The sequence below is a fragment of the Lepisma saccharinum genome, chromosome 14 (genome assembly GCF_977018435.1).
Source record: "Lepisma saccharinum chromosome 14, izLepSacc3.1, whole genome shotgun sequence".
Taxonomy (NCBI): domain Eukaryota; kingdom Metazoa; phylum Arthropoda; class Insecta; order Zygentoma; family Lepismatidae; genus Lepisma; species Lepisma saccharinum.
Window position 1 is genome coordinate 5,077,336 of NC_139242.1, and position 68,636 is coordinate 5,145,971.

The following is a 68,636-nucleotide window of genomic DNA, read 5'->3' on the forward strand; positions in this document are numbered from 1 at the left end:
CATCCCCCCTTTGTCTTGACAGGACATTATTAGCAATTCAATTGTTTACTCTCCCGGAAATTTGATAAGTTAGGTTCAACAATCGCGTAACAGAGTGACGAAAGTACCGAACACATCTTTAAAATATTTAACCAACATTTATGCAACATCTTAATATTAATTCTCATCTTTTTACAAGCCAATCGCCGAATAACCTAGTTAAAACTCTACTCTTATTTATTTGCGCCTTACCGCGTAGCGTATTGCTAGGCCTACCTTTTGCTTTCTTTTCTTGATATTTGGTAATAATTGATCATAAACACAACGTGAAGCGCTAACAAGTAAAAATTCCGGCGCCATATTGCACGTACGTAATTTGAAAAGCTAGAAGGCTCTATTATTTTCAACATATTTCGGAATGAAATAGATGAAAATCGCAGTATTTCACGTACTGCAGTGTTTTCTCATCGCATTTGCAAAAAAAATGGATGAGAAGCCCAAAGCATGTCCATCACGTAACGTAACTCCCATACTGCGTTTGGGATCGAACCAAGAACCTCTAGATTGAATTGGGTGATGTAGTTATTTCTCATTCATCTCTCAGATGGTTATCACTCGCTTGGCCTAAATGTGATAAATGCAAGAGGTTACCTTTCAAAAGAATGGCGATAGAAATTAACTTAGATTAGATATGGGTTTTATACTCTCCATGACTGAACCGATATGGATTGGTTAAGAAAAGGATATTACTTGCCTTACAAATATATGAAGATTGTTCCTACACTTGTCCTCTCAACTATCACTTGTCTGACCTCCCTGTCAGACATCGAATCTATCAAACACCATCGTCCAATAATCGTTCTCCACTTTGCTTTTCTCTCCCAATCCGCAGACCTTACTCTCTCTCCTATTCTCGCCAACTGATCACACCTCCTGACAATCCCAACACTCACCTAACGTTTGCCTAATTGCTTATTCTGCATTCCTTTCTCTGCTTCCTGCTATGCTAAGACTTTATACTTCTTACCCAATACCTTGGGTACGATACGATATAATCTGTCTACTCTAAATGCTCAGTTACACAGAGGTATATTGTTAACTCAAATATCTGTCACTCACAGAGTAGAGATTGTGTCTGCTACAGAAACAGTAGATCTGGGTACTATAGGAGAGCTATTAGGCTTCCAGAACAACACGAAACTTGAACCAGCCATCAAACACACTGCTATTAATATACCTAAATTCTTAGCCATAGAGACTCTGAATATTCACTGTAATGTGGCCGATGGTTTGATCACCAAATCAGATGGCATAGGCACTCACAAACAAACTAGCATCATTGCAACATTCAAACCTAACTCTGAATTTATGGAGCCAATCATCTACACTCCATCACCAACATTATATTTTCCTGTGTGCCATAATAGAATAGATTACATTGAGTTGATGGTCACTAATGAAAAAGAAGAAATAGTTGATTTTGCTGGAGCCACAACAACAGCTATCATAGAAATTAATATTTAAAAAGTAATATATACAAAAAGATGGAAAATATCGAGAGCTACAGTCATTCCCCCCAAACCGGAGGACCTTTGCAAATTTAAATCAACCCAACACAGAGATTGAGGTTGACCTTGATGTAAGGGATGGCTTTATACACCCCCACAGAGCAGACCTCTATATCAAGTTTGATGTTGTAAAGCTCGATGGCACAGATTATCCGGCTAACTCAAACATAAGACTGGTAGACAATTTTGTACCACATCTGTTGTCTGAAATCGAGATCAGAAAACATGGTGTTGTTACAAACAGAGTAGAATACCCTGGAATTACATCTACAGCTTTAGCCACACTGAAGTTATCCAAGACCGAGGCTTCTTACTACAAAATAGGTGGATTTGAAGCTGGTCATAAAATATTAACCAAGAGCCACACTGTACTGTTTCCGATGCGCCTGTTGCCAGGATTTTTCTCAGATTACAAAAATATTATGTGTAAGGGTGGTTTAAGAATCACATTTCGAAGAGCCGCCACTGATAATAATGCTTTGATGAGGTACAACACATTAAACTCGTGTGACGTTCCTTTCTGGTGTTCGTCACTGGATCACGGATTACTACGTCACGGTAGCTACCCAATCTCCCTGTGCGGCGGAGTTATGAGACTCACCTTAATGTATACTACACTGGATTCTCAGGACGAAACGGTTTCAACAAAAAAAATAGCTTCTTACAATTTTATAAATTTAATAAAACATTTTACCTTTAAACAATTACTGCAAATTAATAACAATATTCACGAACACAATCACTTTTGAATTAAGTTGCTGCTTTTCCTTTAAAACAGCGTTTTTCACAAAATAGACGTCATCTTCCGCAACTCAACTTATTTTTTTCTCTTTTCGCACTGTTGTCCCCGCAACGGAATCAATAAAAGATTGGACAGTTCTACAAAAGTTTATAAACCGGAAATGATTTCCGCTTCCGATATTGCGTGAATTTTTCCACTGAAATTTTTCTTGTGTAAACAACAGTATTGAAACTAACAAATAAATCAAATGTGAAATTAACAGAAAACAAATAAAATATTTCATATGGTCAAAATAAACAAAGCGTATCATGTTCTCCTCCCATACAAACAAAGAAAATTGAGGTAATGTTTATGTACAAAATTTTCTTTGCTACGAAAATTAGTCCTTTTTTGATCTGGTGATGCCATCTTTGCAATAATTCCTGTGTTCTTTCTGGTGAACAATTAATTTTCTTCAGGTTGGAAAAATTTTCCCTTCCTATTAATTTTTCCTTCCAAGGATCCTCAACTACATATGGCCCAACGAAGTATTCAAAGAACTTGGACATTTCTTTATCTTTAGCTGAACTTAACCGGTGGTTCCTTTATAAAACCAGGTCTCCTTCTTTTAGTGTGAACGAATGGGGATTGATCCGTATGTTCTTTTTGTTCTTCTGTCGGCTGTTTCGACTTTCTGCGACGAATAATTTGGTTTCCCAGGCTAGAGTCTTCCACTCACTGTCTTCAGGCCAGTCTAATTCCTGCAGTAAGTTAGCTGCTACAGGTCGATTATAAAATAACTTCACTAGGGCATAACCGGTAGCCTCGGATATAGAATTATTGATGATCCAACAGACAGTCCTCATTTGTTTGCACCAGGAGTCGTGTTACCGATTTCAAAACGTCCTTAAAAATATTACAATTTCCAGATTGCTTCTCTCAATCGGATTGCTTGCTGGGTGATAAGGAGTGGTCCTGATGGGTCTAACAGAGTGGTTTTCCATAAATTGTAGCCATTGCTTGGACAGAAATTGACTTCCCCTGTCGGACAGCACATACTTAGGTTTCGGATAATGGGTGAAGTATCCCTGCTCTAACTTCCTAATAATTTCACCAGTAGTGGCTGTTCGTAACGGATAGGCTGTTAAGTATCGGGTTCCTACATCAATCAAGGTCAGGATATAGTAGAACGATGAAGACTTAGGTAGTTTGCCAATGATGTCTATTGACAGAACTTCATGTGGTTTCTTTTGGGTCGTGGTCAATCTCTCTCTACATATCCCAAGCTTATCGGGCTTGTTCTTTGAACATATCAAGCACTCTTGAATATATCGTGAAATGTCAGACTTCATATTTTTCCAGAAGTACATTTTTCTTACTCTCTGATAAGTTTTTGTAAAGCCAAAATGGCCAGTGTTATCATGTTCAGCCTCCAACACTTTATCCTTTAAAATTTGCGGAACCACTATACAATGGAATTTCTTTTTACCTCTAGAATTCTTAAATAAAAGGTCTTCCCTCATAAAATATTTAGCCTCTTCATCTCCATTATTTAACTTGTCTGATATATCTTTGCACATTGGATCTTGACTTTGGGACTCCTTCCACAGTTGGATCTCCTGGTTAGGCATGAGAATGTTCTTAGCTGACCACACCTGTAGAATGGTAGGAGTGTGGCCTTCTGTCTCCAGAACCCCTTCAGCCACAGGATAACGACTTAGTACATCAGCGATCTTATTACTCTTTCCTTCCACATGAATGATCTCATATTTATATTGTTGAAGTTTCAGAGCCCATCGCGTTAATCTGCCATTCCAGTTACGCCTATTTTCTAACCATATTAGATTTTTATGATCAGTATAGATGAAAAATTTCTGACCATACAGATAAACTTTAAAATGGTATATCGCAAATAACACAGCTAGACACTCTAGTTCTTGCACTGTATAATGCTTTTCATGGGGCTTTAATTTTCTGCTGGCATACTGAATAATGTGAATCTCAGTCAGATTTATTGGAGTTTCGTGGTTTCCTTGAAATAGAACCAATCCAAGTCCTAACGAAGAAGCATCACACATTATGCAAAACGTCTTAGTTAAAATCGGGTTGCGCTAACGCCGGCAGTTGCACTAGTTCCTGTTTCAATCTTCTGAAACAGTTTTCTCTTGTGTTGGTCCATTCCCATTTAACGTTCTTTGACAACAATTGTTCTAAAGGGGCAGATTTTTGTGCCAAATTCTCTACAAAACGACGTCTCCAGTTAATCAGCCCGAGAAATTGTTGCAAATCCTTCTTGTTCCTGGGACTTGGAAATTTTAAAATGGCTTCATTCTTCTTAGGATCAACCCTGATGTGTGTTCCGGATATAATATGGCCTCGATATTTAATTTCTTCCTTTCCGAATTCACACTTCTTAAGTTTCACTGTAAAACCTTCCTTCTGAAGAGTATCCAAGACGAATGATAAGTGCTGTAAATGTTTGTGAATCGTTTCATCAAATATCAAAAGATCATCAATATAAACTGTCAAGAATTTCTCAGTAGATGGATTAAACAAATTGTGCATGGAATACATAAATACAGGTACAGCATTGGTCAAACCGAAAGGCATTCTCGTAAAACACCAAGATCTTCCGTTGTATGTAAAGGCTGTGTATATTTGATGCTTATTACTAATTGGAATTTGTAAATATCCTGAAGCAAGTTCCAAACAGGAGAAATACTTCTTCCCTCTAAATTTCTGTAGAGCTTCCTGAATTTGAGGCACTGTACTCCTGGGAGCTACAATTTGTTTATTTGGTTTTCTAAAATCAATGCAGGGTCTAACCGACCCGTCCGGTTTATCCACTACCAATAAGGGATTTAAATATGGTGAGTTGCAGGGTATAATTACTCCCCACTCTTGCCACTTCAATAATTCTTCTTCCAGCTTTTTTCTCTTGGACAACGAAACAGGATAAGGATAGGAGAAAACAGGTTCTTCACTGGTCAGATTTATTTCACAGATAGAATTCCTAGATAATCCTGGCTTGTCTGCGAATATTCTTCTATATTTCAACAATAAATTAAATAGCTGCTCCTTTTCCTCAACTCTCAAAACATCTGAAGCAAATGCTTTATCTCTTATGTCTGATTCTGTTGCAGTCCACTCATCAGCGTTAGCTTCTTCCTCCGCTTTCGTACATTGTATTAAGGATGTCTTCTCCCGCGACTCGCCCTTCTCTGAATCTCCAGCGTTAGGAAGTAAATGTTGCTCTACTGTGTGTCCGCCATTGATCAGATACAATTTTTCTGCGCCTGCATCCTTAGTGGTTTTGTATCTTCGAAGGAAAGGATAACCAAATAATAAGTCAGCTTCTAAGCACTTGACCACATATACCAAATCTTCAAATATAAAAATGCCAATTTCAAAATTTATTCGCCTACAACCAGCTATCCGTGATCTTTCTTTTCCAGCAAAATCTTTTAATATTACGCCTGGACACTTCTGCAATTTAAGACCAGGTAATCGCTCTCGTACTTGAAGCCAAATATTATAATTCATAAGGGTTCATTCGCTACCCGTGTCCAGAGTGCACTTTATTTGGAATCCTAATACCTCAACTGAAATTTCAGGTTTCTTCACATTATCCCTATCTTCTTCCATTATCGTCTTTCTAATTTTTAAATAATTTAGAAGAGTGGCTTCGATATTCAAGTACAATACTTCTAACGGATCTTCTGTTAGGAATGGGTCTTCACTCTCGTCGCTTTCTTGTTCTTGTATGCCCTTCATTGCAAGCTTAAGAGCACCGCTTACAACGGGCGCTGGGCTAAACCCAGAACTTCATTGCAGTTAATTTCCCATGGCGACGCTGTAACTCTAAGATTACTGGAAGGTAGCTCTTCCGTCTGTATTGCACACTCTTTTCGTTCTGGAGCTCTTTGATCTCTTCTCCAACTATTTGTGTACGGCGTAGTCCTTCTATAAAGTCTGTTACTTGTCCAGTTTCTATTCTTCCTCCTTCCACCCGGGAATCGTTGTCCTTCTCTGGTGACTGGTTCCTTCCCATTTCCGCTCTCTGCGCTGCGGGATCCTCCAGGATTATTAGTAGAAGTTGTCATCTGTACTCTGCGAACTCGAGGTTGGTTAGGTCTCCTTTCTTCTGCTTTATTTCCGTCGCCTCTCCACCCATCTATCTGTTCTGAGGCTTCGTACTTCCCCAAGAAGTTGGTCAACTGGTCAATGTTTCTAGGATCTCTTGTTAATACTAGCTGCCGTATTCTGTATGGGAGCTGATGAATAATTAAACTTAACACTTCTGTTTGGTCCACACGTTCGACCAAGTTACAGTATGACCCGTAGATGTCCCAACAATAATCCTCCAAAGAAAGACCTGAGGATTTGGAATATCTTCTGATTCTTAAAATCTGGATCTCTCTCTGCTTCGCTTCTGCAGAGGCATACTGTTTTTTAAACGCGGCAAAAAACTGTTCAAAAGACTTCCACCTTCTCTCGTTGGCAATAAACCAGGCTTTAGCTTTCCCTTTCATTACAGAAGGAAGCACCTTTAATTTATAGTGCATAGGCATTTTCATCTTGTCCATGGATGTTTTCAGTTCTTCCAAATAACGCTCCGCTGATATAGAATTTATTTCTCCGGTAAATTTGCTCAGAGTTAATATCCGACATTCTAAAAAAATGTCCAGTGTGAGATGGACTATGAGAGACATCAGGCGATTTATCAATATCTTCTCTGGATATCCCTTTTGTACTTTGGATACGTCTCCTCCTCTTACGGTTCCTTTTAGTCAACAATTCAACAGAAGATACAGATTCTGTTGAAGATATACCGGAAAACAAAGGGTCATTATCATCTCTCACCCATCGAACATTTTCCACAGATCTGTCAGTATTTCCAGCAGTCATTCCTGGATTTCCTTGCACAGATTATAAATGCAATCTCTCCAACTTCCCTAAAAGGAATTCCTCCATAAAATAGAACTTCTGGTTAATTTCTTTATTCATCTTCTCACTTTCCCGAATACACAAATTCCTTGAAGTACTTTGCTGATCCACGACGGATTCTATCCTTGCCCTTACGGTGTCCAATTCATTCATTACTTTTCGTCTGTCTACTTCCAAGACTTCTTCTATCTTATTTAGAGCATCTCTCCCTTCATTAATTTGTTTTAACAAATCACATCGCACAGCTTCCAATTCTTCTTTGTTTTCTTGTCTTCTGTCTTCTATTACTTTCATAATTTCATTTTTATCATCTTTCCGCTCATCCTCAATCTTCTTCATCAATTCTTCTCGGTCTGCTTTCATTCTCGTCATCATTTCATCCTTATCATTCCTAAATACCTCCTCTAAGTTCCTGAAAGCTACTTTAGTTTCGTTTCTTCCGTCTTCAATAATCTTCATCAGTTCCTTTTTATCCTCTTTCCGTCATTCTTCTATCATCTTCCTCAATTCATTCTTATCTTCTAGCCTTCCTTCTTCCATTTTCTCAAACCTCTTTATCATTTCATTCTGATCTTCTTTCCTTCCATCTTCAATGATCTTCCTCAATTCATTCTTATCTTCTAGCCTTCCTTCTTCCATTTTCTCAAACCTCTTTATCATTTCATTCTGATCTTCTTTCCTTACTTCTTCAATGATCTTCCTCAATTCATTCTGATCTTCTTTCCTTCCTTCTTCAATTCTCCTTAACCAGCCACAAAGTACCTCCATATTTAAAGTAGCACTATCCGATTTACAATTTTTACAAACTAAGTCACCATCAGGAAGAAATTCTCTGGATATTGGCAAATTTACACACCCTAAATGGAAATACGCCTCGCATTTCCTGCACTGAAATATTTCGTCCAAGGGCTTATCTTTATCATCACAACAACTCAATTTATCCATTTTCTTCTTGCTCTGGCTTCTCAAAATTCTCCTACTCATAATTTGATTTCTCTGCAAAATCGATCACATGACTTACATCTATGTGTTATCAGACTTTGTAACGCTCGACAATTTCCTCATGACTTCACACGGCACAAAACACACGTTTTTTCACACGATATTACAGTTACAATTTATCCTTTTACATCATCGATGCCTTCACGTTGAGAACCAAATTTACCTGTGACGTTCCTTTCTGGTGTTCGCCACTGGATCACGGATTACTACGTCACGGTAGCTACCCAATCTCCCTGTGCGGCGGAGTTATGAGACTCACCTTAATGTATACTACACTGGATTCTCAGGACGAAACAGTTTGAACAAAAAAAATAGCTTCTTACAATTTTACAAATTTAATAAAACATTTTACCTTTAAACAATCACTGCAAATTAATAACAATATTCACGAACACAATCACTTTTGAATTAAGTTGCTGCTTTTCCTTTAAAACAGCGTTTTTCACAAAATAGACGTCATCTTCCGCAACTCAACTTATTTTTTCTCTTTTCGCACTGTTGTCCCCGCAACGGAATCAATAAAAGGTTGGACAGTTCTACAAAAGTTTATGAACCGGAAATGACTTCCCCTTCCGATATTGCGTGAATTTTTCCACTGAAAGTTTTCTTGTGTAAACAACAGTATTGAAACTAACAAATAAATGAAATGTGAAATTAACAGAAAACAAATAAAATATTTCATATGGTCAAAATAACCAAGCGTATCACTCTACTGGGGCAGCTCTGCCTAATACCCTACCCGATGAGGGCAAATGCCTTATTCAGACTATGGAGCTAAGAATCCCGGTTGTTGAATATGAAGCCAGCTATGCTTTTAAATACAAAGCAGATATACTAAAAAATCCACAGGTGCCTTTACAATTTTATACATATCAATGTGTCCAGAAGCCTGCTACTGGTAGCTATTATGAATTTGATGCTACAAACTCATTCTCCAGTATACAATATGACATGCCAGATTTTGTATTGGCACTGTTTCAGACCGGAAGAAACAATAACCAAGAAAAAAAATCAAGTAAGTTTGATAGCTGCAACATCAAGAACATATATCTTAAAAATGGCAGAAATGAGGTGTTTCCTAGAGAAAATTATAATTTAGACATGTCCAAGGATGATTTTCTTAAATTATATGAGGCCTATACTGCATACAAAAGAGTCACTACTGGCAATACCGACATGTATTACTCACCAGATGAATTCAAAGCACAGAAACCCATGTTTGTCATCAACACCTCAAAAAGGAAACAGGTTGTGGTTAATGACAGGACAAATATTTAAATTATCTGTGAATTCCATGATACACTCCCTGATGGCACCATATGTAGTGTTATTCTTATAGGTGAAAAATCATATGTTTATGATATAAGAAATGAGAGAGTCACAGAGCAATTCTAGAAGACTTCTGCACAATGCATTGTTTTAGTATTAGATATATGAGTTGAGCCTGGTCCTGAATTAAAATATTGAGCATATTCCAGGTAAACATATTTACATAACAGTAACAAGGGTAACAGTTTCATGCATCGGAGACACATTTCTTCAATTTTAGACAAGAAACTACTTACCTTCTCAAAGGTTTACAACCTTCGTCGATATATATTCTTCCTAAAACTTCATCGTACAATGCAGCAGAACAATAAATAATCAATTTTCATGTAATAATATTACGCATTTTGTGAAAATCGACATCTGCCGTTGTTTCCAAGATGTACCTGCAGATGGCTCTAGCGTCGGAAGTGACGCGATCTCGCTAGTGGAATCAGGGTTTCCAAACGCGCGATTTTTTCGAGAAACGTGCACTTTTTTTCGAGAAAATGGCATGTCATGGATGTGACTTTAGGTTATTATCGGGCGTAGAAGATCCCTTGGATTATTGTATAAGGAATTCAACAAACTAAATCCCAAGGCGAGGAAAAATTTCCTGGAGGAGAAAATCGAGAAAAACCGATGTTGTCCGGATATGCGTGATTGAACGTACTGAGGACATTTTTCGATGATGAAGCACATATTTAGGGGTGAAATAAGTGCTAATGGAACCTAACCTAATAGGACTAACCTAACCTCGTAGCCATACCTCGTTCCAGTGAATGGTTAGTGACAGAAAGTGTAAAAAAAAAAACTAACTTACCCTACGGATTCCGGCAAGCGGGCAAGAAGGATGTGTCTTGGAATAAATACTGAAAGATGCTGTGCAGGTAAGTTAATCTCTTAATTTTTACTAACGTAACCTAAACAAACCAAAACTAACGTAACCTGGCTAACTTTGCATGTTTCGTGACTTGAAAGTATAATTTCAAAAACCCAATAATTCGTGGAACATAGGAATTTTCATGCACAAAAGAGTTGGAAACACTGATATTCGAAAACAAAAGAAGCGTTATTATTCGCAAAGCAAGCGTGACGTGCTTTCCGTAGCATTCAGGAAAATGGCTTACTTTAGCAAAAAATGTGTTTGTTTTCGTGCAAAAAGCATAATGGCACCTTCGACTATGTTCCACAATATATAATTGGTAAGTACTAACCACGAGAAACACAAAATATCCGATTTAAATGTGTCTCCGATCTATGAAACTGTTAATGTAACAAGTATTTAAGCATATATTACAGTATACTACTGTGTAAGCAAAAATCTCTTATGAGCATTTTTGGCTTAGTTTTAAGTGTAGCCATAACAATAACAAGAAGACTATATTTTTAGGAGGCTTACAGACAACAGACTGACAGATTCAGCTTTTGTACACATGGCCAAATCAGTCTGTTGAGGCATCTTCATTTGTACACTTTAATTCTTCATTTGTACACTAGGGCTCAAGATTCTTTAGATTTAACTGTGTAGCACACTTGGGCAATTGACTCATATATACATCTTGACATTGTTTTAAGTATAGCCAAATCAGTTTGTTTTATCACATGAGCTCTTCATTTGTATGATTTTTGTCATCATCATATAGTAGTTTATACTACGTACGTCGTAATTTTCTATTGGCTACATTCCGATATAAAATGATGTAGAAAATAATAGTAAATTTCCTGTTTTTTACATCAGGTGATTCCCAATTTTTTTGAGAGTCGCCTTGCGCAATTTACATTTGGCCTCAATTGCTGCACCTTGTATTCGTCAGGTACGACTCTCTTTGTATTCTTTTAATCCGTCATTGATTTTTTTTTCCTTCTTGAGTTATTCTGCTTTAAACATAGAGTAAGGCGATGTTCGCATTCCTGTCACTCGCAATAGGTGCCGATTTCGACATTTTCCACATGGCATATGTTTTTATTTGTCCAATCACATCCCAACAGGTATTTTCCAACACACTTCTAACCCCACTCTCTCCCACACATTCACATATATATATATATATATATATATATATATATATATATATATATATATATATATATTGTATAGCGTTCCTAAAAAAACCAACACAGCCAATGACCGCTTTGACATAACTTCCAATGACACACGGCAGAGTTGCCACTAGCGTAACTTGTCAGTCTTACCGTAACAAAATATGAATGAATGATAATTCTTTAAATGTTGTAAGAAGAATTTACCATAATTACAAACTGACGAGACAATGCATTTCTAATAAATGCGGACTGAATTTCAACAGTGTTCATTATAAGAAATGTCTCCATCGTTTGTCAATTGTCATGTAATATCAATAATCACAAAAGAGGCTTACGACACATGATAATATCAAAGAACGAAAAAATGCAAACATAATGTACTGCCCGCCTCGTCTTGGACACGCAGACTGTAACAATATGTTCGAAAATTATGCCTTGGCATGTATCATATTGTCTAATGAAGTCCTCTTACATAACACAGAAGCAAGCCACTTACTGAGAACAATATAGTTTTAAGGGTTCTGTCTATGATGTGGCAAACTTGGTTTAAGCACATTAATTCAAAATAAAATAAAGCGAAGAACTCATTAAATGCCTGCCTCGGTGGCAGAGTGGTCCTCAAAAGGCTTCAAGAAGTCAGGGGCCCAGTAATCAAACCTCGGCCTGCATATAAATGTTCTTTATGACTGACCCTGCATCAATTTCACCATATCACCACTCATCCTCACCTTGGCAATTAGCCAGAAGCAGCCAGAATGCAATGTTAAATAATAAAAATCATTCAATCCTTCCTATTTGGGAACTAAAACCACATTATCCATACTTATATCAAGCACTGAGCTGTAGAGCGCTTGGGATTCACAGTGACACAACACAAAACAACATCAAAGCTATATCCTCGAGACGCCTCAGTGACTGATTACGTTTAGAGGCCGGCACAAGATCTCGCTATTGAAGGTTTCGCATTGAGTTCCTTCCAAACAAGGATGTCACAGTATCATTCATAGTCCTGGTGTTGCCATTTGCTTGGAAATGCAGAATGGATAATGAAAATTAAAAAAAGTAATAGAAATTCACGGGGATTATCCTGGAAATTGATCCGTCTGTCAAATGCTCGCTCTTCTCCTGCAACGGGCGAATTAAAAGTTGAAATTTAGATGTCTTCCGAAAATATCACTATCACACTCCAATGTATAATTTCGTTCGTCGATTTCATCAACATCTGTCGCAATCATCTTTTGCAAATATTGATATTGTATGACAGTTGAATTACGATAGCATCTTTTTAGAATGAACACTCCTGAATTTCAATCCGCATTTATTCGAAATTTCTTGTCTCGTTAGTTTGTAAGTACTGTAAATACTTCTTACAAAATTTCAAAAATCATCATTTTTTCCTATTTTTTCAGATAAGATTGCCAAATGACTCTAGTGGCAACCCTGCCGTACGCCCCTGGAAGCAATTTCAGAGCGGTTGTTTGTTGCGTTGGGTTGCATACATACAGGATAGATTGTAAGTGGTTGTTGCTCAGAGACTAAGCGTTTACGAGGTAATGTTTGTGATGAAAAATTACTTGATTTTATGACAACTACTTGCACTCAAGCGTATATATCTGTATATCGGTGTCACTAAACAACTTCAACAAACCTTTGGTACTTGTAGATATCATAAATTCAAGTGAATTTTTATTTATAAACTTTACCTCGAATGCCCTTAGTTAAGGATCAAAAGCACTTACTATCTATCCTGTATGTATGCAATCCAACCTGCAAACGACCTTTCTGACATAACTTCCAGGCACGTCAGGGTTACCACTAGCGTCAATTTGCAATTTTGCCTGGGCAAAATAGAAAAAAAGATGATACTTTTGATGATTTACGAAGTGTTTACAGTACGTACAAACTATCCAACGCAAAAGGGATGAAATTCATGAACGCTCGTGATAAAAGGTCTCTATCGTGTTTCAATTATTATAATGCAATATGAATAATCCCAAGAGATGATTGCGACAGATGTTGATGAAATGCTAACATAATATGCTCGCTTCTTCGTTTTGAAAAGACTGTAACAACTTATTTCGAAATTATAGCTTGGCAAGTGGTATAATTACTAATCGAGTTCATCACATAATGTGAGAGCAAGCCCCTCACTGAAAACAAAATAATTTTAATTTATTTTGCAATGAAATGAAAAATAATTCAGAATACTCCTAACAAAGAGATAGACTGCATATTATTACCCGGCCACCGTGGCGGATATTTCCGCACAGTGCGTTTCGACGACATGCCCCGGGTTTGTTTTTCAACATGCACATGGATGTTCTTTGTGAGTAACCATTCGTTAATTTAATCATATTATCATTCATTTTTACTTTCGCAATTAGCCATAAGTAGCAGAAACGTGCAGTAAAATAAACCAAATCATTCTATCAATCAAATAATTTTAGGAACTAAAGCCAAATTATCCATAATCTTGTCAAAGGACGAGCTACATAGGGCGCTTGGGATGCACAATGAGAAATCAAAATTAACATGAAACCACACAGCAGGACAGATTATGTTTAGATATCGGAAAAAGTTCTCACTATGAAATGTTTTGGATTCGAGTTCCTGCGTGGACTGCGTCATTCGTCGTATTTGCCTGGAAATGCAGACAGGTTACTTAAAACGGGAAAAAATGGAAATACGAGAGTATTACCATAGAAACTGATACTAATATCAGAAGCTCAACTTCTGCAATAGGAAGATGCTGGCGCTGTGGTTACAAATCAAGAGTGTGGTGCTAATTACTCCCGTTTCGCTGAAACCTATTTATACGAATGTACACTTCTTAAATAGATACTTGACAGCCCTGAAAGTTTTCTAAGTCCGCAAATCGTTAATTTGGCAACATTACTCTGTAGAACGAGCAGAGAGTAGCCAACTTTACTGCAAGTTGTTCTACTAGGCGTGAAACCCTCTTGTGAAAGATTTGCATTATTGTTTATAAGGTAAAGTCAAAAACTATATTCACACAACATAATAAAAGAAAACAAAATAGAAAACTCAAGTATGAGGAACAATTTAAGAGAAAACGTGTGCTTCAGCAAGTTAAAATTTGATCAGAGAGACCTATATGAGGTTGGTAACGCTGCACTCGCTCGTGGTACGCCTGGAGGAAATCGCTGTCGATATTGAACACAAAAGGAAATAACTAGGAATAACTTATGCAAATAAAATATAACAACACCTTGCAAAGAGCAGTGAAATGAGCAAAAATGAAAGAACCTCGCAATTTGCATCGAAAATCTGTTCGTCGTATAGAAACGTGATTGTTCGAGCAATCATGAACACGTTTGAAAGCATTTATTTGGCACCATGTTGTAGAGTATTGGTAAAGAACTCGCCTCACTTATATATTTTCCCTAAGAATAAAAGTAGATAATCTTTTGTATGTTCTACCCCACTTCTTCAAACCAAGGGTCTAATTATAGTTTTTTTCGCCAAAGGTACAATCTTTAAAGTATTTGTGAAAGTTATTCTGCCCCATCCCTTCAAACCAAGGAAATAGTATAGGTTTTCTCGCCAAGTGTATGGCTTCTAAGGTATTTGCGGTATGTTCTACCCCACCCATTGAAACCAAGGAACCACCATAGTTTTTTTTTTGTTAAAGGTACCACCTCTAGGGTATTTGTGAAAGTGATTTCTTCCAGATAAGTACTGAGACGAAATTGAATTCCAGACAAGTAAGGTTAAGACAAAATTGAAATCCGAACAACCACTAAGACGAAATTGAAATCCAGACAAAAGCTAAAACAAAATTGAAGTACAGCCAAGTCATTATTTTTCTGCAATTTATACAATCTTACAATATCACTCGATATACATTGTTGAGAGGAGCAAAATATATATTTAGATTTTTTTTATCTGTGATTAAAATTCTTAGAGTATAATGTATTTTAATTTTTTATCCTAGAATTTATGCAAACCAACACCTCCAATCGATAGTTTTTGTCGACAGGATCTAAAATATTTATACATTTATATATCTAGCATTAATAATTTTTGAGTTATAAGCCAAAAATGAAAAAAAGTGTTGCCATCCCCCAAACTTTTTTGAGTTCACCATGATAATTTCAGACACAGAGATTGCAGCACTGCTTCAAAGGGGTGACTTTTCAAAAATGGAAGAATTAACCCTCTATGACTAATCGGTCCTGAGAAATCGTTAAATCATTAGATATTTTGTTTGAATTTTCCCGCGTTTAAATTGAGTAAACATTAACTGTGGAGTACGTAGTTGAATGAACTCTCAATAGATGGTAGCACAACTCATTAGTTCTGAACATCGCTAATAGATTACGTTACATGTAGAGGCACTTGGAAATATATAAAACCGATTTTAAGTACTAGTCAGTTGGGTACGTGTTAGCCGTGCGTGCCCGCCTGCAGTCTGGCCAGCTGTAAGTTAGTCAACGGTGTAGGTTCAAATCCTGCTGTCGGAAGAAGAAAATTCACTCCCTCCTCTACAAGCCAGCCAGTAGAGTATGTCGACGTGGAAGAAGTCCAGAAGCAGCAGCAGGTAGGAGCAGGAGAAAGAAAGTCTGGGTACATCCCAAGAACACCCGCCGAAATAAGACTAAGAAAAAAAGGTAAGTACCCAGGTACGGCGGGTGATTTTGCAAAAAAATTTGATGACAAGTTTTTTAATTTGTATAACAAAAAGGCGCATCGCACCAAATTCAAAAGGTTGTATTGATGACTGCATAAAGAAATGTTTATTTTGGTTTATATTAGACATTTTGGGAATCTGACATCATATTTGGGTAGGCCATACATGTATTGCGAATTGCATATTTTCAGGGGCAAGTGTTGCATGGTTGCATACCTTTGAACATTTCAGGGGCAAATAACGAAAAATGATAATAGCTTTGATGTTTATGAACCGATTTTAAAAATTCCAACGAATATAAAATAAATAGTTAAAACACTATTTTTCTAATGTGTTGTTGGTTGCATAACTCTAAGGATAATCATTATTATTTTATAATTAATAAGTTAATATGTTTGTTCTATTATGATTTAAAAATTTTGGGTTATGTAAACCTAATCAGACTTTATCAGCAATAACATTGCATAATTACGGACATTTCCCTAATACCATGAACGAACTTAAGCAAATAGATTCGCAAATAGATGTAGAATTAATGAACCGCCCGAGATGTGGCGTGCACGATGACGAAATGCAATTTAACATGCTAAGATATAAATGGAATAGTAAAACCATTAAATGGTATTATGCAATAATTAGTCGTGAAATCCAAGGAATAGCAGAGGCAGCTTTTGAATCATGGAGTCAGCACACAGATTTAAATTTCGAAGTAGACTCACAAAACCCTGATATTATTATTTCCAACAAGCGAGGGAATCCACACAGGAATCATAAAATTGGTGGTTATTGTTATTTTGCATTAGATGGTAAAGGCGGTGTGTTAGGCCATGCAACATATCCAAGCAGTGCAAATTCACCTATTGAAATCCATCTCGATCAAGATGAATCATGGTATTTACAATTAGACGATAATACACAGAGCGACCAAACAAATCTTTTCTCAGTTTTGTTGCATGAAATTGGACATACTCTCGGAATATCTCATAATAATAATCACGATTCTCTTTTTAACACAAACAAAATAGAATTGCATAATGATGATATTCTCGCCATAAAATCTTTATACTGGAAAAAGAAACAGACTATCGAAGACAAACACATCGAAGAAGAAGAAGAAGAAGAACAGGCAGCAGAGGGACAATGTAAATTATGCGAATTAACGAATATTAATCAGTTTGTAATAGTAAACGAATTTTTATATGTTTTTTTAACACATGGGTTTGGATGTTTTGTCTTGATAATTCTACAACTGCAATTGGACCGCAATGACTCACTGATTGATTAACATTTTTACCATCTGATTTTGAAAAAGTTATTTGCAGTTTATCAAAGGCCCTCAGGGCAAATAGTATTAATAATGAAAAAAACAGATAACAAGTATGATACACATGCTCCATATTCCCAGTATAATTTTGCTAGATGGTTATCCTAAATCCATTATAGAATTTGGCATCAATTGTAGATCCAAAATTAATACTGCTGTAAACACTTATTTTGATCGAACATTTGTATTTTATAACGACCTATGTTTTACGGAAATAGACGAATGCACTTTAAGACCCAAAGAGCACGGTCTAATAACCAGAAATTTTCCGGTATACCACCAAACGTGGATTCTTTTTTCAGATACAATAAAGGAATGTTGTATTTCTTTAAGGATAATGTATTTTATGAATTTAACGAATTCTCTAACCAACTAATAAAAGCAGGAAGAAATAATCTGCGATTATTTAATATCGTTTGCCCCAAATATTCTCGTTCTTTACTGGAAATATTAAACAAACTAATATAAAAAATTGATGAACTCGAATTAAATTCTTCTTAAAAAGACTATCTTTCCTCTGCTGAAATGAACGCAAGACCTCTTAAACTTGAATATCTATAAACCAAATCTAACAGGGTTCCTACGCGTCCTGGAAAACCTGGAATTTTACAATATTCCTTCCAGGCCTGGAAATGTTATGAAATTTCACATTTTTCCAAGTTGTACCTGGAATTTTGGAGGTTGTCCTCGAAATTCCTTTGCCCCATTTTATTTGTATGAAATGAAATAAGTTTTCATTTAATACGGGTCAGTGTCATGACTGTGTACTGTAGTCATGGTTTTGTGCTAAGTTTTATTTTTGTGATTGAAGTATAATGCCCCGTGTTTTTGTATTATTTTGTATCGCTCAGAGGTAGGCATGATTTTCCAAGGCCCATGCGTTTATTTATGAGTTTATATCAAATTATATGGGTACTGTCCGTTTATATTTATATTCTTGCCACAAAGCTAGAAGCATACTTAAAGTGTTACCAGACAGATTCACCAATGATGCCTTTTCAAGCATTCGCCATAATGGAACTTCTTTATCGACATATGTCTCTGTTCATCAAGAAGGACCTTTTGGACAAAACTGAAAACCATGTGGAAATGGTTAAAGTTGATGTCATCAGCAAGGCAAATCTTATGTACACAATAGAAGTTAACATTGGATTTGCAACCTCCGACATCTTGAAGTCATGTTTGAAGGAAAAGAAAGTGAGTGAAAAAGATATTTTTACTTTCAAACAGGAGGGCTTAGAGTTTATGAAAACTTTAGTTAAGAAGATCCAAGTGAAAAATCCCTTGAAATATCCAGTAGTTAGAATGTCTAGATGTCTTGATCCTATATCTATGCTATCTGATGAGGATGAAACAACTAAATCCTTTACTCATTTGCTTCAAGAGGTTTCAGACACAAATCGTTCAATTGAGTGTTATTCAGCTTTACTCGATATGAAACTTTCTGAAGGAAATTAAACCAAACTCTGCAGCATTTGAGGAGTTTGACCGGAAACTCATTTTTCCAATTACATGCAGTATGGTGACTTGTGAAAAGTTGTAAAACTTGTTCTGACACTTTCTCATGGACAGGCCTCTGTGGAACGTGGTTACTCAGTTAATAAGGAAATGACTGTAGAAAACTTGAAAGCCCATAGTCTCGTAGTAAGAAGACTGGTGTGAGATGAACTAAAAGACGAGAACGTTCACGAGTTTGTTATAACAAAGGAGCTTATCGCAAGTGCACGTTCAGCAAGAATGAGATACCATCAGTACTTTGATGATCAAAACAAGAAACAAGCCAGTGGAGAGAAGTATTTAAAGAGGCAACAGGTAAAAGAATCTGTAAATGAACTAAAGAAGAAAAAGGCCACACTTGAGAAATCAATGATAATTATGTTGCAGGAAGCTGAGTGATGATATGGCTATTCAAGCTGAAAAGAAGTCTGATTTTACTGTTTTAGCCAAGTCAAATGCTTACAGGACAAATGCTATTGAGTCAGTACATGAAATTTCCAAGATATCGGAGGAAATTCATAAGGAGTCTGATTCCTTTTAACAAAAATATTCAAAATCCTGAATCATTAATTGAAAGTGGGTTGCAATATTATCATGTGTATTAATCTTATTTTTCTTTTGTTATTTTCATGACATAAACTATCATGCGCAATACAAACAGTAAGAGTTTATTATTCTTAATGTTGATTCTGAACCAACAAGATATCTGTTAAGAGTTTTACTAACTTGTTCTTTAGTAGTTCAATTCAGTTGCATTTTATATATTTGTAGTTTGCTTTTTTGTATTTTCTAATATGTAAAAACTAGAAAATATAATGATAATAATAATAGTTAAAAAAAAGCTGGTTGCTATCCTAAATATTCCAAGTTTTCTAAAGATATTACACTTGTTTATTTGTAATAGAAAATGGTAATTTTTTATAAACTTCTATACTTGTTATCATTTTTTGTATTTTTTCTGTATTATTGTAAAAATTAAATAAACTTCATTATACTAAGAAATGAAAGGTCTGTAAAGGAACACCTATAGGGGAGTGGGGAGCCTGCATTAAAAAATGTAAAACTTTTTTAATATAATAAAATATGTAATGATGTGTATTTTTCCATGATTACTTTGTACACTTGTCCTGGATTAATTGTAGAAAATCCTTGAAAAGTCCTGGAAATGTCCTGGAAAAAATTACATGATTTTGTGTAGGCACCCTGTCTAATTTTATGGTTTTTAACCATAAAATGTATTTATATGCTGGAATATTGATAGTGAATTTTATTTTCACTTCTTAGACTCATTTTTAAAGAATATTTGGTGCATATTGTATCCATTGTCAAGATTTTTTAATCCTTCATAGTTCATAAATGTTTATATTTTTCATATCTTTTAACACTTGCTTTGTTTCATCATTGTATCTCTGTGGTATCAGAGTTTTCTATTTATCATTTAAACGTACTAATACTCTTTAACCAGTATATTGTGTTGGGATTAATTTCCAAAGTGTAATCTCGTACTGTTTATTTTTCTCAAGCTCTTGTAAACGAAGAAATCTTAACCCTTTAATATCATTCTTTTTGTTTAGGTTGTACGCCATTCCTATTTATTATATAGAAAATTTTTGTTTGCGACTTTTATGAATACAATTCATAAAAGTCAATACACAACATAACTTAATTAAAACTCTTCAATCACTTTTACATTCTTGGAATCATATGTAAAATTTTTCTCACCAATTAGAATAGCATAACATATAGTATTATTTCCTACAGCTTCTGCAAAATCTACAACAATATTTATATTTGTTCTTTCGTTTACAGGTACATGTTTTCTTCTACTACAGTTAATTACATACATTGGTCTATTATTAATGATTTTTCTGGTTCATAATACATTTCTGTGTTTCTATGTTATTCTTTTGAATGCAGTATAATCTTCATACATCTTGAAATAATCATTATTAGTAATATCTAAGTCTCTATTTTATTTGGGAAATATTTCGTTTCTACCATTCTTGAAATATATGTTCTTTACTTTACAATGGTCAAATTTACTAGCATCTTTAGTTTGGTCTTGACTTCTATTAGTTTGGAAGGTTACAATTACAAAATCAGGCATGTCAAATTGTCTCGAGTTAAAGTGTGTAGTTGTATCAAACTCGAAGAATGTGCCTATTACTGCTTTTTCAATACATACATTGATACGTGTTAAACGAATACATAGTTTTTGGTTCTAACTTTAACTTACTCTCATAGTTAGATTCGTATTCAATTATAGGCATTCTTATCTCCATACTGCTTATTGATATTTTCCCATTATGAGGTACAGCTCCACCAGCCCCAACACCAGTCCATTTGTACAAAACATCATTATTGTTTTTAGCGATAGTGAATGTTATTCTCAATCTTCTTTTTCACATTATATTTTTGTAATCACTTAAAAAGCCAGGTATCAACCTTAATGGAAATAAAACAGTAAAATATCTTTTCATTACTAACTTGGCATCTGTTTCGAAACCAGCTTGTTTTAAGTATAGAACTTATGGTTTAGAGATTATTACAGTTCCAGTTACTGTTGAAGTTTTTCCAGGCATTTCTACCTGATCTATAACAACTCCATGCTTTCTAATTTCTACTTGAGAGAAGAAGAACGGAAAATAATTATATACTAGTTTTATTGTTTAATTGCGCCGAACGTTCCATCAGCTTATGCACCTACAACTTCAAATTTCATATAAAAATCTGCTTTGTGAGGATGAATAAAGCCATCTCCCACTTCAAAATCGAACTCAATATTTTTATTAGGCTCATTCAAGTTGTGTAATGTTCGTCTGTTTGGTGTAAAACTTTGCAATTCATAACTCTTAATATTTCCAATACTATTCATTTATCTAATAGAAAATTAAATTTTTGTTTGTAATAACACAGTTATAGTTGTTCCACCAAAGTTAATCAAGTTATCATTCTCATCTGTTATTTTTATTTCAATTTCATCAATTCTATCTCTTGTTATAGGAAAAGATAAAGGATATGAATGCTTATAAATGATTTTCTGTTTAAACTCTGTATTTGTTATAAATGAATTAATAACTGCTGTTTCTCTGTGATTATAATCAGTATTTTTAACAAAGAAACCATCAGCCACATTACAGTGAATATTGGTTATGTCGAAAGGGTGTAATTTTGGTATATTACTTCCAATATATGTTGTGTTCTTCTCTAATACCGATCCAAGTTCAAACCCAAGAACAGTACCTATGTCTTTTATTATAACGTAGTTATCGTCTGTTGTATTTTCTACTATATTTTTAAATGGTTTTCTGATAGTGTTATATTTATTGATTGAGATTCTAATTATTCATTAAGACTCTTTAAGTTATATTGCCCTTCTTGGACAATAACTTCTCTATCACCATATTTAAATCGGTTTCTTCCTTCTCTAATATTTGAGGTTAAGTATGTACTATAAAAGCCAACTAACCCTATATTTAAATCACTATTGCTATTATCTAGTTCATAAGGAAGTCTTTTTTTCAATATAGAAGTCTCACCACTCAATTTGAAAACTTTACTCATCATTATTATATAACAAATGGATAAGTTTGATTTGCCTAAGGATATTCCAAGAGAGAACGTAATTATGTTGATAGAAGACACCATTCGAAAATTAGAATACAATGTAAAAAAGAAAAAGAAGAAATTAAGACTTGTCAAATACACTTACTATAGCTTAATCACTTTATCGATACTCTTGTCTGCAACAACTGGTTTTATCAATGTATTTATTCCTATTACTGTTTATTCAATTATAACAACCTCTCTGGTTCCTGGCAGTGCGATTATAACAGGTATATCTTCCAAACTCAACATTAGCAAGAAGAAGAATGAACATAAAAATGTTGTGCACTGTATCGCCAAGTTTAAAGAACAACTAGAGATGATAATATCATTAAATGGAAATATGGATGAAGGTTATATTAAAGATGTTATCACTAAAATTAAAGAAACACTTAAGACAATTCCTATACAATAAAATGGGCAAGATTAAGGGAATTGTTAATTGGGATGTACAGGAGATGATTAAAGAAAAATCAATTAAAAATAAAAATGCAGAATTAGTGCCTGATGATATACGTTGTCTTATTGTAGGTTCTTCGGGTTGTGGTAAAACCTTTCTTTTACTTAATTTTCTATTACAACCAGGTTGGCTAACCAACAATTATTTTTATATATATTCCAAAAGAATGAATCAAACCAAATATCAACAGTAACAACAACGATTTGAAGAAGCGGAATTAAAGTTTAATAAACAAATAGCAGCATTTTTAACCAGTAACGATTCAATTGTGCATATTGACGAATGTGAAAGATACTCAACTATTGTGTTTGATGATTTCATTTGAGAGAATCAGAACAACATTAGAGATTATTTTACAAGAGGAAGTCATAAACATTTAGACTGCTTCTATCTTGCACAAACATATTACAAAGTACCAAAACATCTAGTAAGAGATAACGCTGATTTTTTGTGTATATTTCGACAAGACGATACAAATCTCACACAAGTGTATAATGAATTTGTTGGAGGAGATATGTTTTATGTTAAATTTTAAAGATATGTTCCACTTGTTGGAAAGACGATTATGGTTTTATAGCAATTGATACAACAAGAAAGATAAACAATGGAAAGTACAGAAACAAAATTAAAAAAAATATGAACAACTAACAAATCAACGTATAAACATCAATTTATTAATATGAGACTTTTATGGTTCTAACCATAAAAGTAATTATACATATTTTCTCCACAAAGTTTTATTTGTCTTCAATTTATACAAAACATCTTTAAAAGGATAACCCTCATTTAAAAACTTTACAAACACAGAGATGTCCACAAATAACAGAGTCAAAATTTTGTATACGACTATCATTGTAATAGATGTTAGAATTTTCAAGATATTGTATTAATGGTTTAGGTGACACACCTCGATAAGAATCAAACACATACTTAACCCCATTATTTTTCCAATAGCATATCCAATGTGTTCCAAAGTTCTCAGACTTATCCAAATTAACAACTTCACACTCGTACTGCTTAATTTTTTAGGTAATGTATCGCTCATAAATTCGCCTCTAATATGTTTAATTTTTAACTTTATAACCAGCCTCTCAATATTTTCTAATTCTTTGTGCGCAATATGTTTTGAGGCTGTATCTTGATTGTCTCTGTAGTATATATCGTGTTCCTTACATGCTTGGTCTAATAGATTAATACCTTTATCTCCTCTTTCTAATCGTTGTTCTAGCTTGGTTCCAGGTCCGCAATATCTAAACCCAGGTATATGCAATTCAAATGGAAGTTTATTTATCAAATCATTCACTAATCCTTTACCATATTTCTTACTGTTCCAAAATCTTGGTGGTAATGTGTTCAATATCTGAATCAAATAGCCTATACCTTTTGGTTCATTTAGCATAAATTGTGAAAGTTTAGAGTTGATCATGTCCATTATGCCCATTTTCTCACTGTAAAATTTATTATTACCTGCTTTTTCTTCCCCATCAATAACAATCAACCGATCTATTAATTTTCGCACACCATCTAACCAAATATATTTTTTAGGAAGTTGTGTGTATTGTTTAATACCTTTACTAATCTTGTGTTCTCTTTTTTCTTCCCAAATAGGTTTCATGTACTTATCATATTTATATCCATAACTCGATTTAACTCCTTTAGATGATGGATCGTTGTATTGGTACATAGAATTTGTAAGTAATATTATTGGTTTATAGTTTTGTTGATCGCCTTTTGTGGTTGTGTGTTTGAACTCATCTTTGTTTTCCGCTATAATTTTTGTTGTTAATAACATCATTAGACCATCTGTTGCTGTAAATGCTTCATCTTGAACAAATATGTTATTACCTTCTATACGTACCTCTTTATCTCCAATTCTATAATAACAAAGTTTGCCTTGAACCTCTTGTAAACCAAAGCTATAATCGCGAATATGTTTTGGTTGATGTATGTAATGAGCTTTTGTTTTAGAAATTGTAAGTCTTGGTACTTGAGAGATTGGAGATATACCTTCTACTTCACTTTGTAATCTTCGAAGTTCCTTTTGTTAAAGTGGTGTACTTGATTCAAACAGTTGTCTTTCAAAAGTTGTTTCTACTGGTGTTACAGGATAATATAAGTTCTCTCTAGCAACAGCAACAAGTTCTGTTATTATGTTTTTGTTTTTTGTTCTGTGACTTCTTTTATTTCGTTACCTAAGTCTTTAATAGCGTCTATTATAGGTTGTTCTTGCTTTTTATACTTATCATATATTTCGTGCTTTTCTTTCTTCCAATTTTTAAAGCCTTTTATAAGAAACTCCTTCAATTGAAGGTATCTTTCTATATCTTTCTCATCCATTTATTATATACAAAATATTTATTTTTTATGTTGACGTTCATACTTTAATACGTTACGTTAATACGTTACGTTGATTCGTTACGTTGATTCGTTACGTTGATACGTTACGTTGATACGTTACGTTGATACGTTACATTGATACATTACGTTGATACGTTGACATTCACGTTTATACATTGACTTCTATACATTGATGTTTAATAAAGTTAGGTTTAGAATTGTTATTTGCTTTGTAATAAATATGGATATATTTGGGAATTTTATAGCTACGAAAGACAATGTTAAAACACCTTCTTTAGATTTTTATGTAAGTAAAAATATTTTGATCAATTTAAAACACGTATGTATTATATACACACCATGATCTTGTATCGAGACGAACTTTACAGAATACAATAGCACATATTGTCGGCGTTAGATAATGTTGTTAAAAACGATGTTATCGATAACCTTGTTACAAAAGATCATGAAATTATGCAGAAAGATACACATTTGCTAATTATGAACTATAAGCTTGTTGTGTCAATTGAAAACTAAAAATCTTAGTAAAAATCCAATCTTCAAAATATTTGATCTATCTAATGGTTACAGATTTCTATATAATGATAAAATAATACATATGGAATTAAACCCTGATAAATACTTCATAAACATATTTTTAAACGAAACTCTTATTGAAACCTTTCCTTTTAATTTCAACAAAAACGATACAAACACGTTTGAACCAAATAAAAATGCTGCTATGGCAGAAAAACAAATATTGTTTGTTAATATGTATATAGAAAGAGAACTTAAATAATTTTCTATTAAATAAAGTGTAAAAATGTATTGTGTTAAGTGCAGAAAGCATACTGATAGAAAGAAAGATACTATTAGAATTGAACAAACAAGAAATGGAAAAATATAAAGAAAGGCATATGTGCTGTATGTAATAGTACAAAAACACAGTTTGTAAAGAAGAAGTATTGATTAATAAAAGGTAAAAGTGTTAGAGAAGGTATTATCGAAGAAATACATAAGCCATCAAGGAAGAACTTTAAAAGATTAAACATTATTACAAAAGGAATAGATTATTTATGGCAAGCTGATCTTGTTGAGATGGACAGTGGAACGTTAAAAAATGTATCAAAAATAAATAAAGGTTTTAAGTATTTACTACAAGTGATTGATGTGTTTTCTAAGTATGCGTTTACTATTCCCGTTAAAGATAAGACTGGTGTTAATGTTGCAAACGCGTTTGAATTAGCATTAAAGAATAGACATCCTAACAATTTACAAGCAGATCAAGGTAAAGAGTTTTATAAGAAAAACTTTAAAAAAGTTGATGAAAGATTATAACATTAACCGTTACTCAACTTACAGTGGTAAGAAAGCTTTTGTTGTAGAACGGTTTAACAGAACACTTAAGCAGAACATGTGGAAGCGTTTTACTACTCAAGGAAATTATAAATTGCTAGAGATATTACAAATATTGGTTAGTGAGTATAACAACAAAGTCCATAGAACAATCAGGATGAAGCCTGTAGAGGTTAATAAGAAAAATGAGCAGATGCTGTTAGAGAGTGTGTATAAGCAGAAGTACCGGGTTGTTAAGTGCAAGTACCAGGTTGGAGATGAGGTTAGGATAAGCAAATCTAAAGGTATATTCGAGAAGGGTTATACACCTAACTGGTCAACAGAGATCTTCGAGGTGTACGAGGTAATACCATCTAACTCACCGACCTACAGAGTAAAGGATATAAGTGGAGAGTATGTTGAAGGCTTGTTCTATCAACCCGAACTGCTTAAGACAAAATATCAGGACGTGTACTTGGTAGAAAATGTGCTTTAAAAAATGTGATCAAGTGTATGTTAAATGGTTAGGTTTTGATAGTTCTCATAACTCGTGGGTTAGTAAAACAAATGCAGTTATGTAAATTTGCATTTATGGTATTAACCATAAAGGATTTTAATGCTAAAGCAAACCCTCACTAATCATCGTCATCTTCACCTTCTGTTTCTTCTTCATTTTCTTCACCTATAAACTCAATTTGTGGAGGCTTCTACCACCACTCAATTTGATTTTGCCTTCATAAACAAAATATAGGTGCCCTTTACGCTTGTTAATTACATTTCTGGCTTGTTCATCAAATACTTCGCTATGTCTATCTGGTAGAAACAACTACTTGATCTTTATAGTCTCGAATAAACTGTTCACTTAAGAGGGAGGTGGAGTTTGGCGTACTTCGCTGTGGAAAGCGCTTAAATTTGACATGGACGTTTTTGCCTTTTATTGAATATAACGTTTTAGGACAAAAAATTGCCGGAAAACACGCAGCAGATGTGAACTTACTTTATGGAACTTTCAGTACATGACACATTTATGCAATTTCAGTTCGATAAATGTGCACAAATTGCATTATGTTTTTTTCAATTTCCCATAAGGAAATACGTAAATAAGCACAGAATGGTTATACGATTTGTGGGTAGGACCAACGAAAGTGGCCATTATCATGCATACTAACGTAATGCTCAATCCTTTTATGACTAAGATAGGGCGGATAGGACTTTCTTTCAAAAGTCACTTGCATGGCTCAAAATGATTGTTTAAAAATGTCATGTATTATCGACGGCGAAAGATACGGCCGCATCAGCCGAATTTCATCCATCATAATTCGCCACTTGGCCACTAGAGTCTCCTGGAAGAAGCGTAACAACTTTTCTCCTGATATTTCAGCCTGTCAAACTCGCGGCCCGCGTGCCACATGTGGGCCCCAGCAGCCTTAGCCCCACTTAACACTTCATGCTTGAAATTATCTATACATTTGTAGTTATCCCGTTTTCTCTTTTCTCGTGATACAAGACCAGACTCATCCAAACTACAACACATTGACCAATTTTCCCTACTCAGGTATACATTCCATTATAGAGTAGGTGTTGTTGTCAACTAAGCAAGCTGATGGACATGTTACTTCTGAAGTACGAAAATATCTTGCCAGCTGGGGCAGGGCAGCGTGCATACTTTCAGTCGTCTATGAGAATGTTTCTTGATTTTCAAGGATTTACCTGGAAGAAAAGTCAATTTCTGTAAAAGTTTCAGAGAACCATATGGCTGCCCAAACTTCGTGGGAGTAAGAAAAGGACTAAAGAAGAGGAATGTAGATTTTTCAAGTGAAATGCTTACATTTGTTGTGAAGTGAATAGTGAAAAGCGTAGAAAGTTTGTACCCTGATAAAGTTCATTCATTCAGAAGTATTTCTTTATCACGAAATACATTTGCCAACCTCTGTAGCAGAGTGGTTATCACAGCCCGTTGCGACACCAGAGGTTGCGGTTTCGAATCATGGTCTGAGCATGGGTGTTCTTTGTATGTGTCACTTCATCAATTTCATCATACCATTACTCATCCTCATCGTCGGCATTAGCCAAACGTGGCAGAAAAGCAACCCTAATAAAAACAAATATTAAAAAAATCAGAAATACAGTTGAGGAGAGGATTGATGACTTAGTCAACGAACAATTGATAGCGAAAATTGTTCGTGTTGTTGCCTTTTCGCTCACAATATGTGAAATTACGAACATCTGCGAGCTAGCTCTGTTAGCTCCCTTCATTCGTGGATGCGATTCTCATCTCGATATGACAGTAAAACTACTATTCCTCCCCGTGACACAAGGGCTGATATTTTGAAGGAAGTGGAGGCAATTTTGCAAAATTACAGTCTTCCGTTATATAAAAACTTTTTAATAAAGTTATAATTTGTCCTTCCCAACTTCTCAGCAATACCAGGAATGGCAGAAATATTTGTCCACATTAAAAATACTACGTGATGAATTTGGAAACAGGTTTCCAGACTTCAGAGGGTGCGAAGGGCAATATTCTTGTTCTGCTCTGCTCCCTTTTATTTTGATGATGCGTGTGCAAGTCCTGCCTTCGAATGGAACTTATTGAACTGCAGTGCAACTCGTATTGAAAAATAAATATCCTTGATTTTTCTCATATCTCCCATCTTACGGTGCTATGGACGATAAAGTAGAGATTATTTTACAAGGAAATAGGGTGTCAGCTGCATAGCATATGGTTGCGCAGTTCGATCGGGAACACATTTATTGAGTCAAGTATCACTTCGTAGGTTTCCGAAGGACGTAGAGATACGAAACCTGTGGATACAAGCAGAACGAAAAAAAAGGATTGTTACCGGGAAAGGATTTCTACGACTTGCATTTTGTTACAAGCATGTCGATCGCTTATCTGCGTATTGTGTTGTGGTGAAAAGAACGGCTCTTAGTAATGTTTCAAACTGAAGCGACACGCGACAGCAGTGGTTCATACCGAAGTGACAAGCAACGCAGACCCATTTCATCTATAAATAAGCATTTACCGCGCATGGGAAATTAAGTCCCAGGCGGCACAATACAGGCCATTGAGAATCTGAGCGACAAGTGCAACTTGTCTTGTCCCTTCGGTTCGATACATTTCGTTTATCAATGAGGGTTCACTTTCTAGTGGCACGGATATTACACACCGAATCGACAAGCAACGGCCCCTTATTCTAAAGAAAACAATCCACCTTGCATACGAGTCCAACAGACCAAGGAGACACGATGCATAGTACTGAGAAAACAGACCAGTTCAAGCGACACGTACATTTTCTCGTGGTGAATTAGTTCGAAATGAATCTTTCAGACTGAAGCGATACGTGTCTCTTGGAAACCAACATTAAAAATAAACAACACCTTCGAAATGAAAGCGAGACGACAAATTGCAGGTGTCGCTTCTCGCTTTCATGTCGCTCGGACTGGGCTGTTTTATAAATACTGTGCATTGTGTTGCCCCGGCCTGTTATTTGCGCAAGCGTGGTGAATGGTTTGCTTCAGATCGAATGCTTCTGTGTGAAATCTCCATATCGCTTGTCGCTTCAGTCTGAAAACTCCCTTCTTTTTTTAAAGTAAATTCGTGTTAGTGAAAGTGGCATGCTATATCATAGGTTTTCCCTAAATCCCTCAGGCGGGAAGGCGACGTTGAAAGCACATATATTTACTAGCATTTGTTATGTGTCATTTCATTGCTTCTGCATATTTGTTGGCAAAGAATTTACTTAAGAATACTTTAAAAGACAATAATATCACTAGTTTTATAAAATAACTTTCCCTCATTTTTCCATTTAAAAAATAATTGAATATATTTAAACTTTCGTACGTTTTGAGTTCGTCGTGTGTGTACATGAGATACTTGTATGTAGTATGCTATACAACTGGCGGCCACAAAAACATGTCATATTTCAATAATCTGCTGTGTAGTTAATCATCCGACGGATTCTAGACGTCCACCCTTTCACATTAGATCTTGAACAAATACCATTCTTGACTATCGTCGCACAATTGATGAAAACAAGTGCTCATTTCTTACTTCGTATGCCGGTGAATCTGTACTGGAAACAACGGGAACTGGCCTAAACCAGAGGTTCCGGGGGGACCGGGCAAGACCTCACCAATGTTCATGTTTACATTTCTAACACGGTCCATTAGCAAGACTACACAGCCACAGCGTAATTTCAATTAGTTATTCTTAATTGATTCGTCGTTACTTTCAATTTATAATCTCAACCGCACTAAGAAAAATTCCACATAATTACAGCAGCCACTGTAATCAACAAAATTTATTCAATCCATATCTAATTTGTGAAGGTAGTGACTTTCCAAGCAAGGCCAGCCAGCAGTGAATATTTTGCCAGTTAAGAAATCTTGAAAGAAGCGGGAACCAGAATGAAATGAAGAGGTGGTGCCCTTTTGCAGCGGTCACGGAGGGGAGGGGGTGGTGAGGGCAGGGGGAGGCATGGTGGCTAGTCTATAGACCATGGGGGGAGGTCCTCTGGCCCACGGCCTGTGCTCTGGTTTAGGACACAACCGAGATGAATTCCTAGTCCCCTGATATGTCGCTAGGTGTCTCTGTATCACGCCGGGGCAGGAAAACTCTTTTGATGCCAACCTCCAGCGCACTCTTAATGTTTGATATCTGCAAAGTGTCCACCATGTATTGGTATTAAACTTACTACTGAACTCTCTAAGAAACTTCTCTGATATTTTTTTCCTGCATGCCAGAATTACATGCCAACAAGATGAGAACGTATATTTATCGGAGAACTCTCTAATGAAATCTTCAGACAATTTTGATAATTAATGAAATTTATCCAATTGAAATCTTCGTCTTGGAACTCTCTGATGAAATCCTTGCTTAGCTTTTGACTACACCCAATACCATGCCAATCAACTTTATGCTTGTACTCTCTTATAAAAATCTCACTAAACGTTTGGGAATATGACATCTCAGACCAATCTAATACATCTTAAAACGCTCCTATAAAGTCTTCTGACAGGTTAGGATATGCTGATACTTTTCTCCATTTAGTGTTTTTAGTCCTAAATACTTCCACTACATCTTGTCTTACTTCTTCGTCGTCATAAAGCTTAACTAGTCTGTCGTTGGGTAGGTTCTTCAGAAGCTTATTATTAGTGTAGTCTTTTTGCTTGATTGTCTCTTGTTGATTCAGCACCAAAACAATCAGTTTATCTTTCCTTAGTTTTCTCAAAGTCTTATCGTCCATTCTGTTCGTACGTATAGTTTTCTCCATTATAAACTCATTTATTATATACTGAAAAACGCTTGTCCACTTCATTTTCGTTGGTTATATCATTTTTTTATTAGTACCTTTTGCTTCTATCATAGAACTTTCATACTGTGGTTTTCAGTTTTGCTGTTTTCACTTTTGTTATTACCTGTCGTTATTTGATTTTGTAATGACCCCAAGGTAGAATATTTATCCCATCTGGTAGTATGTATCGTTTATCGTCCTTGTAACTGAGTGCCAATTTGTTTATCTCTATGGTGTAGCCTTCATGTTTATGGCTTCGGATGAGTCTCATGGTTTTGTAAGCTTCAGTTTGTTTATTCAAGCACTCTCTATAGTCTTCGAATTTCAACTCGTTCTTCACAACACACTTCTTGTTGCCTTTAGCTGTCTTCGTTTCTTTGTTATAGGATTTCATAGCATACATTTTCGCACGCAGACCAATGAACTCTGTCATAATGGTTCCGGTGATCTCGTCCTTCATCTTACCTATTACCATTTTATTAACTTGTGGGATGTTGTAGAGGTTGTTAGCTGGATAGTCACTCGTATCAAAATGGTTAATCATCTGCTTCATACCTCTGTAAAAGTCCTTGGTTTTGATCTCATATGTCAGTGAATCAGTGTCCATGTAGCAGATCGAAACATCGTCTTGGTACTTGGGCTTTATAATGTTGTAATGTAAGTTGTACATTAACTCTCTAGATAGGTCGAGAATGCTCATACCAACATATCGTAACGAACTGTGAAGTTCGTTGGATCTTACCAAGAATGTTAACCAATTAATCAATGGGTGATGTAGCTTATTCATCTTTCATCCTCGATGATGAGAGCATTCGTCATTTACATGACGAGTTAACGCTTGGCAGTGCGAAAGGTACAACTAAGATTTAGGAACTTAACAACTAGAAAAGACAATGGTAACTCATTGGGTTTTATGAACCTTTGAACCTGAATCATGGCTGGGTTTAGGATAGTTACCTGTCTATCTGACGAATGAAGATAATTTCGAAGAATAAAATAACTAAGTCCTCTGTAGGCTTCGTTGTAGGTTGACAAGCGCGTCGCCTCACTTTTGCTCCACTCTTTTCCTAAGCTCTTCTCTCACTCAATCCCAATCAAAAGTCAGTCCCCTATCAGTCTGTCTCTCCTCTATATTATCCAGGCCTTGGAGACCTTCCTCCATGCCGAATCGTGATTTTAACTGCCACTATGAAAACCGCTGACTCCATAGGCAGATGGAACTTCCTTTTTCCTGAATACCTCAGGAGGTTTGCATAGCACAACACTGTGCATAATTAACATACCACAGAGGTTGAGACAACTGAGATAAAGACGTGAATGCCCTGCTTAACATGAAGCATTCAGAGAGGCTTTTAAAATAAAATATAATCTTATGGATTGATACGATATATGGGTTTGTTGAACATGATTTTGGTTTTGTTCATGTGTATCGCTGCTAACTGTTCAGTATATATGGTCATGTGATTGAAGTTTGTTTTTGATACAAACTTGTCACACATCTTCGAATTAGAAACTAGTCTTATGTCAACCCTATTACGTATGTTTTCCATTGTCTTTCCAAATACAGAGTTAATCATAAGCTTATATAAGTCCTTTTCCAAATCGTTCTTGGCTATGGTTCTCATTTGTGTGTTAAGGTCGATATACTTCTTCAGCCAATCCGATTGTTCAAACTGAACTGCTCTATGGATCTTTGTTAGCTTCAACCCTAGTTGTAAGCACTGTTGTAGGTTTCTGTAGTGGCTAACATACTTCACGTTGTTGTTCAGTGTTGTTAATAGCTTTTGATGTTGTGACCCTGGTGGACGTTTGTTTTCAGGTGCTAATGGAAAGTCAATATAATCGTCATGAAAGATTTGAGGATATTCCAAGTCAACTTCTAGAATGTAACCTGTTCTGCTTTCTTTTGATATGTTCTTAATGTCGAGCTGTTTGATATTCTTATCAGTCATCCATCTAAAATCTCCGCAAGGTAAATACTGCGACATGGCCCATCCATAGAGGTTATTTGCGTCAAGATATGCAAGATATGTGCTTTGATTGTTGTAGTTCTTCACGTACTTGTTATTGGCTTCAGAATATATTTTACAACATTGGGAAATACCTCCTCGTATACCTTTATCAATCATAAGTACCATATCATAGTCTGTTAGCAAGTCAAGTTGAACATCCGTCATTTTCAACAATGCATCCTAAGCTAAATCAGGACTTGTAAAATACCATGCTGAATCAAGATCATAGGCCTTCATGCATGTAGTTCTAAAGTTTTCAAACACATCAGCAAGTAATAGAACATCAGTTTTGAAATACAAATCGTGATACTCACCCATAATGTTTAACTTAAAGTGGTTCCATACGTTCTTCGCTTGATTGTAATCTTTGTCTGAGATGTGGGTTTGTTCAAGAGTGTTGTAGAATTTGTCCTTAGGTGGTTCTTAGTCTCTTTAAACCTGTCTGGTGAATCCATGTAATTGTATGGGTAAACACCTTTTCTAGATACTAGTTCTAACTCAACATCTTCAAAGTACCCCTTCATAAAACCCATCTGATCAGTTGTTAAATTTTTGACTGAAGATGCTAACGATAATGGCATAAACTTAAACGAGTGTACAAACCTCAATTTGAGTTCATCAACCTGCTTTGAGAATGAGGTGTACTTTTCTTCGTTGTCTGGAATAAGATCTATGTTGTCTTCTGTACAACCTAATTCCTTGACAAACAAATGAGAATCGTATCCAGAAAGGTTATGTAAAAAAAAAAAAAAAACTGGTACAAAATTTGGGATTTTTAGTTTGAGATTACAGTTGTTACATGCTGGGGCGATAAACATTCTTTTGACGTGATTATGGTGGGCAACCTTATAGTTCTTATCGGTAAACTGCTCCTTGCAATAGAAACACATCCTAGCTTTCTTAAAGCTTCCTATGTCTCCTTCTTGGTATTGAATTGGTGAATTGTTATTGTATACATCGGAAATCGTCTGAGCTTGTTTCATTAGACTTTCAATAAATCGTTTGGGTGCATTAGTACCTCTGTAGCATCTTAATGTTTCAACAGTTCCATACTTAACAACACAGTAGGAGTAACCGTATTGCTCGTGCTACTGGCATTTGGTTGTATACTTGTTATTAGGGTCAGGTTGGCAGGTATCTATCTTACAGTTTAAACATTCGAAGTCAGCATAGATTACATATGGTACTTTCATTGTATGTTCTAAATTCTTAAATTGTACTGTTTCTCCTTATTCTGACATAAGTATTTTAACTCGTTCGTTTATGCTACAATCTTGCTGGTCTTTCAATCGTTGTTCTGTATTGAAATGTAGTAGACAACCTCTGCATATATACTTTTTCTCTGTATGTTTACTTATTTTTGAGGAAACCAAACATGACAGATTTCGGATTAGGCAATAATGTTTCTATTTGCCTCTGGTTGCTAAAATAGATCAACATTTTTGCCAGTAGATAATCTTCCTTGGGTTGGGTATAGAGGGTAAATGTTGTACTTAGCATTATAGCCGAACACATTAATCTGTAATACAGTACGCTACTAAAGTTTTGGAATATCTTTAAGTTCAACTGGGAATGTGATATCTTTAAATGCGTCATCTTTATCGTCTATAAATTAGTGTATTTGGAAACTCTGCCAGGATTTTTATTGGGTGCAATTGGATGGAGGTAAGCCTTTAAATAGTATAAGAAGCACTTGTTGTCCTTGTTCTTAATGTTGAGTACCGCTTTGTTGTACTTGATTTTTCTTGGTAAGTCGAAACAGAAAGTGCCTCCCAATGGAACATATTTGTTAAGTCTAAGTTCAAAGATTTTAATTCTATGGAGTGCCTAACCAGAACTTCTAGCTAGAAACTCGCTCATGTCCCATAGTATTTTACCCTTTGCTTGATTCATATAGTCATTTAAATCTGTAGAATGTAATATAATTTGGTTCTCAGTTTTAAAATTAAACTCTTGTATCTCTATTTCTTTTTCTTTCTTATAGTCGCATTTTAGCTGAACGTTAACGTTAAGTGAATTGTGTTTATATAGGCTACTTTCAATCTTCTTAATTGCAGCTTGGGTTATCCTGTTTAGAAACGAGACTACTGAATCCTCACCTGCTTTAATGTTGTCCTGTTCGAATGTCCATATTTCAAGACTACTTTTGAATGCTGTATCTGTTTCTTGTACTTGTAGCTGGTCTCTTGTTGTCGGACTGTTAAAAACATCGTTGTTATTACCTTTAGTGAATGGGAGCTGGTTAAGTGGTAGTCGTTTATTCTCTTCTTTAAGAATGTGTTTGATAATACAATTTCGATTTAAGTTTGAGTATCCCTTTATTTTGTTGTTTCTGCAGTGGTTCTTTAAAACATCAACTGTCATCGAATATATGTCTCCCAATTCATCTGGTATAGTTTGGTATTGACTTATTCTTTTGATTAGTTTGCTCTTACTTAGAGAACTATATCCACAAATCTTCTTGTTCTTACATATCATTTTTAATCTAGTAATCGACATTATTTTTCATTTCACTTTTGTTAGTCTCACCACTGGCTTCCTCCGTTGGGTGAATAGTACTGGTACATTCCCCAAAAGCTCTTACAAAACCCTTGAGCCAAGTTACCTTGACCAAGATAAGACATTTTGAATTCGTATAGAGGATCATCCTCTTGGATGTTATTACGAAGCCTCTACTTATCTTCTGTAGTTAAATTATTCTTCACTTTTAACTTTCAACCGATTTTTTTACTTCATTTCTTTATGGCCTTCAATTTCGTATTAACGTTTGTCTGGATTTAAATTTCGCCTTAGTGCTTCGTTGGATTTCAATTTCGTCTTTCCCTTAGTTGATTTCAATTTCGTCTTAGTCCTTACCTGGATTTCAATTTCGTCTTGACACTTGTCTGGATTTCAATTCCGCCTCTACTCTTGTTGGGATTTCAGTTATCTTTTAATCTTACTTGTCTGGATTTCAATTTCGTCTTAGTGCTTGTTCGGATTTCAATTTTCCCTTAGTGCTTATCTGGATTTCAATTTCGTTTATGCTAAAGAAGGTGGGGCAGAACATAACACAACTACCTTAGAAGCCATGCACTTGGCGAAAAAACCTATACTGGTTCCTTGGTTTGAAGGGGTGGCGTGCAGAGTACCTTTAACGCAGAAACCTATACTAGTGACTTGGTTTGACGGCATGATGCAGAAAATACAAAACATATCTACTAATAAATGGTCGCGGGTTCAAATCCAAAGGTCACCAATTTTTATTACGTTTTATTTTCATATTTTTTGTAAGAATGACATCAGATACATTGAGCAATGAGTTTACTAATTCAGTTCAATATTTTTTTCAGAATGTTCGCAGTGAGGAATTCAGTGTTGAAATAGACGAAAGTTTCCAACAGCTCAACGTGTATGTTTCTTCTCTCTGGCAGTAACGTTTATAAATTTGGATCGAAAAATATCTAAATTGTTGTTGTATTCCAACAGAGAATATTTGGTCAAACAAGGATTGTTCTGACCATGGCACGGAAGTTAATGAAGAATTATCTCATTTCCTCAGCCTACACAACAATGCTAAACTGAATTCTGTCTGTTTGCCTTCAGCTAGATCCAAGACACTTTATTTCTTTGCATTTGTCTCACATTTTGTTTGTTTCTAGGTCATTTTCAGTGCTTTTTTCCTTGCTGTTACATTTTACTTAATTCTATGCCTTATTATTCTCCTTCCTTGTAGTTTCGTAAACTGTAAATGCATTTCTTAGCATAACTTACAGATTTAAATGTGCTGACATCGTCCTTTTAACAAGTTCGTCATTAATTAAATATATGGTTAATTGAAAGCACAACTATCATTTTCAAGTTTGGCAATGCATTAAATAATTAATTGTGATAAGTTAATTTTCCCTACGCCAAACTTAAGATACGTTGTGTGAATCTTACTTTGAGATTGAGTTGCTAGCCTCTGTTATCTCTTTAATATGGTCGTTTAAAGTAAAATAAGTTACAATATTAAATAAAATATAATCTCAAAGGATGTGAATGATTTATACAAAAAAAGGTTGCAGTGTATGTTATGTAAGCTTAACGTTAAAATAAAGAAAAAAATACCACTTAAATGCCGTTTTACCTTTGTTTCAATAGTTTAATATTTGAAGCTATCAAACAGCGAATTATTCAACGACTCTGTTTTCATTTATTTATAAAAAAAACTTTCATTTTCAGCCCGAAGAGTATTTTAGGCCAATTTTGAAAATTATTTTTAAGTTATTCTACAAGTCATCAATTAGCAATGACTAATATATGCTTTCTATAAGATTTATGTATCTGTCACGTGTTACCTGATTGTCTACTTCAATTTACCGTAGATAGCTATCTGGAATTTAAGGTTTCCAAGTCTTGGAAGAAATCAAAGTCATTTCCATGAAGCTGAAGAAATATTTCGTGAATCGCATTTCGCCTTCTAAAAAAGTTTCTGCAGTGGTTGGGCATGGATCTTACGATCCCTATCATGCAAGTCGAACACGTTACCACTACACAACAGTAGCCACTAGCACTGCACGTAAAGTTCAAACAATGGCAATGTCACAACATAGGTAGTTCAATTTTTAAAAAAAATACGCAAAATGAAACTGAAAATACCCAGCTTGGTTTGTGAGGTGTCTTTCTCTCTCCCACTCGTGAGATCAATAGCCTTGTGCTTGGCTTCTCTTCATTCTCTAACCTTTCTCAGGCCTTCGAAATTGTGAACACACGAACGCACTACTTGCATACTCATAATTCCCCACACTTTTCACATAAATAATCATGTTTTCAAATACTATATTTTGTTAAACAAAATTACCTAAATAGTTGATTTCATATTTTAAACTACATGTTGAGTACAAGTGGTTTCTGTGGTGTAGTTGTACCGTGTGTGATCCATTCTCAACATCAACAGAAACTATTTCCATATTGTTCTCTATTAATATGTTGAACAATTATAGTTCCTTACTTCATCTTATAAACAGTCATGTATACATTATTCACTTCCTTTTAGAATGGAAATTCCACTATACAGTAGACGGCCAGAAAGTGCAATACATTTGTGTTTGGTGTAAATAGGATTATATCTTATTTAATATTGTAACTAATTTTATTTTTAAAGCACATATTAGAGCAATAACAAAGTCTAACAAAGAATGTCAAAGTAGGGTACACAAAACGTATTATAGGTTTGGTGAAGGAAGAAATAGATTTATTTCAATAAATTATTTAATGTATTGGCAAACTTAAAAATAATACTTGTGTTTTCCATTTTCCATATATTTTATTAGTGATGAACTTGCTTCAAGGACCATGTCAGGAATTTTAAATCTACAAATAATGCTAGCAAATGTATTTACAATTCACGAAACAACAAGGAAGTAGAAAAATAAGCTCTAAATTAAGTAAAATGTCACAACAAAGTAAAATAAACTATTGAAAATAACCTTAAAACCAAAAACTGTACGTCAAATGTAGATAAATAAGGTTTCCTGGTTCAAGCGGAAGGCGATCGCACTGCTCATAAAATAAGATGATTTTTCATCAAATTCCGAGATATAGTCAGACCATTACTTGTCTGTTTGAATACGACAACAAATTAGGTAATTGTCTATCCAAATGTGTGAATGGTAGTGCCCGAGAGAACAAAGAAATACATGGAAGTGCTGGCAACATTCATCGATTTCAACACCGAATTGTTTTTTTTTTGATTTTGCATTCTATGACAAAATTATTCAACTTAATAACTAAACTCTATGCTCAATGTATCTGATGTCATACTTACAAGAAAAAGAGAATATCGAAAAAAAATACACAGCTTAGGATTTGAACCCGCTACCCTAAATTCTTAGAAAAAGTTATTTGTGAAACGAGTACTTTACCAATAGTCTACAAAATCGCTTGTGGCGATTGCTTTTAAACGTGTTGAAGATTACTCAAACTACCACTTTTCTATGCGACGAATAGATTTCCGGTGCAAATTGCGAGATTCTTTAATCTTTGCTCAATGCACAGCACTTTGTAAAGTGTTGTTATATTTTATTTGCACAATATTTTGTAGTCGTGTCGTTTTGAGTTCAAATTCGACAGCGAATTCCTGAAGGTGTACCACGAGCGAGTGCAGTGTTTCCAACCTCATAAAAGTTTATATGATTCCAATTTTAAGATGCAGAATCCATGGTCTTCCTCCGTCTACTTCTCAGGTTCATACCAGTAAGTTCTTGGTCCATGTTTAATACAGTCCACAATTTCACTTTCACTGGACAGTAATTTTAATGCACGGTACGGTTGGATACACTTATTTGCACTGTTATGTCTGGCCCCACATTGGGCGCCAAAAACTCTTGAAACGTCCCACCTACACAAAATTAGCACACCCTAAACACTTCAAATAGGAGGACGGCAAAAGTCTACCCATAAATGCTAACTTCTTACTAGTCGTTGAACACAGATTCTAGATATCTCAGGGATTGCTGGGTAAAACGTGAACAACAGCTTTATATATATATATATATAGATATAGATATATATATATATATATATATATATATATATATATATGTGTGTGTGTGTGTGTGTGTGTGTTCATTATAAACTTATCGTAAGAAAGTCTGTTAGCACAATAGTCTTTAACCTTTATCACTTAAGTGCATTTACATTTAATATACACTTGCATTCACCACTACTGGATTCAAAAAGGGGGAAAGGATACATTCAATTTATTCCTCGCAGTGAGGCGCCAAGGGGAGTATAGGGACTTAATGTTATTTATGCCGCTGTTCGCTGCTGACGTCACGGGCTCCCCTGTAAGAGAAAGTATTATGTGCGCGGTACCCCCAACCACAGCTGGGAACTGGCCGTAGCCAGCCGGCACCTCCGACAAGCGGGCGCTGTGTAAAGTATTTAAGGATGCCGCGACACCCCCGGCGCTAGCTAGGAATCGGCAAGCCGACCGGTGTCTCCTGTACAAGGGCGGCAGGTTAGGAAGGAGGTCTAGGTGCTCCTAGACAAGCCGGGCAGGTAGAGCCTGGCACCTAGACCGGGTAGTTAGGTTGCTGCTAGGCTCTTCTTCTTCTTTCTTCCTCCTTCCTTCCTTCCTTCTGGGATGGCTGCTAGGCTTCTGGCTGGATGGCCGGTTTTTCCCAGGATGTTTGCCAGTTGACATCCGGGAGCCAACTGAACTCCGGCCTCGCTGCGCTGGGTTTCATACTCGCGGTGGTGCGTGGGTGGTGAAAATTTTAACTACAAGCACGCGTTGCTAATTCTTTTTTTACATATTGCAAACTTCGTACTGAGAAATATCAAGGTTTTGAGATTGAGAAATCACTAGTGGGAAAATCACTATATGCACGTGACAATATAAACTAAAACTGTGTGCATTCAGACAATACAATTAATAATGAGCCTCGCAGGACTCTGCTATTCTAAACAACACGTTGAACAGTGTAAATGCCAATAATTGATAACATTAAAAAGAATATAGCGACCACACAGGGTCTAATAATGAGTGAAGCTAGTAAACGTGGAGGTGGAACAGTTAACGTTTTCAGAATACATTTAAACTAAAAGCGTACGCCTCGCAGGGACATTCCGCTTAACTCTTTCATCCGATTAAAAAGAATATAGCGACCAAGCAATGTCTAATAATAATTAAATGGCGACCAAGCAAGGTCGTTACAAGTGAAGTGAAGTGATATGTAGTTCAGAATCACAGGAACATTACAGTGCTGATATCATTCAGTGAAGAACTAGTGACGTGTTATTGTAACACCGGCTTCCAACTTCATATACACAGTTTACTGAGGCAGGAGTGCAGGACAGTGTAATTTCGTGTTATGTGTACATATTTATTATAATACAATGTTATAGTTTTTAGTAAGTGCCTGTATTTTCTTTACACCTCAAGAAGATGGCGATGAACTCAGCTCTATCGTGATACAATCCATTCCGGGGAAACAATCAGGGTCCTACCGGGCAGCAAACGCAATTATTTATGGTCCTCCTTAGGCCGCGATCATCTTTTTATTGAACATGAGGTACGTTGTCATCAGTGATTTTAGTGACATTGCGTTGTGCAAACATAATTTTGAAGTACAGTAACTACAAGTTATTGAAAACATTATGTCATTCGTTGTAGCGCGCGAGATATTTTCCATATGGCTGAGCAACTGAACACATTGTGGCAAAAGCTAGAACAAATTCAGGATTGTATTGAATTTGAGGCTACAGATGATGAACACACGGCGGTTCGAGTGGTAATCGAACTCATGTACTTTGATCTTATGTTTCAAATGTTAGCATTGATTGAAAAAAAGCAAGTGAACTCAGATATCACAGAAAATGAACACAGGGCTTCGTGCAAGTTTCAAGTTAAGTTGACATTAATAGAGCTTCCACATTTCAGTGGGAACTATACAGAATGGGTGCCATTCAAGGACACTTTTTCCTCACTTATACATAACAAATCATTCAAGACATACACATCACAGCATCCAACTACGCTGTAGCGTGGAAATATCTCCAAAAGCGTTTGGACAACAGGCGTCTCATAGCTGCTTCACACGTCAATGATATTTTACATATAAAACCAGTGTTGAAAGTAAGCGCAGAAGAATCGTTCACAATCACAGCTATTAGCTCCATCTCAGCGTTAAAATTATTAGCAGGAGATAGTTCACTATCAGATATAGTGCTAGTTCAACATCTGACTTCTCCGCTTGATGCCACCACACGGAAAGCTTTTGAATTAGAAGTGAATAATTCTGAATTCACCACTCTTGAGAGTTTGTTTCAATTTCTAGAGAAATTCAAACCAATTTCCAATGAAAGATCAACATTCAAGCCACAGTTTAGTGGCAACACCAAACAACAAGGTCACAAACCTGCGCATCCTTCTCCTTCAAGATCGTATGTTTCTACTGTATTTCCTTCAGCCTGTATTGCCAGGATACTATGAAGAATAATAAGCATCCGCTGTTTGCGTGCTGTTTCTTCAAAGCAGCTACGATAGCTCAAAAGTACAAATTTCTTCGAGATAACAAAGTCTGTTTCAATTGTCTTGGACATTCAGATCACCAAGGATTTAAGTCACGATGCAAGGCAGGATCGCGCAAGTACTGCGGCGAGAAACATAATTCCCTTCTTCATGAAGATAAGTACAGTAGAGAACGTCGATCACAGAAGCAATCCAGAAGTAAATTGGCAGTACGCGATGATAATGATGTCCAGACTAAAGCAACATATTGTTCTGTCAAGAACAGAGAAACTTCGCAAGTTCTCTTAGCCACAGCAGTCAAAAAAATCAAGAACGCATACGTCGATTAGCTCCCATGTCGTGCAGTTTTGGATGGAGCATCGCAGAGTAATATTATGACAGAGAACCTTGCTCAGCAGCTACACATCAAGAAACTAAAACGTCGAATACCCATTAAATCATAAATGAAGCTACAGTGCAAGCCTTTCACACCATGGAGACTCAGATTAAATCCAACATAAGTGGATTCACCATGGATATATCTTTTTCTATCTTCCCAAACATCACAGGTTCGATGCCAGCGCAGAGGCTCAAAACTTCCACATGGAGAATTCCCAGTGACATACATTTAGCAGATCCTAGCTTCCATACACCTGGCAACATTGACCTACTTCTGTCTGCAGATGTGTTCTACACGATTCTCAAGCCAGAAAAACTTTCAAGAACAGGAATCTATCCAGCGTTGAAAAAACACTGAATTTGGATCGATTGTAGCAGGAAAGATTCCTAAAACACCATCTACGAACAGACCTTCGAAGTCATTTTTTGTTCGAGCAGAAGATACAGTCAATTTTCATTTGCAGAGATTTTGGGAATTGGAGAAACTCCATGATAAGTTGCCTTCGCCAGAAGAAATCGCCTATGAAAAACATTTCCAGGAAACTACATCTCGTGATCGAGAAGATCGATACACAGTCAAGCTACCCTTGAGGAAGGACAGATCCGTTCTTGGGGACTCTCTGCAAATAACGATTTCACGATTTAACCAATTAGAAAGAAGACTTGATCGGAACATGGAATTGAAAAGACAGTACACAGAATTCATGGTCTTGTACCAACAACTCAAACACATGAAACCAATTGGAACATTGGAAGATATATCCAGAGACAAGGAGACAAGGTACAACATTCCACATCACGGTGTGATCAAAGAATCAAGCAAGACTACGCGTTTAATAGTAGTTTTTGATGGAAGCTCACCCACAACTACGGGGGAATCGATGAGAAGTATGCAGATGATTGGTCCCACGATTCAAGAAGAATTGTTTTCAATCCTGCTCAGATTTTGTAGACACAAAATCGCACTGACTGCAGACACGGCTAAAATGCAGAGGAAAATTAACATGCATTCAGAAGACAGACCACTTCAATGCATCTTATGGAGAGCATCACGTGACGAACCGATCCATGTTTACAGTTTCAACAAAGTCACTTATGGATTAACTTCAAGTTCATTCTTGGCCACAAGATGCCTCAAACAGTTGGCAAAAGATGAATCATCAAAATTCACAGTAGCCACTCATTTCTTAACACATGACTTCTACGTTGACGATTTTTTGGGAGGAAATCGTTGCATTGAAGGTGCAATAAAGCTACGTGAAAGTCTCACAGAATTTCTCAAGAAGGTAGGATTCAATCTACGTAAATGGTGCTCCAATAGCAAGACAGTGTTACAATCTATTCCAGAACAATTGAAGAAAGTACAGGCCCTAGTGCAATTCGACGCAGAAGGCACAAAAACATTAGGAATTTCATGGCACTAATCCACGGACGAATTTCTCATGGACAGTAAGGTTGCCGTAGCAGCAGACGTGGTTACGTTGAAGGGATTCTCAAAGCGCCAAGTCGCCAGCATAATTGCACGAGTGTTCGATCCAATCGGACTAATATCGCCTGTGTTGATCACATACAAGTCATTCCTGCAGCAGTTATGGCTCCACAATCTAGGATGGGATAATCCACTTCCTGAAGATTTGCAGAAAACATGGCGTCATCTTCATTCGCAGCTCACATGTACTAACGATGTAAAAATACCACGATACGTTTTGGCTCCAGGAGACATACGTAGAGTTCAAATTCACGGTTTCTCTGATGCATCAGAGAGAAGCTGTGGCAGTGTCCTCTTCGTAAGATTAATTGATTCAGAGGGTCACATAAGTGTGAACTTATTGTATTCAAAGTCCAATGTGGCTCCGGTGAAGAGAACCACTCTTCCACGTTTGGAATTATGTACGGCAGTTCTACTAGCCAAACTGGTACGCAAGGCATTACCCATACTGCGTCTATGCGTAGACACCATTCACCTATGGACCGACTCAAAAATTGTCCTAGCTTGGCTGGAGTCATCAGCCAGTTAATGGAAACCTTTTGTTGCTAACCGAGTTACGATTGGAAGCACATTCCGTCAAAAGACAATCCTGCAGATCTGATCTCACGAGGAGTCGATGCAAAAACGATCTGATCACTTCAGCTTTGGTGGCACGGACCCACCTGACTCCAAGAAGACGAGACGCGGTGGCCATCATCCAGTTTAGCATTGAGCCCAGACGACAACACTATTCCAGAGCAGCGTAAGGCAACAGCTACCCCATTAGTCACTAATGTAACAACTGAAGAAGAAATCAATCTAGATATTCAAGTTTATCCAAGCTACTGAGAGTAATGTCACTCTGCAAAAGGTTCATCAACAATTGCAGAAATTCAAGAAACAAAAGGAGTGAAGACCTTACCACCTTTGAAATTCAAGGCGGCACACCTGCCTGCATCAAGATAACATAACATGCATTCTTCTCTCAGGAAATCAAAGATTTGGCTGAGAAGCAGCAAGTACACAGCAAAAGCATTTTGAGGAACATTCATACATTTCTCGACAATGAACAGATCATTCGAGTTGGAGGAAGATTGGAAAACAGCGAACTGAAAGTTTAAAGCAAGCATCAAATTATTCTTCATTCGAAGAGTCATTTCACGAAAATTCTGATAGCATTAGAGCACGAACGACTTATGCACGCAGGCCCACAGCTTCTCATTTCAACACTTTGTGAGAAATATTGGATACCTTGCATACAGTGGTCAAACATTATCCAGTGCAACATATGTTATCGTTTGAATACTTCAGCCACCCAGCAGCTGATGCGGCAGTTACCCCCAGTAGAGTGAGACCCAGCAAGGCATTCCATCACGTAGGCGTTGATTACGCAGGGCCACACCACATCAAGACCGGAGCCGCAGGAAGCAGACCTACAAGAAAATGCTACATAGCAGTTTTCACTTGTCTTGCCACAAAGGCAATTCATCTAGAGATTATCTCAGACTTGACATCACAAAGCTTCATCGCAGCTCTACTACGCTTCACCGCGAGAAGAGGAAAGTGTGCAAGTAGTTTTAGCGACAATGCTATGACGTTCCATGGTGCTAAAAATAAATTGCAGGAATTGCGTAAACTCTTTCAATCACAAGAGTTCAATAAGGACATTAACAGATTTGCAGCAGAAGAAAATTTCCAATGGAAGTATTTTCCACCATGCAGTCCATCATTCGGCGGGATTTTTGAAATTGCAGTGAAGTGTATGAAATACCATCTTCGCAGAGTAGCAGGAAACGCTGTGCTAACTTACGAAGAACTAGTAACTCTGCTATGCCAAATAGAGGCCTGCCTCAACTCCCGTCCTCTTTCCACACTCCCTGATTCTCATGATGAATTCAGCTAAATTATCCCTGGTCACTTTCTTATTGGAGGTTCTCCAATCTCATTTCCTGAAAAAAACATTACAGATCTGGCTGCCAACCGCATACAGCAGTTCCAGCAGCGAGTGTGGAGGAAGAGGAAGTGGTCTCAGGACTACTTACATAGTCTGCAGCAGCGGCAGAAATGGACAGCCGTTCAGTCTAATTTAAAGCCTGGCACACCAGTGCTATTGAACCAGGACAATCTTACACCACTCTCGTGGAGAGCCGGCGCCATCCAAGAAGTGATTCCGGGAAGGGATAACCTTGTGCGCGTAGTCACCGTGCGTACTAGAGACGGAGTCTACAAGAGAGCATTAAGCAAAATTGTGCCTTTACCACATTGGGAAGAAGACGCTCCATGAGCTAAAACATTCACAATATGTTCGCCTAGTGTTAGGATGGATGTGAACATTCCAACGGGGGGTAGTATGTTGGAGATTTATCTCTAAAAAGTAACCACGATATACCTTTTATATATATTCTTATATTCGCATATAACAGAACTTTTCTCTTGCTCATTTTGCTATGCATTCGTTTCTATATAACTTCAATTGTTTATTTTGTGTATATCCAGTGCTTTAAGAAATCTGCACCCCCATTGGTCGGTTTATATCGGGTGTGGTGCTAGTTGCCGCCATCTTTGCGCGGTAGCTTACTTTCGCCAGTGTTCGTGCAGAAGTCACTCCGGCAGCAGCCGAATGTCACCGCGTTCCGGATATCCATCAAAAAACGTAAGCCTAACGTGGCTACGTTGCATTCGGCATATCAGTGAAGTGCAGTGATATGGAGTTCAGAATCACAGGAACATTACAGTGCTGATATCATTCAGTGAAGAACTAGTGACGTGTTATTGTAACACCGGCTTCCAACTTCATATATACAGTTTACTGAGGCAGGAGTGCAGGACAGTGTAATTAGGTGTTATGTGTACATATTTATTATAATACAATGTTATAGTTTTTAGTAAGTGCCTGTATTTTCTTTACACCTCAAGAAGATGGCGGTGAACTCAGCTCTATCGTGATACAATCCATTCCAGGGAGACAATCAGGGTCCTACCGGACAGCAAATGCATTCACTCACTTATTGGAAATCCTTTGCCCTGGTAACTTTGTAAGTACTGAAAATGCATCTTACAACATGTCAAGTATTAATCTTCTTTTGCTGACTAAAGACTGCCATGTGACGCTAGTGGCATCCCTGCCGCGCGTCCCTCTAAGTTACGTCAGATCTGTGGTTGACTGTGTTGGATTACATACATACAGGATAGAATTTTAGCACTTATAGCGCCCTGCGTAATAACGAGACGCGTGAACGGAGGGAAATCACATGTTTCAGGTAGGTATTGGTGCGGAAAATACATTGAATCTTAGCGTTCCAACATGAACGCGGGGATCTTAAATAGGGATGTAACTTGCCCCTCCCGATTAGTACTATTGACGATAGATACACATTTGGGTCGTTGACGGTACCCGGAATGTTCCAGTATGCTCGTGAAATACACTGCCTGGCCTTACAGAGCAAAAGGGACGATGTACATGAAAGATGCTCATGCTACTTCTTAAGGGGGTTAAAGTCGCGGGGGGGTTGCTCTGTAAGATGAAATTTCTTCTGATGTTCCTGACGATGTTCCGATCCTGGGATGTCACTTGGGTTAGGATTTTCATTGCTGCTATGCTGGTCCCAATTGGTGGTAGATAATAGGAACAGGGGCGGAGACGACCAAAAAGGGGATAGGTCGTTCTGATTGCCGTGATTTTCGAAGATGCATAACAGCAGAAGGTGAAAATCCCTGGCAATTTCAGCTCTCACACCGGTGACATACACTGCTGAAATCCAATGGAGGCTGGTGAGCTCTAAAGCCGTCAGGAATGCGTTTTTCTTCCGTCCTCAAAAAAAGTCGCTGGACTACTTTTCAAATTCCTTCAACTCGTGGAATTTCTGAACAGGGTAGGTAACAGGTAGGACATTGGAAAGACTACATTGTTCTCAGTTACTCAATATTTAAAATATATTAAAAATGTGTAAATTAATCGTCTTTTATAGGCAAGTGAAAATCACGAGTAGAGATAAAAAGGTAAAAAAAAAAGGTAAAGTGTTCCCCTGTGCATAGCACCACGCCATGAAGGCGTATAGGGGGTGTGGGGGTAACGCCCCACACTTTCTTGATCCGGTCGTGAGTGGGGATGATGTGATCAGCATCACGCCCCTGACCGCCTTTACCCCCCAGGGTTTCCCCCAGGTACCCATGTTATTCGACGCTGGGTAGGCGCCGGGGCCGCTTCCACCGTTAGAAAAGTTCCCGGATTTGAACCGGCCGGGGATCGAACCCGGGACCTTGAGCATGGTAGTCAGACGCGTTACCGACTGAGCCACCGCGGCCTCTAAATAAACAAAAAATAAACTGCCCAATAAGTGATGTAAATTATAAAACAAAATTTGAATGAAGGCTAAATAAAATAAAAGGCGGAAAATATAGTTTGACGCCTTAACCCTGGAACACCATTAAAATTAAAATATGACTTCATCAAAAGTAATATATGTATATATTGACTAAATTATATAGCCCCTGCCTTCTCCTCAAATATAGAATAATATGCAAAAGAAACTGAAGTTATGACATGGCACTAAATGCCCTTGTTGGCACATGATCAATATACAATAAAATTAAGGAAAATATCTGGGATTAAATATTGATAAATATATGAAAGTAATATATAGATGGTATAAAATATATCCCGTGAAATCAGAAAAGTAACCCGACGAAATCCATTAATATCATGTCAGAAATGTCAAAGCATTGTAAAAAAATAAGGAATTGACGAAAAAAAATAATTAACCCAAAATTTGGTAACGTCACAACTGTTAAAAAGGATCTAGCCACAAGTAGATTCGGGATGATTAAGATATAATAAAAGAGTAGATGATATGGCTCCAATGAAGTTAGGGTCATTAGTTACGAAAGATACGTAATAAAATGGATGAATAAATCAAGGCGACACAGTGACCCATTGTTAACACTCACTAGTCAAGGTTGGTTTGCGCTTGCATACGCCTGACGTATAGCATAAATAAACATTTGAAATGAAGTTCCAAATTAGTAATATGATAACAGTAACGGGAAAATGGGACAAAAACATTTCATTAAATTTTGGTTCGTTCACGAGTGACTGATTCAATTTCTCCATGGCCAGTCGAAAGCCAATCCAAGCTGAAAGAATTACATTTGAAAAATTCACAGAGGTATTAAAAAGTGGAGAAACTGCTCGAAAAATTGTTTGTGACGTGAACAAATTGATCTAAATAAACGGAGAGAAAATAAAAACGATAAACAATAATAACAAGAAAAATCAAATTAAAATGGTTGTGCGACAATAAACATTCCGGGTGTGACCCTAGGAGGTTGCCTTGACCGGTCTGAAACCGTCACCAAAATACGAGGGGCGCAATTGTTTCTCTTAGGTTAAAATGTATATTCAAAACTGAAACTAAACTGGGTTATTGATTTAGAAAACATTTCTTTTCTATCTGTGAAGTAAATTTACTGTTCTGAGAATAAAGGAAAGAAAATATAAGGCATTGCGTTAAACAGAAAAGAGGGAAAAACTTCTCTACGTCATGCTATAGCCCGCCGTGTATTTTCTTTGTCACTTAGCATAAATGCTCGCCGCGTAAGAGATTACACTTGACCCATGACAACTGTAGGCGTCTAAATCCAGTCTTTTGAGTTTTTAGCCTAATAAGGTAAAAAAAACACTTTTTACGGTCGCCTTAGGAAAAAAATTGTAACGGAACCGTAAACGAAACATAATGACACCGGGCAGGGAGAAAAGGTATAGGATTTGGCATGGACAGTCACAATTAGCAGGGTTGATGTTGTGCGACGATTTCCTCACCCCTACAAATAACCTGGGAATCACGTTAGTTTCGTAAGATATTACTTCAACTAAAGTCTATGACGTGTGGGAGATTAAAATATAAACATAATTACTCGCTATTACCTACTTTACGAAGATTAACACGAAATTATTCTGTAAGAAGTAATTAATTTCATTCGGAAACTTTTGAAAATTCTGAAGGAACGAGGACAAAATCGCATAAATAAGCTCCCTTGAAGAGGCTCTTATTAACACCTCGGTAGGAGGCTAGGTATTTCAGTGATGAAGCCACCTGAGTGTAAATTTCATCTACAACAAATTCCGCATCCATCCCGACACTTGACGAAAAGAAAGGTGTCATCAAATTCTCTCTCTCGGAGACTGAAATAGGATATGTTTCTTCCGCTAACTCGAATCTGGACCAGAAACTGATCACCGAAGTGGCCTCGACGATGATAACTGCGAGGGAAGTGCAATTCAGCATAAAACATGAACTCGAGGAGTCTAGCTAATGACATCTTTAAACTCTGCTGGAAGTTTGATCTCAGGGGGAAGGGGGGAAAGGTATATGGCGGCCGTTCTGGATAGCCGGAGCTCCCGTTAGTGATGACCAATAACAGGAACGTGTTCTTTCTCTGCGAGGAACACGACGATAGAAACTTAGGACTGGTAACGAGTAAGGCGGTGCCAAGGAGCAAATAGGAAGAGGAAGAGAGTAACTGTCATGAACTTTTGGTTCTTCATGTACCTGGATTTCCTCGAGATAAAAGCAGAGAGAAATAAAAAGGGGGACAAGTTTGCTCGGCGCCACAAGCTGCTACGAATGCGGTTGCATAACTGCTAGGGGAGTGTGTGGAAAAAGCAGCTTGATTATATGTCGTCGTAAAACATATTTTGAATGAAAGGGACAATTGGTTCAGAGTGGGGCTGGGGGTCGTCGTTTCGAGACACATCTACGTTTTGTGTTTTCACCGTAACTCCTTTAACTTTCTTTACTTTAACAGGATCAGTTTGAACAGAGCGAGATGAGGTGTTAAGATCTAACTGTAACAGATTAAGAGTTTGACATGCAACATTAAATGTATCTAGACGGACGGGGGTAATTTCAAGTGGGGAAATTTCAAGTGGGAAAATATCAAGAAGATAATACTCAAACTATCAGCCAGGAATAATTTTAACTGAAAATAGATAAAAATAATATATCGTCAAACGTGTGAAACTTCATACCTTGCTTATTACTTGCACAAATTACATGTTCTAAATGAGAACTTGGTTCTCTGCTTCATTTTTGTCGGCTTACACAGACTTCTTTCTTTATTTAAGGCTAAATGTCACGGGGACATTAACATTTCTAACGTTATTAACTATAATAACGGGTCTTTTCACACAACTAACGGAAAGGTTTAATAGACACAAAGAAAAGACAAAAAATACAATAGATAACGCTCGTGCCGCACTTTCGTTGCTTTAATTAACTAAGTGAGCTCACTGACAACATATTTAATTCTTTTTATAACAAAAGGCGGTGATAGATTTTTAACCTTTGTACCGCGACTGAATCGGAAACAATCATGCCTCCTTTATTTTCATATTCCACTAAATATGAATTGCTATTTTCCTTTCTTACTATTACCGCGGGCCCAAAATAAACACCTGAAAAGCACTTAGCACTATTTGCCTTCTGAGTGGGGTTATACAATAATACCAATTCACCAGGAGCGTAATTTGTTGCTTGATGACGTCTGTCATAATACTTCTTTTGGGATTCATTTCGTTTACGTAAATCTTCATGAGCCACGTCTCGTGCCTTGTTTAGCCCTTCATTGTCTGTGTTTGCACTATTTTCGCAGGGATCTGCGTGAAGCATACTTTCCCAGGGCAGGCGGGCTTCGAACCCATGCATCAGGTAAAACGGACTAAATCGACTTGAGTGTAACATTATACGTAAACACTAATGGTTGTAGATAGGCAATCCAGTCATCATGTTTTGGGGTTACAAAATGCTTAATTATACTTTGCAAAATACCGTGACCTCTCTCATCTAATCCGGAAGTATTATGATGATACGCAGTAACAAAATTTAACTGAATACTGAGTTTAGCACTAAGTTCTTTAAATACAGAGCAATTAAATGAACCACCCCTGTCACTGTTTAAAATTTTTGGACATTCAAATCTTAATATTATGTGCTTGGAAAAAAAATTTAGCAGCCGTTTGAGCAGTGGTATCGACAACAGGAGCAGCAATCAAATAGCGGGTACCAAAGTCCATGCATGATAAAATGTATTTACATTTATTTGGGCCACTGGGAGAGAAAGGTCCCGCGAAATTTACAGCTAGGCGTTCAAAAGAGCGACAGCTTGGCAAGGTCTGGAGCTCGCCTTGTTGCAACCTTGTAGGGCGCTTGTTTGTTTCACAAGATAGGCACTGGCGACATTTGTCCTGTATAAAGCGTTTCATATAGGGAAAATATATGCGATTGAGTCCATTGTAATATGTTTTAGTAAAGCCTAAATGACCACCACCACACGGGTGAGAATGTAATTGTTCTACTACAGTATGACGTAAGGACTTAGGTATACAAAGTAATTTTTTACTTCCCCCACACACCTAATGTTTCTGTATAAAATACCATTTTCCAGCACACAATAAAAAGCCTGTCTTTCGAAGGGGTGTTGAGCGTCATCTGTCCCTCCAAAACTTTTATGATTTCTAAAAAAATGAGTCGTCACGCTGGTGTTTTCCCACATCTATTGATTCATCCTGGAGAAGAAATATACGAGGTTCGCCCAATTCTGGCGATTCTTCGTCCGGGGAGTTGGTTGACTCCCTGCTAATAGCGTCGGAAATATTTTGTGTAGATTTTCAATGAACGACCGTGAAATCGTATGAATCAAGCTCTGCACCCCACCGCCAGAGCTACGAACTCAAATTACGGGTGGTACGCAAATAGCTGACTGCTTTATTGTTTGTTACAATTTCGAAATGTTTCCCAATTAAATAGAACCTAAAGGTTTTGAGGGCATACAGAACCGCTGATAGTTCTAGTTCCATGATGGGCAATTTTTCTTCCTCTTTTTTGAGTTTTCGACTTGCATATGCTACAGGAAGGAAATCATTTTTTGCATTTGGCTGTGTTTAAATAGCACCAAGGCCTTTTAGACTTGCGTCACAGTAGACGCTTGTTTCTTTAGAGGGTTCATAGGTAGCAAAACTGGGGCAGTTATTAAAGCGTGTTTTAAGTTTGTAAAAGCTGTTTCTTCGTCCTCCCCCCACACATTTTTTTCCTTTGCCCAAAAGGGACTGGAGAGGTTGGGCCTTCTCTGAAAAGGATGGGACGTATCTACGGACATATGAACATAAACCTAAAAATCGTTTAACTTGTTTTGTGGTGGAGGGCTTGCGGTAAGTTTTGATAGAAGAAATAATACGGTCACTCAAGCGTAGGACATAATGCCCCACCAAATGTCCAAGGGCGAGTATCTCAAAATAACCATTACATTTGTGTGAAGAAATTTTCAAACCAGCGTTTTGTAGACACTGAAACAATTGTTCCAGTGTTGTCAATATTTCACTAAAGGTATGGCCCCAGGTAAATAAATCATCCATATAAAAGGCGAAGTTATCACTTTACTTTCCGCTACACGCCAATTGAACTGTTGTATTAATCGCTGCTGGAGAAGTAATATGACCCTTACTTAAAACATTAAATTCAAAATGACCTAGGTTGGGAATAGAGAAGGCTGTGTACTGTTTACTGTCTTCTGTTAGTGGTACCTGAAAGAATCCTGAACGTAAATCTTCACTAGAATAGTACTGCTTTCCGCCCATATCGTGCAAGGTAGACTGAATGGAAGGCATGGTCATCGCATCGAACACAAAGCGTTTATTTAAAAAGCGACCGTCTTGAAAAAAACGGTAACTTCCGTCACGCTTTTTCATAAGAATAACTGGCGAGTTATAAGGACTTGTACTATCCCGGATTATTCCCTGTTTTTATTCAAAGTCTCAATTTGTTTCTTTATCTCTGTTCGCAAATGTACCGGGATCGGATATTGTTGGTTATGAAACGGCGTAGGATCAGAAAGCTTTATCCTATGTTGTAATTGGTGGCAAGACCCATGTCATTCTCGGACCAACTGAAAACATTTTTGTATTTTAACAAAAGCTCTAAAAGTTGATTTTTCTCATGTTCCTCCAATTGAGGATTAATGTCAAATTTGGATATTTCCACTTGTGGGATATCGTCGTTTTCTGATTCTTCCTTTGTTAAATTAATTGTTACAGAACTATTTTCCTGATCCACCGTTACCAACTCACAGGTTTCCGCACCACCGATCCGAGTACCTTTGCGAATGACAATTCTATAATTCAAAGGGTTGGATACCCAAACAAGTTGTGTAGCAAGGTTGAGTATCGATCTTGGTACCATTATTTCAGATTTAGCCTGAAAATTTGCATCCGGCTCAAGTCAAGTTAAATTCTGATTTTCTGTGTTGACTAATTTTAAAGGGATACACAAATGTAATCTTGGTTTCACAACAAATCGTTTAGAAGCCACATATTCAGGTTCAACAGAATGTACCAGCAAAAACGCAATTTAACGGAAACATCAAAAGATTTCTTCGAATCAAACCGAATGCGGTTGTGTGGGGAGTGCCAAATCTGCTCAAAGCCAATTTATTGCTTTCAAAATTTAAAGTTGTATTTTGGGCTTTGAGAAAATCATTACGAAGGATGGTGTGATGACCAAAATCTTGTACCACCCTGAAGGGGTGCCTAAATGTAAATCTATTTAGAGAAAAATCTAAAAGTACAATTTTTTAATTGTTAAATAATTATTCGCGACACCTTTAACTAGAGTGTTGATTTTAAACCTCCTAGCTTGGGCAGGAATATCCTTATTACTTGTTACATTTATTTGGCTCCCGCAATCGATAATAAACCTTTGACGTTCCCCATTTACATTGGCATGTACATAAATGAGGTCTTCAGACGGGAAAGTAGAGACTAAAATCTTCTAACTGCCCGCAGGTATGTCTCCATTACTTGCGGTTAATTGGCTTTTAAATCTTCTGGATTTTGAAGACAAAATTCTTGGTGGTGATTAGGAAAACCACATTTATAACATAGTTGTGGGCCACGCCGTTCTTCTTGATCGGGACGACCGCGGGGTGCTGGTGATCCTCGCCCCCGGCCACCCTGAAAATTGGAACGGTTCTGAAACCGGCTGTTGTTTGAACGATTGCCTCTACTTCCCCTGCCCTGAAAGCCTCGTCTGTTGTTTGAACCAAGATTGTGATTAAAATTACCACTTTGATAATTTTGGCCTACAGTTTGGGAATTTTCATGATCATGTGACTCTATAACTTCCTCGACTTTTAACGCTAGGTTGCTGACCTGCTTAGCCAAAGCTTCTACAGTGGACGGTTCTGAAGTTGGGAGAGACGTTTGTTGTCTTTTGACAAGGTCCAATTCAGCTTTCAATGCTTGCAGTTGATTAGTCATGTCTTGGTTAGCCCGAGGTGCTGATTCCGAAACAACCGCCGTAATGCTAACTACGGGGTTTTGGGGAGGAATGCGCAACTCAGCAGGAGACGGAATATGAGTTTCCTTCTGTGCCGTATGCAAGAGCTTTTGCACTGTTCTACGGCGCATAAGGAACTTTGCTTTTTCATATTCCTTAAGGTCTTTCAAAAGCTCCGGAACTGAATTATATTGTTTTTTGTATATCTCCCTGATAAATTCCGCTTGAAGACCTGCGTTTATATATTTAAGCTGCTTATTCACAGCCATGATAGGGTCCATCTTAAACAAGAGGGTCTGCTTATCCCTAACGTAAGATGATACCGGTTCATCGTCCCTCTGGAACCGATATCTGATCTGCTCCTCGATCTGCAGGTGATCAAGGGAGCCTGTGAATTCTTCAATGTGCTTTTTCTTGACGTCCTCATAGCTGACTAAATTGACGCCTGTTCGCTGGCTAATTGCATTAAACCAGCGGAAAGCTGCCCCACATAACAACGCCGGGAACATTTGTCGTTTTTCGTCTCCTCCTAATTATTCAAAATCGCCGTAATTTCGAAACGATCCATGAATTTCTTAACATCCTCCCCCGAGGCACACTGAACTGAATGCTCTCGAAAAGGAGGGGATGAACAAAAGGTATTTGAGCAATGGTGGGTGGGTCCACAAGAACTGTGGCACGATTATTAATTTGAAAGTTAGCCTTGCGCGCGTGCACGACTTATAGTTAATGGAGGACTTCTGATCGGGGTGGATGAGGCACTAGGTAGGTCCTCCACATCAAAAGACGGACCAACAGCATTATTGGCGATAATGATAAAACTATCCAATGTGGTATGAAGCTCGTCCTCAAAATCAATAATGATATAAGGCATTACTAACAATGGTGAGGTACCTTATTTAAAAAATGAACCCCCCATTAGTTAAAAAAATCCGCGAAAAAACAAGTCTAACATGATATTAACGAATTTTAATTTTTATTTATTTCAGACTGAAATAAATGAAAAATTCCGCAACTCCAATACGTAGCCCTAATTTTCATCGCATTTCCGTAAAATGGATGAAAACCCAAGCATCTCACACCACGTAGCGTTCCAACATGAACACGGGGATCTTAAATAGGGACGTAACTTGCCCCTCCCGATTAGTACTATTGATGGTAGAGACAGCCCTGAACGGGCAGGTACAAATATCTAACTTATCATTAAAATAAACTCATGCTTAGCTTTAGACTGAAGTGAGCAATGCGAATGGCAGATAAGGGTGTATACTAGCTTACCCTGTTCGGTTTAGAAATAAGACCAGTAGCTCCTGCTTCTCCGATGATTCCAGATTAAACGACCTCGTGTCGCTCTCATGCGCACCTATTTAAACCCTCGCTTGGCCTCTCGTCACCTCTTGCCAAAGGTCAGTGTTCTTACCATTTCCTGTGAAAGGCTTACCCTACACATTTCTGAGCAGGAGCTGACAAGGCCTGCCAGGGTCAATATTTCTTAATCGAACGGATATGATACGGAATGGGGGTGTGGAAATAATGGCAGACATCTTGGATTTGGTGCTATACACATTGGCCTCCATGTTCCTCCATAGAAAGTAATCCAGGGATGATAGATCGGACGATCTTGCAGGCCATTCGATCTTAACAGTATAATTCTTCTTTTGCTGACTAAAGACTGCTATGTGACGCTAGTGGCATCCCTGCTAAGTTATTGTCAGATCTGTGGTTGGCTGTGTTGGGTTACATACATACAGGATAGAATTTTAGCACTTATAGCGCCCTTCGTAATAACGAGACGCGTGAACGGAGGGAAATCACATGTTTCAGGTAGGTATTTTTGCGGAAATTACATTGAATGGGGGTGTGGAAATAATGGCAGACATCTTGGATTTGGTGCTATACACATTGGCCTCCATGGTCCTCCATAGAAAGTAATCCAGGGATGATAGATCGGGATATCTTGAAGGCCATTCGATCTTAAGTTGTCTTCCAATCCATCGTTGTGCCAATGTATCACTTAAGAATTGTCGAACATCCTTCCATAGTGTGGCGCCTTTCTATCCTGTTGGAACGAAACAGGCTTAAAGTCTTGTATGGAGACTTGGATGGCAGGGACAATCTTTTCAGGAAGCATTGTCAAATACCATCTCACCTATCAGATTGCTGTCAATGAAAAAAGGGCTAAGAATGATGCCTCTCACCATTCCATTCAGTTTCTTTGGACACTTCGCATGGTGTTCCATTATCCAATGGGGGTTTTCATCGCTCCAATAGTGACAGTAACGTCGGTTCATTTACCGTTTAACATAAATTTCGCTTCATCAGAGAATCTAATGTATTTGAGGTTAATACTATCGTTATCGACATTTCTCATAATTACTTCGCAAAATTCAATACGGTGATCAAAGTCATCTTCCGTCAGTTCGTGCACTAAACTCACTTGTAGCGTTTATACTTACTCCGCAATAAAATTCGTTGCACTGAACTACGAAAATTATACAGCATGTTTGCTACGTTGGTTGTCGATGTATCCATAGTTTCCAAACAAATTTTAACACATCCAAAGAATTTGCCTCGTTGCTACACGATTTCGGCGTTTCTGATCGCACACGGTCTTTAACACTTCCACTTGCTTGAAAACGTTGAATGGTTCTTTCTACTGTTGACTTGGAAATTGTTTTACTTTCAGGGAATGTATCATTAAATAACTGTCGCAGCTTGGTATATCCACACATCATTAAAATCGAAATAGGTTCTCATTTACTGAGCTCCATTTTGAACACGGACACAGACACAAATTTCCTTCCTTTGGCACAAAACACAGCAACATGAGCGACATGCAGAACGTGAAAATCAATTTGGGTAGAAAAATAGCTGGTCCCGGCACTGTGTGAGTGTGGGTACTCCTCACCAAGAAACACCCCACAGATTACACAGACGAAGATTACTAGAGTTATACAGAAATTTTTATACTGTCTGATGCTCTGTAACATAGCAATGATGACAGTCAGAAAAAAATTATATCTAGCAATTGGGACAAATACAAAAATTAGATGACACCATTCAAAACTGGTAGAGGCATCAAACACTACAAAACTCTATCCAGAGACTACGTGAGGATGAATGATGTGAGAAATTTCATAGATAGACTGTTGTTCATAGCAGAAGAAGAAAATGCTAGCAACAATTATTTCCATAATGGAAAACTTGGCATTTTGGATATGATTAGTGCCAAGACTATCAAATTTTATTTTAAATGACATTAAAGGCATAGCATACTTAATTAAAATTATCAATAGTCTACCACCAAATTCTGGAAGGCTCGCGGTTTGGTTAATGCCATCATTAAAATACTCCCTTTCGAGATGCACTTACCCGATTACCAATACAGTGGTCCATGGACCAAACTAGAACACAACTTGAGAGAGGAGACAAAGGAATGAATCCCTTGGACACATCTTGTGATAAGGCCTGCAATATTCACACCTATCTCGGTGACCGTCATGAAGTTGATCAAAAATTGGATCAAACGGCATGAGACTGATCAGCAGAGATGTCTCATTACGAAAAAAAATAGCCTCACTGGGTACAACCATTGCAATGAAGAGGAAACAAAAATATGAATGGGGAATATAATATCTTCTAAATATATAAATACCTAGTATCATGAAACCCAAGGTTATCATATATCAAGAACCTTACTCACATCTGAAATCTATGGGATCCCTAGACAGTCTCCTCACCAAAAAACAACGGGAGAAAGATAATCGTGTTTGAGTACGGGTCTTGGAATGAAATTAACTCTCAATACCCCTGTGTTGAAAAGATTGCACACTTCCAATAAAGGAAAACACCTGTGATTTCATATTCAGTATTCCCGCAATTCTAAAAGCTCTGGGCCCCATGGGGAGTTTAGCAGAGAGTACCGCTGCCATAGCAAGAACAGTTGCTGATGCAAACAAGAACCAAGCCGAATTGGAAGAGGAGAGGCTCCACAATCTGGCAATGGAGAGAAAGGACAAGGGCATCAAGACTATGATAAAACATAAAAGAAACGAACCGCTCTCCAACTTTTATATTGAATATTTGATGGAGTTACTGGGGTGTTGATGTCAGACTCCCTACCCGGCAAGAGACTATATAAAAAAGAGTGTGGAGTAGACAATTTTGGATAGTTTTAAAAATCGAGGCATTCACTGTATCTGTTATTACAAACATCCGACACTGCTTTTGTTTTTAATTCTTTCCGTGGCACACCTCCATCAGGTTTAGTCAGTTATCTCAATACTATTAAACTCTATTATTGTGACGAGCACATCCAGGGTTTTGGTGTTGTAAAATGTGGCCACCTACGTGTTTCTCTCTCTAATAAATAACCATCACTTCAAGATTTCCAGAAAGCACTGTGGCATCTGAAGGATCATGGGAGTGTTACATCTCACCAGTGAGACTTCAATATTGAAACTCGCCTTACACTATGATATTAGATGTCCTAATCTGAACCTCTTCGCGCTTTCTACAATATGTATCTTATTCCCAATATAACATAACAAAATAATAGGATCGCGGTAGGCAATCAAAACTTGTTATCACTCCTGGCCAGTATAATATATCTACATTAGAAGCTCAACTGCCGAAAGGATTGTCCATACCACAAAACTCCGTTACACAGAGAGTTGAATTGGTTTCTACATACAACTGAAACAATGGATCTGGATACACTTGGTAAGCTACTGGGTCACAAAAACATCACCATCGAGCCCGATATCAAACACATAGGTGGCAATATTCCTAAATTCGTAGCCATAGAGACTCTGAATATGCATTGTAGTAGTAGTATTGATGATATTATAAACTCAACTTACAAGTGTAGAAAAGAAGAGGTTATTTGATTGAATAACCCGATTTGCCTACACTTAAAACAATGCCAAGAGGGGCTTATACCCCAATTTCTTAAGTGTGATATGCTCTGAATTTTTAAGAATTTTGAATTCTAGTGTAGAAAAGATGAACCCCCCTCAGACAGATTTGCCTACACTTAAAACTATGGCAAGTTCCCATATGATCTTATTGTTTACAGTGTGTTTTTCTGTCAAAATCCCAGGAATCTTGAATTTTAGTGTAGAAAAGATGAGCCCCCCCTCAGATTGATTCAGCCATGTGTATATTAATATAAAGCTCATAGCTACTGGGTTCTGAGACCCAGTAGAGTGTGGTGCATAGCCCCATGGTTTTTGTTGCCTTGTAATCAGGAGGCTTCTGGGTTTAAGTCCTCATAAAATGTGAGGCCTCCCCTGATTGCAAAGTGTTAATATTGTTGCCTTGTAAACAAGAGGCTCGGGTTTGAGTCCTGATAAAATGTGTAAGATTGAAATACATGTGGCAAAATAATATGTCCACACGTGAGATTATGAGAATAATTATTGCTAGTTGGTATACAACTGATAGCTCCCAGATCTGAAACCTGGTAAAAAGTGTTATACAACAGCATAAAAGAGCAAAATTATTTTATATTGGGGATCACCAGAGCCTAGTTACTGCTGTTGTTTGGGTATAAAAGCACCAGCTTAGCCACTAACTGCTGTTATAATTGTTTTGACATATTGTCCATAGTTCTGTTTTTTTTGACCAGGAAATTTTATATAAATAAACAATAAAAATGCCAAATCAAAAATATTGCAATCAGTGTAATAAAAATATATCTAGTTCTAATTGGGCTAGGCACCGGCATATTTGTGACTAAGAAATGCAGAAAGGCCACAAAAATGTATCCAAGATGCTATAAAATATTAAGCAAGGCATATTACAAATGGCATAAGTGTAAATCTTATGCACAGTCATCAAAATTGCCCTCACAACCATCTACATCTGGTCTGAAAAGGAAGCATGAAGCACCTGTTAATGCTAGACCGGCAAAACAACCACGCTATGCATCACTTATCCATAGCAGTTTTAATGGCCAACTTAGGGATTACTGGTATGAATCAGAGCCAAGATGTTGTATTAAGAATTTTTTGAACAGTGTAAATCCTGATGTGCAGGCAATTCTAAATGCACAAAATGGCTCTTATAAGCTGTCTCTCAAATTGTTTACACAATATAAGAAGCCAAATGGCACAAAATTTACACAGCCCCACATAACAGAAACTGTACCGGTATATTCAAATACAAATTTAGACAAAATAATAAGCAGTTTGATAGATCAATTGAATATTAAACACTCTGAATTTGCAGCAAAAGAGTCTGGATGGAGCCTATGCGGATCTCCACACAAGTAATATATTAATATTTCTGAATTCAGCCCATTACAAGGTTCTACATATCTGCCATTACCTGCCAATATTAAAAACAAAAGAGCCGTGGTTATCATAGAAAAAACCGACCAGAAATGCTTTTTGTGGTGTATTTTATCTGCTTTGTATCCAGTTTCAAGGAATCCTGAGAGAATAACTTATTATAAACAACATGAGCACGATTTTGATGAAGCAATGGAGGGTTTAGAATATCCAATGTCTGTTCAGAATATTGATAAATTTGAAAAAAAGGCCAGGAATATCAATGGTAAACTATTATCTATTAATGTATTTATTTGTTCTACTGGCCGTGCCAATTGCTTGATAGCACCTCTCAGAATCAGTACATTTGATGATGATTCTGCTGTTCCGATTGATCTGCTCTTAATTGAAGGGGATGATACACACCATTACACTCTGATACACAGTCTTGAAGCTTTGGTCAGAACACAACTAGACAAATCTAATAGAATATTTAAGTTGTGCAGAAGATGTTTAACTGTATTTGATGGTCAAAAAATGGTGAATGGGGTTCGGGAAGAGAATACAGAAATTGCTAAAAACAAGTTAATTGAGCATCTGAAATACTGTGGGAACCATAAACCTGTTCATATGGTGATGCCTAATCGAAGTGAAGATGCCAAATTCAAAAAGTTTGAGGCCTTGTTGGAACACCCAGCATATATAGTCTGTGATTTTGAATCAAATCTCAAACCTCTTGCATTCTGTAGCCCAGATCCTGATGAACCTTCAATTACACCATACTAGTTACATGAACCTTCTAGTTTTTATTATGTTGTTGTACAGGATGGTGTTGTTAGTAAAAAAGATTCATACATGGGACCAGATGCCATCAAAGAATTTGCACATAGAATAGAAAATGAGTGCCGTGACATAGCATCTAATATCTTATTAAAATCAAAACCTATGTTGCCTTTAACAGAGAAACAGTTTGAAGATTTCAACAATGCAGAAAAATGCCCGGTATGTGATTCTGAATTTTCAGATACAAATATCAAGGTACATCACCATTCTCATACAGATGGTAAATTGTTAATGGCCCTGTGTAATAGCTGTAATATTAAGATCCAGAGACCAAAATTTGTCCCCATATTTTGCCATGGAGCATCCAATTATGATTTTCATTATTTGATCAGATACGAGGGGTTTGACAAGCAGAATTTAAATATTTTAGCAGAAAATGATGAGAAATATATTGCCATTAGCAAAATAATTAAAGTTAATGGTGTTCCTATTCACTTAAGATTTCTTGAATCTTACAGAATTTTATCGGCTAGCCTAGCTACACTGGCGAATCAATTATCTGATGATCAATTCAAAATCACATGTGCTTTGTTTCCAAATCAGGACCTGAAATTAATTAGGCGGAAGGGTGTATATCCATATGACTATGTTACAGATTTTTCTAAATTTGATGAGTGTTCTCTGCCACCACAACAAGAGTTTTACAGCAAAATCAGAGGATCTGGAATCACTGATGAAGATTATCACCATGCCCAGTTGATGTGGAACAATTTAAAATGCCAGACATTTGGTGATTATCACATGGCATATTTAAAACTTGATGTTACTCTCTTAGCTGATATACTGCAGGTATTCAGAAAATCTTCCATGAAAAATTATAAACTAGATCCATATTATTTTTACAGTGCCCCAGGTCTAGCATGGTCTGCAATGTTTTTAAACACTAAAATGCAATTGGATCTGATCCAAGATCAAGATATGTACTTGTTTATGGAGCAATGTATAAGAGGGGGCATGGTGCAATGTTCTCAGAGATATGCCAGAGCAAATAACAAATATATTCCTGATTATGATCCAGCACTGCCATCAAATTATATACTGTATGTAGATGCCAACAGCCTCTATGGTTATGCTATGATGGATAAACTGCCATATGCAGGGCTTGAGTGGGTTGAAGATTTCAATATTGAAGATCTTCAGGACTTTGATGACAGTGACTATGGCCTCTTCTTAGAGGTTGATCTGACAATTCCAGATAATTTACACAACACATTTTCTGATCTGCCCCCAATTCCTGAGGTTAAGTGCTCACCTGGCTCTAAACAGTAGAAATTGATGATGACACTGGAGCCAAAACAGGGCTATGTCATATATTACAAAAACCTCCAGTTCCTGATGCATCATGGTGTTCAAGTGACCAAAATTGGAAAAGTTTTGAGGTTCAGGCACTCAAGATGGTTGAAGCCATATATTGATACAAACACAGAGCTTCGAACATCTGCAATGAGCCAATTTGATAAGACCTTGTTTAAATTGATGGTCAATTCTGTATATGGCAAAACTATTGAAAATGTCAGAAAACATACTGATGTTAAAATAATTACTGACCCCAGCCTGAGCAAAAAATTGATTGCAAAGCCTAATTTCAATTATTGAAGAATTTATGATGAAAATATGGCACTCTTCAACATGAAAAAAACAAAAATTAAGTTTGATAAGCCTATTTATGTAGGGGCTGTGATATTGGAATTGGCCAAATTACATATGTTAAAATTGTATTATGATGTGTTGAAGCCTTTTTATAAAAATCGTGTAAAACTGATGTACATGGACACGGATAGTTTTGTTCTTGATATTCAGACAGAAGATGTTTATCAAGATATGTCTCAGCCTGAATTGCTTGAATATTTTGATAGCAGTGAACATACAAGGATTCAACCCCACAACAAAAAGTGCCTGGCAAGTTAAAAGATGAGACACTTGGTGATGTTATTGTGGCATTTGCTGGGTTAAGGGCCAAGATATACAGTTTTGAAACATGTAGTGGTGCTGTTGCCAAAAAAGCCAAGGGCATTGGCAAAGTAAATGTGGACAAAGAGCTTGAATTTGAAGATTACAAAAATTGCCTCAAATCATGTAGCACAATCAGAACATCAGAAAATAGAATTCAGAGTGTGGATCACTTATTGACTACAAATATTGTAAGAAAAGTGGCTCTGGTTTGGTTTGGTTTGGTTTGAGTTGCTGTTTTAAGTCCACTTTGTGCACAGTAAGGCTAATCGGGACTGGACCTACAGTTTAAAGTGGGATCCGAACCACTTGTGCCTCCACCGGGTATCGAACCCGGGACCCCTTGATTACAAGGCAATGACGCTACCACTGCGCCATGGGGGAGGCCCAAAAGTGGCTCTGGACCCACATGATGATAAGAGATGTATTTTATCATGTGGCATACATACTTTACCATGGGGTCATTGTGATTTGAAAAATGGCAATCAATGCCAATTACAGAGCATGATTTGAAATAAATAAACATGCCTATGAACTTATTTGGGTTCAAAAATAAAGGTATTATGGACCTGCCGACACCACAACCCTCTTCTGATAACAAACTAAGTGGTTTGTTAATTATTCATCTGAACAGCATACTTACAGATGTTGATGATGAAACAGGTAAAACATTGTACATATTTAACAATAATTTAAATCATTACCAATTACCTGTAGGTGGTCAATTACAATTTATTACAACCCCTGAGGGTGATGTTAAAATTTCAGTAGGGAGAAATATTTATAGAATTAAGCACTCAAACATGATTTCTGGCAATGTTTATACTGTTTCTGCTGGTGACTGCTTATATATTGAGGTCCCTGGATCCTATGACAAGCTTATACCTTTTTTTTATAGAATTAAGAATTAGATATTCAATAATAAATAACCACTAAATCAAAATGCCTAATGATATATGAAGACATGACATGAAGATCACAGTGATGAGATTCTGATGATTGATGTCAGAGTCAAGAAATTAAGAAGTGATTTACAAGCTTTACAAACCACAAACCACACTCAATGCCAGTCTTCAACTAGAAATTACAAATTTGCAATCACAATGCATGGACCCTCTTCTTAAAATTGATTCTGAACTCAAATTATTGCTTCAGAAATATACTGATTTGGCCACATTGGATAATTTTCAAAGTTTAGAAGAAGCTGTAGCAGCTCTTCAAGATAAATAATGTCCAGACACAGCTCCAAAGAATTGTCAAAAGCATAAAATCACAAGAAGATTTTGATCTAGTGATTTCCACTCTAAAGGAACAGATTCAGTCACTCCAAATACCTAATCTGGATCCTCTGAAAAATGCCATAGCCCAGGTTAAAGAAAAAATTGAGACACTTGAAAATTTTATGAACAACTTGCCATCTTCTGATGCTTTGAGTGCAATAACTCGAAGTGTTGCCAACATCAAGCTGCAACTCGAGACATATGAAGATTTTGGAAAAATTCAAAGTACCATAACCCATCTTGAGGGTACAATAGCAGCAGTGCAAAGTGATTTGACAAATGTACAAGAATCTCTAGAATCCCGCTTGCCTGGTATTGTAGACACCCTTGCCAGTGTCCAGCAACAGATCACAAAGCTTGAAAACCTCAACACTGAATCTGAGCTATCTCATTTTCATCACTTGATCGATGATATCCAAACAAAACTTGAAATTTTACAACAATCAACACCCACTCAGGCAGATATAGCCCTGCTCCAAAATGCTATGCAAAATGTGGTTGATGCTTCTGAATTAAACAATGTGAAATTGGCACTTGAATCTTTGCAAAATACTGTATGAAATCTGCCCACATCACAGGAACTTAAAAATATAAAAAGAGCAGTGAATCGCATATTGAAATCAGAAGATATCAAGAATATCCAAACAGAGATCAAACAACTTACTCAGACAGTAGCCACTCTTCCAACCAATCAACATATTAATGAACTGCATGCCCTGTTTGAGGATATCAGAAGACAAGTCCATGATCTTACTGCTCAAAATTCAAAATTGGCAGTTGTTGAAAATTTACAGCAAATTGTAGCTAATATCAAGCAACAGCTAGGGACCATGGAATCCAATCAAGCAAATGCTTTGTCTGTTTTTGCCACCCAGCTACAAGAGATTGTGCAACAATACAAGAAACTTGTTGTGGACATAAAAATCAAGCCAGGCCGTGATGATGTTGTTAGGACTATCAATGAGCACCTTGAATCTGTAACAAGTAGATTGCTTACAGCAGAAAAAGAAGTAACAGGCATAATCGAGAATCCTAAACATACAGTAATTCTTGAATTGTACAGCATCCCCAACAAAGAATATGATTCACCATTTACACCAGGTGGCAAAATATATATGCTGTCCCCTGCACAATTTTATTACCAGTTTTTTGTTGGGGGCACACTTAGACCAATCAAGATCAAATATTGGCTTCAACCACAGGCACACCACTACCCTACCTTATCAATAACAAATGCTGACAACAAAGCAAAAATCACCCGTGTAGAGTTAGAGGATTTTACAGATCCCACTACATTAGAAACAGCCTATGTTGAAGATGATGGCTCTCTGGAATTTAAAATACAAATAGGGGACAAATTATATTTAGAAAATCCTGTAGTATCGCTGCTGAACACCCTATAGTTGCAATATTCTTGTTTACATATTATGTCTAGACAAATTATTGTTGATGAATTACACAGACAAGCCAGACATAATTTTAAGAGACTGCCAGTAGTCACAAAAGGCATAGATGATTTATGGCAGAGCGACTTGATTGAGATGGCAAGTGGACAGCTGAAAAACTTAGACAAAATCAACAAGGGCTACAAGTATCTACTCACTGTAATATACACATTTTCAAAATTTCCCTGGGCTGTGCCACTCAAATCCAAGACTGGAGCATGTGTTACAGAAGCCTTCAGGACAATCATCAATCAGAGTGGAAGATCACCGCGCTATTTGCAAACAGATAATGGCAAAGAATTTTATAATTCTGTGTTCCAACAATTTATTAAAAGCCAGGCAATACAACATTACTCGAGTTACAGTGATCTCAAGGCCTCAATTGTAGAGAGATTCAACAGAACCCTAAAAAATCATATGTATAAACAATTTACACTTCAAGGTAATTATAAATGGCTTAATATTCTTCCAGAACTTCTACAAAAATATAACAACTCTGTCCATTCCACAATCAACCCTCTGAAGTAACTTCATCTGATGAGCAAAAATTGATCAGCACTGTTTATTATCCTAGATACCAGCCAACAACAA

General features: G+C 36.9%; 4 protein-coding genes across 4 annotated transcripts; 3 read left to right on the forward strand and 1 right to left on the reverse strand.

Annotated features, from left to right (window-relative positions):
- Positions 1-26,956: 26,956 nt before the first annotated feature.
- Positions 26,957-27,274, forward strand: LOC145998642 (uncharacterized). Its single transcript, XM_083135110.1, has one exon. The coding sequence runs from the start codon at positions 26,957-26,959 to the stop codon at positions 27,272-27,274; it is 318 nt and encodes a 105-aa protein (XP_082991236.1).
- Positions 27,275-32,202: 4,928 nt separating this feature from the next.
- Positions 32,203-34,249, reverse strand: LOC145998643 (uncharacterized). The gene is made up of 2 exons (XM_083135111.1): positions 33,561-34,249; positions 32,203-32,809 (listed from the first exon to the last, which is right to left on the reverse strand). Exons 1-2 carry the CDS (start codon positions 34,247-34,249, stop codon positions 32,203-32,205), a joined length of 1,296 nt encoding a protein of 431 aa, XP_082991237.1.
- Positions 34,250-42,243: 7,994 nt separating this feature from the next.
- LOC145998644 (uncharacterized) lies at positions 42,244-46,049 on the forward strand. Its single transcript, XM_083135112.1, has 3 exons — positions 42,244-42,342; positions 43,925-44,746; positions 45,918-46,049. Exons 1-3 carry the CDS (start codon positions 42,244-42,246, stop codon positions 46,047-46,049), a joined length of 1,053 nt encoding a protein of 350 aa, XP_082991238.1.
- A 167-nt stretch (positions 46,050-46,216) lies between these two features.
- Positions 46,217-46,831, forward strand: LOC145998645 (uncharacterized). The gene has a single exon (XM_083135113.1). It carries the CDS (start codon positions 46,217-46,219, stop codon positions 46,829-46,831), a length of 615 nt encoding a protein of 204 aa, XP_082991239.1.
- The last annotated feature ends 21,805 nt before the right edge of the window (positions 46,832-68,636 follow it).

What these genes read in the sequence shown, in the direction of transcription:
- LOC145998642 (XM_083135110.1), top strand. Translation starts at nt 26,957, where the DNA reads ATGAAGCCTGTAGAGGTTAATAAGAAAAATGAGCAGATGCTGTTAGAG.
- LOC145998643 (XM_083135111.1), bottom strand. Translation starts at nt 34,249, where the DNA reads ATGACGGATGTTCAACTTGACTTGCTAACAGACTATGATATGGTACTT. An exon ending in AATTCGAAGATGTGTGACAA is followed by an intron (nt 32,810 to 33,560) that starts GTTTGTATCAAA and finishes ATTCTTGGTAAG; the next exon opens with ATCCAACGAACTTCACAGTT.
- LOC145998644 (XM_083135112.1), top strand. Translation starts at nt 42,244, where the DNA reads ATGGCTGAGCAACTGAACACATTGTGGCAAAAGCTAGAACAAATTCAG. An exon ending in AACACACGGCGGTTCGAGTG is followed by an intron (nt 42,343 to 43,924) that starts GTAATCGAACTC and finishes TTTCATTTGCAG; the next exon opens with AGATTTTGGGAATTGGAGAA. An exon ending in TCACAGAATTTCTCAAGAAG is followed by an intron (nt 44,747 to 45,917) that starts GTAGGATTCAAT and finishes TTCTTCTCTCAG; the next exon opens with GAAATCAAAGATTTGGCTGA.
- LOC145998645 (XM_083135113.1), top strand. Translation starts at nt 46,217, where the DNA reads ATGTTATCGTTTGAATACTTCAGCCACCCAGCAGCTGATGCGGCAGTT.